Raw genomic sequence first — 72,089 nt, forward strand, 5'->3', positions numbered from 1 at the left:
ATCACTGAATGAACTTTCACAAAGATCTCTGTGATGCAATCAAATGGTACCAAATTGAGTGTGTGGGGGGGGGGGGGGGGGGGGGGGGAAGGGAACAGAAGAACATCTCAGCCAAGAGGACCATCTCAGGAGCAGAATCCCATCTTTCACCAACATGGCCACCACAAGTACTGCCATGGGGTTGACAGTGGTCTGTTTGCTTCTGGTGCTTCCCAAAGAGCTGCTGCTGTTCCTCCAGCTTGGGTGCATCAATTCTCCTTGAGGGAGATAATGGGCAAGGAAGCGCTGACCCAAGCTAGTCACCTCTTAAATGCCAGAACCATGCTACTGCCTGCCCCTCCAGATCTGGTACCCCTGTGTTGGCAGGTCTGCAGTGTCAGACGCTCCCCATCTTCCAGGTAAATCCTCACTTCCTCTGGGAGCACTTCCAGTGAGTCAACAGCCCTGGCCGTGTCAGAGCCAGCTATCAGCCAGCATAATGTTCAGCCACATACACAACCATGAAGTTCCCCTGGACCCACCACAGCAGGGAACCACTGCTGCCTGGACTGACTGGGCCTGAGTGAGGGAAAAGAAACCTAAAAAAAAAAAAAAAAAAAAAAAAAAAAGGAAAACCAGACAAGTTGATGTTTTGACACTGATACTTGAATGAGTTCACACACACATGCTTGAGTTGTGTTTATGGTTTTCATTGTTTAGTAAGTGACCTAGCAACATTATCCAAATCATACCAGTTACATAAATTGCAAACTTTCATATGGTTGAGGCTTAGTGGCTATATAGTGTGGGGGCAATTGGTTTGTGTTGCCATTTTTCTGTTGATTTTACTGCTTGGCTGAGGTAAGCTGATGTGTTTAAGTGTTAGAATTTTGGAGGTTCGTTTTAAGGGATCAGGTTAACCCCTTAATGTCTGATGACAGACAGTCCATCAGACATCTCCCCTGCTTTGATGAGGGCTCCGGCGCTGAGCCATCAAAGCTGGGACATGTCAGCTGTTATGAACATCTGACATGTGCCTATTGACTACTTAAATCCTGCTGTCAAAGCTGACATGAGGTCTCTACGAGACCTCTACGGTTGTTCCAAGCATATGGCTTTCAGCGCCACCCGGTGGTCAGTGCTGGAAGCACAGTAGTAAATCTGCTTCATATGGGTGATCTGCTCATCTCCCATATGTAGCAGAGCCGATTTGGTTGTGCATGCTTCTAGCCTCCTATGGAGGCTATTGAAGCATGCCAAAAGTTAAAAAAAAAAAAAAAAAAAAAAAAAAACCAAAGATCAAATCACCCCCCTTTCATCCCAATCAAGTAAAAAAAAAAAAAATCAGCCTGACATGGAAAAAAATAAGCCCTCACCTGACCCCAGATCATGAAAAATGGAGACGCTATGGGTCTTGGAAAATTGTGCAATTTTTTTTTGGGAAACTTTGGATTTTTTTTTTTTTCACCACTTAGATAAGAGAGGACAGACATATTTGGTGTTGAACATAGTGACCTGGAGAATCATAATGGCAGGTCAGATTTAGCATCTAGTGAACCTAGCAAAAAAACAAGTGTGAAATTGCACTTTTTTTGCAATTTCACCGCACTTGGAATTTTTCCCCATTTTCGAGTACATGACATGGTAAAACCCAATGGTGTCGTTTAAAATTACAACTCGTCCCGCAAAAAATAAGCCCTCACATGGCCATATAGATGGAAAAATAAAAAAGTTATGGCTCTGGAAAGGGGAGGGAAAAATGAAAATTCAAAACCAAAAATACCCCTGGTCATTAAGGGGTTAATACTACAGCATATGCTATATGGCATTTGAGTATACCATGAAAATAAACATTGCGGTCTTCTATAAAGTGTAGCCTGTGGCCAACAAGTGTAAGATGAAAGCCAAACTGATCAATGCCCCACAATTAAGTCACAGGTAGTGCAAGGTAGGACAGATGAAGCTGGTGTACACATGCCCTGGCAACTGCTCCATTTAAATGCCAGTCAGCTCTGACTGCTGCTACAAGAGGCAGAACCAGGCTATACAAGAGTCATCATCCACCATGTATATGCATCAAGTTAGATAAAAAATAATTCTGTTGGTAATCCCTACTGGATAGAGCTGGTTGCTTGCCACTGAGTAGAGAAAACAAACACCCACACAGAAATGCAGAGCATGTGAAGTTTTATAAATCTTGCCATACAAGTACAGAAAATTGAAGGTTACCAGAGTACTAATTGAAAAGCAGTGAATAGCAATTTGCAGAAGTCACAACATCACCTTCAAAATTAAGTACAAACATAAGGATCACACATGGCATCTTTTCAGGCATTTTCTGGATGTTCAACCAGCTGAGGAGCAAAAGGGCCCACCAACCATGTTAATGGAGTGTTTGCAACTACATAGCTTAACAGCTCATTCACATGGTCTTGGACTTTTGTGGCTTGTTCCCTGCTGCGAGTCAGAATTCCTGATGAAATATCTTGGAGTGAGCGAGCAGAAGAAAAGGAAGCATGTAGTTCTTGAGCAGTTTGCCGCAGTTGTTGCATTCGGTCTTGTATGTTAGTTGGCAGGCCTTGTGCCCCGGATACCAGAGTGAAGCAGGTGGTTTGCAGTTGCTTGGTCAGTGTACGGGTCATGGCTAGCACACGAGAATCCAGTGGCTGCAAGAAAAGTTGATATACAAGCACTTAAGCAAGCTTACATGATCACGATATATTCCACAGGGCTAGACAAGTGATAACCCAAAACATCCCATCAGTGCCTTTACTTGTGCGAGGAAATGTTACAGCCATGTAGACAAAGAATGCAGACTCAATACAGAGGTCCTCGTTGGGGTTAGCTCCTAGGCTAACAATACTAAAGCCTTCATAGTTCCACTATTAGTTTTAATCACTTCCATAAACACATTTTCCACCTGCATGAGACACAACCTAAGGAATATTTATTGTTTAAGAACTAGAAAGCCTTTTTTGTATTTAGCTGTGTGGTACAGAGACTTACAAATTAAAGTTTGAAGATCGATGTCTTAAGGGTTACAATAACAGAGGAGTTGTGAGTTGGAGACTACATAATGTAAACCAGTTGAGAAAGCTGGTGTTTGAAGCCTATTCACTTGGAATATGGCATACCTTTACACAAGGGTGGAAGCCAAAACTGAAACCAGGGGAAGAGTCTTGAGGAGATCATTTGCATATTCCCAGTGCCTTCTGGGATAAGTGAAGAGTCTCCGCGAGCTCAACGATCACTGGGTTTTGGCCGTTGCAGCTGAAAAGAGGAAATCGGAAAACCAGGGGAAGAGTCTTGAGGAGATCATTTGCATATTCCCAGTGCCTTCTGGGATAAGTGAAGAGTCTCCGCGAGCTCAACGATCACTGGGTTTTGGCCGTTGCAGCTGAAAAGAGGAAATCGGAAAACCAGGGGAAGAGTCTTGAGGAGATCATTTGCATATTCCCAGTGCCTTCTGGGATAAGTGAAGAGTCTCCGCGAGCTCAACGATCACTGGGTTTTGGCCGTTGCAGCTGAAAAGAGGAAATCGGAAAACCAGGGGAAGAGTCTTGAGGAGATCATTTGCATATTCCCAGTGCCTTCTGGGATAAGTGAAGAGTCTCCGCGAGCTCAACGATCACTGGGTTTTGGCCGTTGCAGCTGAAAAGAGGAAATCGGAAAAACCGCGCGCCTATCGGCGCGCGAATTTGGGCTCATCTTTCATCGTTTTTAAGAAATCTCAAGATGGAAGAGGCCAGGAGCCATTTGGTGAGCTGCATTTCTTGCTACATGTTCACAGATTTACCAGTGGAAAAGCCAAACTTTACATGCCACAAATGCAAGCTTGTGTCCCTGTTGGAGGAAAAGTTGCAAAATCTCGAAGAGAGGTTAGCTACGTTGAAGATCATTAAGGAAGGTGAAGAGTTCTTGGACAGAACAGAATTATCTCTTCATGTTACAGAAAGAGAAGAAATTCGAAGTGCACCTGAAGAAACAGAGGAATGGAGACATGTGACCCAGAGAAGCAGGAGGATCAGGAGGCAGTCAGCACCCATACTGCTCAGAAACCAATACCAGGCTCTCACGCAGGAAAACAATGAAGAAATACATCAGGATAAGACTTTGCCAACAAGCAGCAACCTTGTACGCCTTCAGAGTCCTCCTGGATGGAGAAAGAAAAATGTTGTGAAGAAGAAACGGAGAGTGGTGGTCATGGGGGATTCCCTGTTGAGAGGAACTGAGGCCGCTATCTGCAGACCGGATATAACTTCAAGAGAAATGTGTTGTCTTCCAGGTGCAAAAATTAAAGATGTGTCTGACAGGATATCAGGACTCTTCAGACCTACAGATGACTACCCATTCCTGCTACTACATGTGGGGACAAATGACACTGCAAGAAACGACCTGGAAACCATCTGCAGAGACTTTGAAGACTTAGGCAAGAAAGTGAAAGAACTGGGAGCGCAGGTGGTCTTCTCTTCCATCCTCCCAGTGGATGGCCATGGAACAAGGAGGTGGAATAAGATTCTGCAGGTGAACAACTGGCTACGTCGATGGTGCCGTCAGCAACGATTTGGATTTCTGGATCACGGAGTGAACTACTTATACGATGGACTACTTGCTAGAGATGGGGTGCACCTTACGAAGACTGGTAAGCATGTATTTGGAAGTCGCCTTGCTACACTTGTAAGGAGAGCTTTAAACTAGAACAACATGGGAAGGGAAGCAAAAGACCAGAAAAAGCCATACACCTGACAAATGCTATTGAGAACTCTGCTATTAGAAGTGGAAAGGAAGAACAAAGACGAAAGAATCTAATTAATAAAAATATTGGAGAAAGAGAAACCAATCACAAACTAAAATGTTTCTATACTAATGCACAAAGCATGGGCAACAAACAAGGAGAATTGGAACTACTAACACAGGAAAATAAATATGATGTCATTGGAATCACTGAAACTTGGTGGGACAATACACATGATTGGAATACAAGACTAGAAGGATACAATTTATTTGCAAGAAACAGACTTGATAAACGAGGAGGGGGTGTCGCATTGTATGTTAGAAACGCGTATATCTGCACAGAGATTGAAGCTTCAGAGACTGGGAGTTCTGTGGAAACTGTTTGGGTAAGAATACAAGGACAGAACAATGGAAAGGACACCATTGTAGGCATTTACTACAGGCCGCCTGTGCAAGCTGAAGCTATGGATGAACTCTTTATGCATCAAATGGCCAAGTTCTCCAAAAAATATGACATAGTTGTCATGGGAGATTTCAACTATCCAGACATTTGTTGGGAATCTCTCTCAGGCAAAACTAACAGGTCAAGGAAATTCTTATCCTCTCTTGCTGACAACTTTATCTTCCAAAAGGTAAGGGAGAAAACAAGGGGAACTGCTACCTTGGATCTAATCCTTATAAACAGGGAGGAAATGGTTGAGGAGGTAAAAGTGGCTGGGACCCTAGGAGGTAGCGACCATGCTATTTTAGAATTTTGGATAACTAGAGGCGGAAGACCTGTGAAGACTCAGACATCAAGGTTAGATTTCAGAAAGGCAGATTTTAAGGGATTCAGAAAGAGAATTGGAGGGATCCAATGGCTGGATATCCTTAAAGACAAAAATGTCCAGGAAGGATGGGAAATCTTGAAAAATGAAATTCTCAAAGCACAGTTGTTAACAATTCCGAAAAGAGGGAAGAATAGGAAGCAGTTAAGGAAACCAGGATGGATGAACACAGAACTTAAGCACATGCTAAAAAGGAAGAAAAAAATGTTTATAAAATGGAAAGAGGGAGGCATATCTAAAGAAGAATATAATGCTGTCTGCAGAACCTGCAGGGCACAAATCAGATTAGCTAAAGCTGAAAATGAATTGAGGCTTGCAAGAGATGTCAAAAGCAATAATAAAGGATTTTGGGGATATGTCAAAAGTAAAAGAAAAGTCAAAGATGCTATAGGATTTTTACAGGATGAAAATGATGAAATGGTAAGACAGGATGTTGAGAAGGCTGAACTTTTAAATTCCTATTTTGCATCTGTTTTCTCTCAGAAAGGAAATGTAACATCAACTGTTATTCACTGTCCTATTAAGGGAATAGAAGAATCCAGGATATCTATAAACAGAAAGATAGTGAGGAAACACTTAGCTAGCCTAAATGAATTCAAGTCTCCAGGTCCAGATGAATTACACCCCAGAGTACTGAAGGAGATAGCAGAAGAAATTTTTGAACCCCTCTCTATAATCTTTGAAAATTCTTGGAGAACAGGAGAAGTGCCAGAAGACTGGAGAAGAGCAAATGTTGTTCCTATCTTCAAAAAGGGGAAGAAGGTGGACCCAGGTAACTATAGGCCGGTGAGTCTGACTTCTATACCAGGAAAGATCTTTGAACAAATTATTAAACAACATGTATGTCAATACCTGGATAAGAATGAAGTGATTAAACAGAGTCAGCATGGGTTTGTAACTAATAAGTCATGTCAGACTAACTTAATTTCCTTTTATGACGGTATCACTGATTGGGTAGATCAAGGAAATGCTGTAGATATAGTATATCTTGACTTCAGCAAAGCATTTGACAAAGTCTCTCATACAATCCTTATTGAAAAAATGATTAAGTATGGAATGGACAAGGCAACTGTTAGGTGGATTCATAACTGGCTTAGTGATCGGACCCAAAGAGTGGTCGTAAATGGCTGCACATCCAGTTGGAAGAATGTCTCAAGTGGGGTACCACAGGGCTCTGTCCTGGGCCCTGTATTGTTCAACATCTTTATCAACGATTTAGATGAAGGAATTGAGGGTAAACTGATTAAATTTGCTGATGACACAAAGCTAGGAGGGATAGCTAATACTAGAGAAGAGAGAGAGAGGATTCAAAAAGATTTAAATAAACTGGAGAAGTGGGCAGCAACTAACAGAATGGTTTTTAACAGGGAGAAATGCAAAGTACTACATCTGGGCAATAAAAATGGAAAAAGCATATATAGAATGGGAGGAATAGGGCTAAGTGACAGCACATGTGAAAAAGACTTGGGTATACTAATAGATCACAGACTGAATATGAGTCAACAGTGTGATGCAGCAGCAAAAAAGGCAAATGCAATTCTAGGATGTATTAACAGAAGCATACAGTCTAGATCACGTGAAGTCATTATTTCCCTCTACTCCTCTTTGGTCAGACCTCATCTGGAATATTGTGTCCAGTTTTGGGCACCACATTTTAAAAAAGACATCAACAAACTGGAGCAAGTTCAGAAAAGAGCGACCAGAATGGTGACCGGTCTGCAAACCCTGTCTTATGAGGAAAGGTTGCAGGATTTGGGAATGTTTAGTTTGCAAAAGAGAAGACTGAGAGGAGACTTAATAGCTGTCTACAAATATCTAAAGGGCTGTCACATTGTAGAAGGATCAACTTTATTCTCATTTGCACAAGGAAAGACTAGAAGCAATGGGATGAAACTGAATGGGAGGAGACACAGATTAGATATTAGAAAAAACTTTTTGACAGTTAGAGTGATCAATGAGTGGAACAGGCTGCCACGAGAAGTGGTGAGTTCTCCTTCAATGGAAGTCTTCAAACAGAGGCTGGACAGACATCTGACTGGGATGATTTAGCGAATCCTGCTTTGAGCAGGGGGTTGGACCAGATGGCCCAGGAGGTCCCTTCCAACTCTACGATTCTATGATTCTATGATTCTATGAAGTCATGGGCAGACTGTAAGAGGACACTTAATATTTAACAGTATCACCAGTTCAGCACTGTAGGCAATGACTGTTCAGTGGAGACATGAGCACTGGGTTCCCCCACCAATCCAGCGCATAAAGCACTGAAACATTAGAGTTGAGGGTATATCCTTGCCCTATTCATTCTTTATGGTACTACCAGAAATAATGCAGTGCTGTAGAGTAGATGGAGCAGCCTGTACTCTGATATGTCAGTTGCCTGGATCAGATCTGCAAGTTAATAACCATCTTGTTGATGAAGAGAAGTTGCCAACATTTAAAGTCATCAATAAGTCCAAACTAAATTGAGAGCCCATTCTCTACATATCCACCGTTTGTCAAATAACAGTTACGATTCAAATTCCCTATGCTACTGACAAGGGATTAATGCCAAAGTCAGCAACAAGGTGTAGCCGGAGCTTTACAGGTGAAAGTAGGCCCAAGTGGATTTGAGGCTTTATTATTTAGTCAGTTGGTACGGGTATAAGTCTGATCCACTCTTAAATAAGGCTTGTGCAGTTCATGTTCTCACAACACATTTCCTTTAATGAGGGCTTGTGTTGTTCAAAAAGAAAAGTTCAGTATAAACCATGAAATGATTTGACATTCAACTTTTGAACATTGAGGGCCAGCTGCTGAAATTTGCAATTAAAAAGGAAGCTTGGATTTAGCTCATGCTACAATTTACAGGCAAGATCTGCTCACTATAGTTGTCAGTCCATAAAATCCTTGTTTTCCCCCCAGACTTTTACTGCGTATGTGCTAAAGAGGTTGCCATGTGCAGTACAAACAGGACCTGTCCCGGAAGAAATTACATGGGAGCCTGGCATTAGACTGACATGAAATGGAGTTCGGTAGAATGGCGGCATTCTGCTGCTGACATGCCTGCAGTGCTGTTAATCACTGGCTCGCTGACGAGCTGGGTCTCCGTGCACTCCAGGTAGTAAGGAGGGCCCGATGCTAGCACGCTACTCTACGCTGCTCCGGTCTGGTCAGATCGACCCTGAGCAATGTCTCAGTGCAGAGGTCAGGCCAAAGTCAATAAAGTGTGCTCTGGGCCAAGATGTCAGTTGGAAGATGCTGAGGAGAACTGACCAGAATTGGAAGAGAAGGTTTTTTTTATGAATTGGGCAATATACTGTATGGAGCAACATGTGGTGACTAGAATACTGTCTTGAGGACTGAGATGTCATGTGGTTCTTTGTGTTATACAGTTGTGCTATGTTGCTTGTTACTGCTAGACTTCTACCATTTTAAGCATTTGTTCAGCTTTCTATATTGGATATCTATGGATCACAGACAGGTCAGGTATGATTTTTGTCCTCAGATTCCTTAGTCGGTGAGTACACCTATTCTGGTCTTTAACCCCTTTCTGATATATGATGTACTAGCCCATCCAGGTGACCCAGGCCCGTATGACCAGGGACAGGATAGTAAGTCATATCAATCAGCCACGCTCAATGGGAGCGGGGGGGCTCCCCTCTGCCTTTGGATTGGAGACCCTGCAGCATGATGCAGGGTCCTGACAGCTCCTACAGTAACCCAGTGTCATCATGACGACATCTGGATTATCAGAGCTCAGAGACTGTCATGCACAGGAAGTCTCTGAAGTCAGTGTGCACAGAGTGCAGTTCTGACAGCTTATACAGCATGCAGATCTGCACACCATATAAGTGATCAGCCTGCACAAAGTGTCCCATAGTGGGACAAGGTGTAAATGTCATTAAATTGCAGTTTTTGCCTTAAACTTCAGAACTTTCCATGACTCTTTGGACAGTGAACTAGTGGTGAGACATGCAGTGCTGATATTATTGCACATCCTGGTGACAGATTCCCATTACACATTAGAGGAGCCAGATTAAATCAGGAGAAAAGTGATCAGATTCAGAGTCGGTACACATCTGCACGCCATTTTACGAGCAAGGGTAGCAGGATCTGCATACATGCACCACTTGTTATTTCCAGTCTCCAACATCAGGAGATAAGGCACATACAAGTGAGGGGGGGGGGTTGGGGGGCGGAAACTGATTATGATCACTGATTTTTTTTTTTTTTTAAAAAAGGGTCCAAGAACAAACAAGTGTTTTTTCCTTCTATGCATTACTCATAGCCTTAGACTTGTTCAATTTTCACATTACCTGTTCAGGTTCTCCCTCAGCATCTACAGATTCAGTTACAGACTGCTTGTGACTCCAGTTAAGCCACAGCTGATGCAGTTTTTCTTGGCCACCATGTACACCTTGCTTGAGCATCTCCATCTAACAAGAAAAAAAAAAATTATTTTCTTCATTTGAACAAAATGAGGAAGAAAACCCTAATGGTTTAGAGAGTCTTACCAGGTCAATAGTTTGGTGCAGCTGTGCTAGGGTCTCCACAGTGCTGACTTGGGCACTCCTCACCTTGCCCAAAGAATGCTCATATGCACGGTGACGAAGACGAGAAGACAGAGAACCCAGACGAACATAATAACTTTGCTGTTCTCTTTGCTGTTGAATTGGAGCGACTTCAAATCCCTCGACAGTTGAGGCCAGCTGAGCTGTAATGGAAAGTCCAGGGGTGACTTAAGACACTGTTTCATAGCAAGGAATGACCAGATTAATTGCACTTTATGGAGTACTGCTGAATGGCAGTTTACTGCATTGGGCAACTGCTCAATATTTCCTCTGCACTACTAGTTACAATAGTATTAAACTCACACAAGGCACCACAAGTACAGATGTTTGTGAGGCAGGAGTCCTTACCAAATGATAACTGCATTGTTCAGTGCAAACAGTACTATGACACTTCATAAACAGTGTGAGGCTAGGTGCACACGTACTTTTGCCCTGCGGATTTTTTGGCGCAGAATTGAAGAAATCCGCAGGTCAGATGACCTGCATTTTTCCTGCAGATTTCTTTCTTGCGGTTTTCCCCCTGCGGTTTGAGAATGGAGCAGGTGGAAAACTGCACAAAAGTAGTGACATGCTGCATATTTTGAACCACAAGACTGCAGCGTCTGCACAGCGGTTTTTTTTCCCTATTGATTAACATGCTACTGTACATCACAATGCGGATATGCAACGTTGCTGCGTGGTAAAATCCGCTGGATATCTGCATCGTGTGCACATGGCCTGCAGAGTAGATACCACATGGTATGACTACAAAACTGGAAAGGTACATCAAATAGTAATTTTGCACTGTAAAACAAAACCAAGGTTTTTTTAGTTTGTAGAAATGGGGAATTCATCTTACCCAAGCCCATCTATTAGCCATAATTACTGGTAATCATTTACTAGGCTGAGAAACAAGTAGCCTAATGAAGGCCAGTCTGGTTCTACAAGAGATCTCAACAGCACCAGTTGTGAAGTACAATGGATTGTAGCACTAGTGAAGCCACCCTGGTAAGTGAGGGAGCGCAGACCAGAGGTTGTTTTGTTTTTTTGTTTTTTTTAAATAAATCCAGTTACTTACATAGTTCCTCATCTGTCATGGGAAGGTAATGATCAACCCACTCTTCAGATTTTCCCAGGACTGTATCCAGACTGCTGGTCACAAATTGGCCTACTTGTGTGTCCATCACTGTTGAGACTACTGACCGAGTGGCATCCACACTTCCCTGCACTGCACCAGCCGCCAAGCCCATTATGCCAGACACTGCACTAGTGACAGTATCACAGGCACCCGTCACAGTGCCGGTCACTGCACCAACTACTGCATCACGTGCTCCAGTCACCAGCCCTTTTGTGTCCGATACAACCTGCAGAAAGTCATAGATTAGGTGTGGTCTCTTGAGTGCTTAAACCAGAGGTCCAATACACAATCATGTTAGTTCACTACCAAAATGTTAAAAGTTGCCATACTGCTGTTACATACACTGCAAACTAGTGGTATACCTTTTCATTTGTCTTCTGAGTACTCTAGTGCTACTACAGTGTGTCTGTAAAATCATGGTGCACTTTTGACCAGTCACTGGAAAGTATACATGATTGCTGGATCTGATGCCCTTAGACTTTTACTTTTGGGGTTATGTGAAGCAACATGTGTACATTGAACGTATCAATAACATTAATCACTTAAAACAGATCAGATGTTATTCACTCTGTTACACCAGACGTCCTTACCCGTGTGTGGCAAGAACTCCACTATTGTTTGGCTGTGTGTAGGGCAACAAATGGAGCCCACATTGAACTGCACTGAATAGTTATGAAACTGGGAGCATTTTCCTTTATTTGGAGCATATTTCACATTTCTATCTTTAGTTGCTTTCCAGTGACTGGTCAGAAGTGCACACTAATTCTAACCACTGCTCTGAAGCAGCGACCTTCTTGATAAGCAAGGGTGCCATTGCTGGAATCCACATCTGTATGGCATATCTCACTCTCTCCACCAGACCTATCCGTCAATGGCTGCTCTTTCCCCAGTCCCACACTGCCTTGAGGGTGATCCTCGACTGCCCTCTTTTTCAAACCCCAAATCCGAGCCCTTGCCTCAATAATATTTCCCGGATCCGCACATTCCTCAGCCATGAAACCACAAAAACACTAGTGCATGCCCTTATCATCTCCCACCAAAACTACTGCAACCTCCTACTCTGACCTCCCCTCCAGTCTATCCTACACTCTGCTGCCCAACTAATCCACCTGTCCCCCCGCTATTCCCCTGCCTCCCCCCTATGTGAGGCCCTTCACTGGCTTCCTATTGTCCAGAGGCTCCAGTTCAAAACCCTAACATACAAAGCCATCCACAACCTGTCTCCACCATACTTCTGTGGCATGGTCTCCCGGTACCTACCCGCATGCAACCTTCGATCCTCATGATCTCCTTCTCTACGCCCCCCCAACCGCATACAATACTTCTCCCGTGCTTCCCCCATACTCAAACTGCCACAACACATCAGACTCTCACCATCAACAAACCTTCAAGAAGAACCTGAAGACCCCACCTGTTCTGACAAGCGTACAGCCTGCAATGATCTTTGGTCTACTGAACCACCGCACAACCAGCTCTACCCTCTTCTAGTGTATCCTCACCCATCCCTGTAGACTGAGCCCTCGCAGGCAGGGTCCTCTCCATGGAATAAATGGCGCTATATAAATGTATAATAATCTTTGTACATGACAGATGTACAGGATGGAAATGCCTCATTCCATCAGGTCAGTTCAATGAACCCTAGTGTTAATACAGAAATACTAGTACAAATAATTTTGGTTCCAAATACTTAGTTCACTAAAAATTTACAGACAAGTCCTTAAGCAGGTCAGATCTTACCTTCTCAGTTGGCTGCTCAAGAATAGGCAATGTGGATTCCAGTTTGTCTAAACCTTTGCAGGCAAGTTCATTAGCAGTGGCAACTAGAAAGAATGGATTTTTATTTAATATTTTAATTCTAAATTGTATCCACACTGGTAGAAGATAGAACAGTAAGAAAACCCTGCAAAGGGGGGGGGGATTAAAAGATTGTTTTATGCATTTTGCCTTAAACCCTTCATTTTGTCTTCTCAGACAGTTTCCATGCCCATATCTGAATGTACAGGGTGGGCCATTTATATGGATACACCTAAATAAAATGGGAATGGTTGGTGATATCACCTTCCTGTTTGTGGCACATTAGTATATGTGAGGGGGGAAACTTTTCAAGATGGGTGGTGACCATGGTGGCCATTTTGGTTCCAACTCTATTTTTTTCAATGGGAAGAGGGTCATGTGACACAAACTTATTAAGAATGCCACAAGAGAAACAATGGTGTGCTTGGTTTTAACGCAACTTATTTATTCGTGAAAGAATAAAGTGTTGAAAGTGCTGCCCATTGTGTTGGATTGTCAATGCAACCCTCTTCTCCCACTCCTGACACACTGATAGCAACACCACAGAAGAAATGCTAGCACAGGTTTCAGGTATCGGTTGTTTCAGCTGCTGAACATCTTGTATCTTCACAGCATAGACAATTGCCTTCAGATGACCCTAAAGATAAAAGTCTAAGGCTGTGTGCACACGCTGCGGATTATGTGCGGATTCATCCGCGCGGATTTTGTAAAATCCGCAGGTCAAAAGACCTGCGGTTTTACCTGCGGATTGCTCTGCGGTTTTGCATCTCCTCAATGGACGAGATGGCAAACCGCAGGAGAATCCGCAGAAAGAATTGACATGTCAATTCTTTCTGCGGATTGAAAACCGCAGATAATCCGCGCGGAAAATTCCGCACCGTCTGCACTGCGGTTTTTGATTCCCATAGGGAATCATGGTACTGTACACCGCAGCAAAAACTGCTGCGGGTCCGCAGCGGCCAAAACCGCTGCGGAACCGCAGCAAAATCTGCAGCGTGTGCACACAGCCTAAGGGGGTCAGATCGGGAGGCCTTAGTGGCCATTCACCTGGCCCACAACGACCAATCCACTTACCAGGAGACTGTTCATGTAGAAATGCTTGGACCTGGCACCCATAATTGATGGTATGGTATATGGGGTACAAAGATAGTGGGGCCATTCTTTATCAATGGAAGCCTCAATGCCATGGGATATGTGAAATTGCTACATGTGTTGGCCTCTTTATGCACTGAAGATGGCACGTTCCCTGAGTTTTTCCAGCAAGATGATGCACCAACACATTATGGGTGTCAGGTCCAACATTCCTGCAAGGAAGCTGACCCCTTAGACTAGCATTTCTTCTGTGGTGTTGCTATCAGTGTGTCAAGAGTGGGATAATAGGGTCGCATTGACAATCCAACACAATGGGCAGCACTGTAACACATTGAATGTATTGTTAAGAATCCATCAGTTGTCATTCTGGCAGGACTTTAGCTGCTCTGCTCTTTGGATCCTCAGCTGCTTTTTAACCACAAACATGAGCTGATTCTTTATGTGGGCATAAGTGAGCAGGGGGGGGGGGGGGGGGGGGGGTGAGGTGATAGTTTACAAACTGCTGTTGAAAATGGGCTGATTAACTCTTCAGATAGAAAAAAAATTAGCACACAGCCAGTTTTATGCAGGCAGCATAAAAGTTGCAAGCGACATGTTCCCTTTAAGCATTGTTTATCAGTACTCATTTATGTACAAGGGAAAGTTCAAATTGAACGTTTTGCTGCTTTATGCCAATTGTCAGTAATAGCAAAGCCTACGAGACTTCAGAAATCTCATGCACACATTAATTTTTGGTCTTCAGGATTTTGGACAGCATGTCACTTTCAGCGTTTTGCCGATTGGCTTGAATCAATTTGCAGTGGGGTTTTTTTTTTTTTTTTTTTTTTTTTTCGGCAGAAGAGTCAAGGACAGAGACAAAAAAAAAAAAAAAAAAAACCCACCTAAACCTGTTTATCGGTCGTCCATGACAGCACCACCTGAGAGAGGGGATCCGCCCTTCAGGAACAGGAAACCTACAGATACAAAAGGGCGGCACCTCTCCCACGCATCAGTTGGTTTCCTGTTCCTAGAGGACGGGACTTCCTTCAGATCGTCCATCATGGAGTCGTCGAGGGATTCCCAGGCCGGTTGACCGACTCAGGTCGCGGGGGGGGTGGGGGGCGGGGTTTAGATCTCCTACCTCGGTCAAGCTCGGGGTACCTGGAAGCGCCACGGTGGGGCCGGGTAGGTCGCCACGGCAGTGGTTAGAGCAGGCGGAGCAAAGGGTCCGGTGGACAGCCGTCTCCAGAATGCGGGCACCAGGTATGTATGCAGGCCCCTCCTGATGCGTTTCCCCCGGGGTCCAGTCTCAAACCCCCTCCGGCCGGGTCGGCAGTTGCGTCCGGTCGCCAAGCGCAGGCTGGCGCGCATGGGGGCGGCGGGCATACCGGAGCCGGGGGCGCCGTGCCGGCTCCTTTCCGCATGCTCCCGCGGCCTCTGACGCGCGGCAGAAGTGACGCGGTGGAAGGGGCGGGGCCGGGAACGCCAAAACCGGAAGTCGGGTGCCGGCCGCCTTCCTAGTGTGCGCGGCGATTCGGGGGGGACGCGCGGTACCTGAGGCGGTGGGGGGGGACGGTTCATGCAGGGGGAAGGTCGTGGGAGGGTTCCTGGGGGAGGTGCCGCGCCAGTGCCCTGCTGACCGGATACTGGGAGGCCTTAAAGGGCAGGAGGTGATGCTGCCGGGGTGCTTCTGAAGGCCCAGCGATGGATGACAGAACCCCCATAGAGCAGCAGGACGTGCAGGAGCACCCACAGAAGGAGGCCTCGGTGAAGCCTCATACGAGTGGAAGCGGACGAGTGAGCAGAGCCGCAGAAGTTCCTCCAGTCTAAAGGATTCCCCCTGCCTCCCTCCGTGATCCGGTACCTGCCTCATCTGCATGGGTAAGAGATCTCCGTGAATGTACCCTGATGCAGTGTTCCCTTATGCTGGTTTCGCAGGGGAGGAAAGCTACGGTAAAACAGAAGCACAGGGAATGTGCGCTCTGTAGTTGCCCCTTACCAGACGGCCACCCCAAAAGACTATGTCAGCCATGTGTGTGACAGACGGTAGGGGTTGGAAGGGGACGGGGGCCCAGGCATAGACTGACAGGCCCTTGCACTCTCCCCCATCCTTACAGGGACAGAGATGAAAGCCCTATCTAAAAGGGACTCTTCGAGGGGGAGAGAATTTAGTTTCTCAGGGTCGGAGTCCTCAGCTGCCCCTAGGAACAATTACTCCTCGGATTCCCCGGCCTCCACTTCATCCTCTTCGGATGAAGACTCAAGCCGATTCTGCTTCCCATTAGACCAGATGGACAAGCTAGTTAAAGCAATAAGGTCCACCATGGCAGTAGCAGACTCAAAGCCAGAGCTTTCGGCACAGGTAATGTTCGGAGGTCTAGATCCCAGGAAACACAAAGCTTTTCCATTAAATGATAAGGTCCAGAGCCTGATAGAAAGGGAATGGAAGAGACCCGAAAAAAGGGGCTCCTTACCACCTGCCTTCAAACGGAGGTACCCATTTGATGACCCAGTGGTAAACAGATGGGATAAGGCCCCTAAGCTGGACGCGGCAGTAGCCAAAGCCTCCAAAAAGTCCTCCATACCGTTCGATGATATGGCCTCCTTAAAAGACCCGCTGGATAAAAAAGCGGATTCTTTTCTAGAGGGAACATGGGAGATGTCAGCAGGCGCCCTAAGACCAGCGATAGCTGCCACTTGTATAGCCAGATCCGTGATGGTCTGGCTAGATCAACTAGATTCCCATCTGAAGGACGGAGCCCCAAGAGCATCCAGTCGGAAAACTCTACCGATCATCCAGAGTGCTGCGGCTTTCTTGGCTGATGCCTCAGCAGACTCGGCAAGGATGGCGGCTAGATCAGCTGGGTTATCAAACACAGCTCGAAGGGCCCTCTGGTTAAAATGCTGGCCAGGAGATATCCAGGCCAGGTCACGACTCTGCTCCATTCCATATGAGGGGAATATCTGTTTGGCCCCGTCCTGGACGAACTTTTAGAGAAAGCCGGGAACGATAAAAAGAAGTTCCCCAGCCTCCCGAATCCTTCTTATAGACGCCCCTTCACCAGGAAAGGATATTTTCCATAGAAGGCCGTCCAGAGATCAGGGCAGATGGGACGACAAAAGAAGGAGAGGTACAGGTTTTATGTTCGGAGGAGGGGGGCGCCAGGAATGTCCATCACGTGACACTAAAAAACCGCCCCAATGACTAGATGATGTGGGGGGAGTCTAGCTGCCTTCTACCCAGCCTGGTCGCTGATCTCTAGCAGCAACTGGATACTGGGGGTGATAGCTGCGGGTTTACGACTAGAGTTCACCCGGGTTCCCCTAGATCGATTTAAGGTCACCCCTCTCAGGTCTTCCACATCAGAACAAGCTGCCCTGGAGGCCGAGGTTCATGAGCTTTGCCACAAGAAAGTCCGGACTATGGTTCCAGAGGGAGAAAGGGGGAAAGGTTTCTACTCCCCTCTGTTCCTGGTCCGCAAGCCAGACGGCTCCTTTAGGACTAGAATTAATCTCAAGTCCCTCAAACGATTTCTTGGTTATACGGCCGTTCAAAATGGAAACAATCAATTCAACAATAAAGTTGTTGTTTCAAAACTGCTTTATGGTGGTGTTAGATTTAAAAGATGCATACTACCATATACCCATTCATACAGCCCATCAGCGCTTCCTCAGAGTAGCGGTTCAGTTAAATGGGTCAGTTGAACATTTCCAATATGCGGCCCTCCCCTTTGGGGTGGCAGTCGCTCCCCGGGTGTTTACTAAAGTGGTGGAAGGAAGTTATGGCCCATCTACGTGAATCTAACATTCTAGTAGTCCCCTACTTAGATGACTTCCTGATTATAGGGAAAACATTGTAAGGAACAGCTACAGAGGGCAATGTCGGCCCTAGAGCGGTTAGGTTGGCTGCTTAATATCAAAAAATCTCGGTTACAGCCGATGAGAATTCAGCAATTTTTAGGCCTGATTCTAGATTGAGAAACAGGCTGCCTCCGGAGAAGCTTGTTCGCCTACACCATCAGATCCTAAACGCTGCCAATAACCCCACCATGTCCCTCAGGAAAGCCATGTCCCTTCTGGGTTCCCTTTCCTCCTGTATCCGGTGGTCCAGTGGGCCCAGTTTCATTTAAGAACACTACAGGGGAGGTCTTACTGCATCAAAAAATCCTTGGAGGGCCAGCTAACCTTGTCCCGAAGCACAAGGGAGTCCCTAGAGTGGTGGCTAGAAAAGGATAATTTGTCCAGAGGGGTTCCCTGGGAGTGTGACATATCCCCCATAGTCACTACGGATGCTAGCCCTTCCGGTTGGGGGGCTCATATGGGTGAAGTCCTAGTCCAAGGCCTATGGGACCATCACCAGATAAAAATGTCATCTAATTTGAAAAGAACTGACAGCAGTAGAGCAGGCAGCTAAGAAGTTACTTATGTATCTGCAGGGCCATCATGTGCGAGTGTTCTCCGACAATCAGGTCACAGTGGCTTATGTCAACCACCAAGGTGGGACTCGTTCCAAACCCCTGAGGAATGTGGCAGAACGGTTGTTCCAACTAGCAGAACAGCCATTCTAAGCTGAATGTGCATGCCCTCGTCAGAGCGCAGCCGTTAAGCAGCTTGAGGCCGGGCCAGTACCGGCATGGGAGACTGGCTGGGAATCCCTTGTCCTGTTGACATAAATGCCGCAACCTACTAAAACAAGGAGAATGGTCCCTAAACAATTCGATCTTCGACCTGATTATACAAAAATGGAGACAGCCAGAGGTAGATCTCTTCGCCACCAAGGAAATTAAGACTATTCTGCTCCCAAAATCCCAGAGAGAACCCCCTGGCGGTAGATGCCTTTCTGATAAAGCGGGACTTCAGGCTAGCATACGCCTTCCCTCCCCTATCTCTACTACCCTTGGTGTTGAGGAAAATCAAGAGAGAGCAAGGGTCATAGTCATTGCTCCATTTTTGCCCAGGAGGGCATGGTTCTCATGCCTCAGGACCATGTCGGTGTCCGATCCTTGGGTTCTTCCGGACATCCCGGATCTCCTATACCACGGCCCAGTCTTTCATCCTCAGGTGGCTGGCCTACATCTGACGGCGTGGAGTTTGAGCGGGCACTCTTAAAAGAAAAAGACTTCTCCCCAGACTTGATTAACACCCTACTTAAGAATAGGAAGGCCATTACTACCAATATCTATGCTAGAATTTGGAAGAAGTTCCTGCAGCGCTCTGAAATAGTTGCTGGGGGTTCAACTCCAATAAATCAGATCTTAGAGTTTCTTCAGAAAGGTCTGGATATGGGACTTTCCACTAGTACTCTTAAAGTACAAGTATCAGCTTTGGGGGCTCTCTTTAGCTGTAACATCGCAGGTAATTACTGGATCAGTAGGTTCATTAAGGCAGCAGGTAGGTCCAGGCCAGTAGTGAAGGATAGATTGATGCCATGGGACTTGAATCTAGTCCTTACGGCCATGACGGAAGCTCCATTCGAACCTATTTCATCAGCTTCCATTAAAAATCTGTCCCTCAAAGTAGCCTTCCTGGTAGCTCTAACCTCAGCTCGCAGAGTAAGCGACATCCAGGCATTATTTAGGCGTCCTCCTTATATACAGGTTAGGACGGGTAATACTCAGACCTGATCCGGCGTACTTACCTAAAGTGGTTTCTAACTTTCATAGGACTCAGGAAATAGTCCTTCCATCCTTCCTCCCTAATCCAGCTAATGAGAAGGAAGAAAAACTACATACCCTGGATGTTAGGAAATGCCTTATAGAATATCTGGCAGCTACCGATCCTTGGAAGAAAGATAATGCCCTATTTATTTCCCACCAAGGCCCTAGGAAAGGTTGTAGAGTGTCAAAAAATACACTAGCCAGGTGGATTAGAGAAGCAGTTTCTGTAGCATACACTTCAAAAGGCAGGTCTCCACCTGGGAAGCTGAGGGCGCATTCCACCAGAGCCATGGCGACCTCGTGAGCCGAGAGATCAGAAGTCTCCATCGACCAGATATGTAAGGCGGCTACTTGGTCCTCTCCGAGCACCTTTTATAGTCATTATAGGCTAGACCTGGGTGCTTCCACAGACCTCTTTTGGTATAAGGGTGCTGCAGGCTGTAGTCCCTCCCTAAAATAGTTATTACTCTCTGTAATTCTCTCAGGTGGTGCTGTCATGGACGACCGATAAAGTCTTAGTTACTCACCGGTTAACGGTATTTTTCGGAGTCCATGACAGCACCCGTATATTCCCTCCCTTTTAGTCTATTTTGGGTGTGCACTCCTTCCTCTTATACGTACACGGGTAATTTAAATAGTCGTGTATAGTATTGTATATAAGTTATGCTATTAACCATTGTGGTCCTCTGTGCTCTGTAATCCAACTGATGCGTGGGAGAGGTGCCGCCCTTTTGTATCTGTAGGTTTCCTGTTCCTGAAGGGCGGATCCCCTCTCTCAGGTGGTGCTGTCATGGACTCCGAAAAATACCGTTAACCGGTGAGTAACTAAGACTATTTCTTACTGCAGCCTCTTTCTGGCCAAGAAATCAGTTTTTGCTGCAGAAGAAAAAAAAAAAAAAAAAAAAAAAAAAAAAAAAAAACACCCCACACACAGCAAAGACACCCAGTGTGACATACTTTAAGGTCAGGATCACACATGACTGACGAGTCTTGCATCTTAATATCCGGCACTGCCGCCAGCACTCGGGAGCTGAGCGTGAGGCTGCGTGTCTTTCTATGTGGCCGCATGCGCCGATTCGAGTATTAACATGCGAGACTTGTCCAAGTTTCTTGCATGTATGATCTTGGCCTTAAGCTGCAGGTACACAATACTTACTCTGTGGCTCCAGTCTGCTTATGAGAGGCTTTGATCCAGTTACAGCCACATCTGTTAAGGTCTTGGCTCCTTTCTCAGCCACATCACAAACGTTACGGATGTACGGGTGACTTTCCTTCGTAGTATTGTACACAGAACTCACTACACTGCAAGCAGAGCTGACGAGAGGTAGTTGTGCAACACGGTCCACCACATTCTGTGGGAGAACATACAATTTACTTTGCTGACTCAGGAAGACAAGGACATGCAATATGCATAAAAAGAAAAGCTAGTGTCAAAGATGTGCATCATAAAAGAAGCTGGCCTTATTATAATTAGAAAGAGGGGAGAATGCACAAAATATCCCAGACACTTGTTTAGAGTGAAGGAGCTTGCATCCCTAAATAAATGCCATTGTGGAACTCCCTTACAGCAGGGTTCCCCAACTCCAGTCCTCAAGGCCCACCAACAGACCATGTTTTCAGGATTTCCTTTATATTGCACAGGTGAAGCAATCACCTGGGCAATACTAAGGAAATCCTGGAGACATGATCTGTTGGTGGGCCTCGAGGACTGGAGTTGGGGAACCCAGCCATACAGGACCAGTCAGCACTTCTGACATTTCATAGGGCAAGCCAGAACTCCTCTCATACCAAAAGATCTTTATAGAATATTCCCTTAAATCTGAGTGCAAAAGAAATTTATACATTCCTGGTAAAAAGCCTTTAAATCATAACAGTCACCATGTTATTGTTGTGCTCTACAGCAACACTCCAGTGATTTATGTCCCACTATACAATGTTAGAGGTCTGTCAGTAGGACCAAACCTGAACGAAGTGATCCGATGTCTTTTGCCACATTCCTTAAATGTAATTAACTTCTTCCAGGCTATGGGCCTGACACTGATCTGCAGGAGAGTCTTCCTCCAGAGCCCATTTTAAATAGAGGAATTACCAGTGTAATGTAGTGGCCGTTTTGCTTTCCTGATCTCACTGCAGAGCTGTGCGCAATTATAACAACCTGTGAGATGGAACCTGCAGATGTGTCAGACAGTTGCAGTACAGCAGAGATATTATAGCTGCAGCTACTAAACATGTTTGTTATGAGACAAAGTTCAGTTCTACAATTCTTTGTTAGTTACAAGTCTCATACTGGCAATGCCCCTTTATTTAAAATACTATGAAGGTGGACTCTCATGCAGATCAGTGTCCAGCCTATAGCCTGGAAGAGCCCATTCACATACCGTACATAAGACAATGATTTTTCTGTAATAAGACATTGGATTGCAGATAAAGGGATTACTTAATTCAGCTTCCTTTGACCTACATGCCAATATAGACTGCTTTGGAGGGTTGATCCTACTAGATTGTCATTAAAAACTCTTGCCTGTGAATCGGTTCATCCATACATTCCTCCCACATGAGCAGTCACTATACAACTTCCAACCAAACACAATCCAGTACATGTTGTCCTGTAGACAGAAGGTCCCTGAACTCCTATGAGCCACAGGATTTCTGTGAGATGCATAACTACATGACCCCTCAACTTCCACTTTAGAGTTAGTTTCAGTTTTAAACACACGCCAGCACTATAGGCAACAATGGACACCAGAAGCAGTGGCAGAGATTATGTGATGGACCCTAGCACAGCGAGGTTAACCCTTACATAAACTGACCAGGGACTGGGGTTTTCTGAAGAACAGCATCCCCTTAAAGCAGATTCCTCCTGTTACAATCAGTGACACCGGTGGATGCCAACTGTGGTATGTGCACACAGTGCAGGTAGTCATTAAGAGGGCAGACTTTGCTGGATTTAATTTATTTTGGAAAAAAAAAAAAAAAAAGTTATAAGATACCAGCAGTGTGATACTTGAGTCTTTTTAAACCCAGTCCTGCAATGGGGCCTGAACATAGCTGTGCAACCTGCATGTTGGCATGACAGCCACTCTGCATTCACATCATGGGGTGGGAAGGAACATGCACTTAGGTGTGAGCCACCCTTCCCACTCAGCCACCTGGATGCTGCAGTCAATAGTGACTATGGCAAGTAACTTGCTTCATGACCTTGCAGTTTTCCATTTTGTGCTGTTTTTTCCTCCCCTTCAGAGCTATAACATTATTTTCCTGTCTATAGGGCTATATGAGGGCTTTTTTTGCAGGACGCGTTGCACTTGTGACAATTCATTTTACTGTCTAGTGTACTGGAGAAAAAAGAAAAAAAAACCAAGTGGTGAAACTGCAAAAAAGTTCCATGCCACAATGTTCTCTTGTTTTTTTTCTTTTATTTACTACATGGTAAAACTGACCTGACATACGATTCCCCAGGAGTATGGTCGCCACAGTGGCATTGCCTCCCTCCTAGGGAGTGTCATGTCAAGCAATAAAGGATCTCTGGCAGAGAACCACAACACAGTTCATTCCAGGCCAGCAGAGGGAGCTCTGAACCAAAACTGTGGGGGGGGGGGGTGATGAGCTACTCTCTGGGGGCCAGGAAGGGAAAATTAGGCTAAGTGCAGACATACTTAGCCCTGCGGATTTCTGTGCAGAACTGAAGATCTGCAGGTCAAATAACCTGCATTTTTCTTGCGGTTTTCCCCCCCTGAGGATTTGGAGAATGGAGCAGGTGGAAATCCGCACAAAAGAAGTTATATGCTGCATATTTTGAACCACAAGAAAACCGCATGGAAAAATCTGCAGCGTCTGCACAGCGTTTTATTTGCCAATTGACTAACATGCTACTGTACATCACAATGCGGATATGCAGCATTTCTGTGTGGTAAAATCCGCATCATGTGCACATGGCCTTAGGAGTTCGTGTGAGGAGGGCAAAGTGTGTTGACGGGAGGAGAAGTGCTGGGAGTTCAGGCTCATTCATGATCTGGAGCCTGGTCTCCAAGGCTGTATAGACACTGATGGTCCTGCAACAGAAACTGGAGGAATAGGGAGCTATAAATGCTCTATTCCCATATAAGACTCGGAGGCACAACAGCGACGCGTGAGCCAGAAGAAGGCTACAGCTGTGTGCCATACGAGGGAGTGCTAAAGAGAATAAGCAAGTGGAACTTCAGTGTAACAGTACTGCAAGTACCTAAAAGTAGGTGCTAGGAAGGAGACTACACAACCCATCTGCCTAGAGAGATTCCCAAGTTGCTTCCAGGCCGGCCAGCCTCTGTGCCATCTGTAATTCTGGACTGCATTTACCAAGCAAATTAAAGGTAAAAGAAACTGTACCCTGTTGTGTCCTTGCCTTCATCCTGCAAGCAGATCAGCACAGCTACATCTGTGCCAGACACTACACCCTCTTCCTCAACACCTATCCTCACTGCCCTGGGACTACAGCCCTACCTGTGGAGGGCCACATCATAGCTGCACCACACCATCTGTCCCAGAGGATGTCTGCAGCGTCGGCTTAACACCTCCATTGCCGAACACCACAGGTGGCGTCACAAGTCATTCGCTAATAAACTTTATTCCATCACTTAACCCTTTTACATGGGCACCCAGGGCCACCGCTGCTGTGACATTCCCCTTTGAGAGACCGGACCTGTACCGAGTACCCCACAGCCCTGGGAGGGTGACCCAATTACGAGTATGCAGACAAACATGTATGGTTTAGTCAAGTGGAGATTCATTGACAGGCATGAGTCTTCTACAGACTCCCAGATGCCATGACAACCCAAGATCAAATGCCAGGGACACCGATGAGGCAGGACTAGTGCTGTGCCTCCCGCTGGTGTGTGTTAAATGCCACTGTCAGTGATTGACAGCAGCATTTATCTTGACAGCCATGGGCGAGTCTATGATCCACCCTTGGCTGATAGAGGCACATGGCTGATGTGCATGGAAACACACGGGCTCAGCATCAGAGCCTGCATCAAAGTCAACAACACGACCTTTGACATGCCTATACATCAGAGGTAGTGAAGGGGTTAAACAGACTGTCACTGCATTATATTGCAGGAACGTTATCCCCATTATAAGAATACATAAGGGTGTTTAAGGGAGCCCATCACCAGATCAAGAGTGGATAGCTTTGGCCCATGTTATTCTTTAATACAAAGGGGAGCAGAATATGAATAAACTTAAGGTAATCTCCAAGGAAATTATAGTCAGGAATTTACATGTTTTGTGGAACTTTACCCCTCTGCCCCACAGTGAATGTTTTGTTTCACAGGCCAATTCTTTACTGCCAAACCTAGTGCCTCTTGTTTGTCACATGGTTGAGGCTTTGGTGCCAGGTTTTTAATCATTTCATCCTGGGTGCACAATTTTTAGAGTTGCCGAAGAGTTGGGAGCTACAAGTCAGGGACTAGCGCAGAGGTCCTCAACCTTCCTGACCTAGAGAGACTCTTTCATAGCTGAATGTGGGTCACAAGCCACATCCAGCACCTGCCTGACTCATGGTAGTGACAACCAGAAAACCCCCCCCCCCATTACTGCTATGACACCAGCCAAATTTTTTCACTGAAATCACACGAAGGCAGTATGCCAAGCTCCAGGACCTCCCATCTTACCCCCATTCAGATCTGCTCTTCTGTGCAGGGCTACACAAGTCACTGTCTAGAGAACTACTCTTAATGGCAGTTTGCAGATGTCTTCAAACCACACATCACGGGCCCTCTTTAGGCCACATGGAGTGTCCGCCTTTACTTTGCTGCTTCACATATATCCAATAAAGCACAAAAAAAAAAAAGAAAACCCCTGGCACTGTAGAGGGAGATTGCTCCTTCGACAGCCATGTTTCTACTCTGCCCATAAAGTGTTGGCACGCATGAGACCGGTTTATGGGGAGAGGTTTTCATGGAAATCTGCCATGATCTACAGAGGATTGGGAAAGAGAATAATGCTCTTAAAAATAAAAAAAAAATATATGGAGTTTTTTTTTTAACATTTATAGCCTTCCTAAGGAATACACTTAATTATTGATCAACACAACCTGTACAATAGAGGGTTTCCACTACAGAGCTCAAAAATCCTGTGTGTTCTGCTATAGGGACAGACAGATGGAATGATGTCTAAAACCAGTCCATTGTATGACCGATTACTGGAAGCAGAAGGCCCTCATATTGGTTTTGGGGCATCACACAACCTTATCTCCTGTTCAAAAGTGTGCAAACTATTAAACACCCAGAGTGTAGTCAAAAGGCCCCTCTGCTCCAGTTATGCAACTGATCTTACCAAGTTCAATTTCATGGATGCTGATCAGAAATTCATTGTCTCCCCTTGAGGGGGGGGGGGGGGGCTTAAAAAAAAAAAAAAAAAAAAAAAAAAGAGATAAATAAATCAAACAGACTAGGCAACAAAAATTAGTATTGCAATATCAAGTGACAAACCATATCTATATCAGATCCACATGACATGTGAACAACAACCTCAACGTGGTCACATGTGGACCGTAGCGTGGTCAGTCCTGGATATTGCAGATTTCATGCCAAGCATAGGAACAAGAAGTTGGTCTGTTCTAGGGGTGTTGCATCACCAGGAACTGGGTAGAGTCTTGGCAGCAGTGTGGACTATGCAAGTGGCTAGTGAAGATACCATGTTCTTCACAAATCCTGACATGCCTGCACGTTCCATGTAGTATATGGAAGCGTTAACATCATTTGAGCCTTCAGTAGATATACAAGATATCAAATATCAGGTGTTCTATACATCAGTCCTTTCTGCAAGGATAAAGTTTCTTCTGCAACCAGTGGTGAAACAGTTTTTATAACTAAGATCTTAGAAGCAGTATATGGGGTATATCTATTCTCCGGCAACATCTCAATCTCCCTTTCCAGCCCAATGCATTAGATATGGCTTCAGACAAGGTCTCATCTTGATAGATGTTCACCCCTTACTAACATATGACTTCCTTAGGTCATGCAGTCTCCGCGACTGATTTGGTGTCAGAAACCAAGCCTGCAATATTCAGCCATCATCTGTCTCCAAGCCATGCATGGACCAGAGCGCCACCCAGTGCTGTCACCCTGTTAGATGCCACTGTCATTATTCCATGTGGTAGTGTCGATAAGTTACCACAAGTCCGCTAAAGACCCCTGTGCCCGTCATGACTGCTATGAACAGCAGCTTCTGGCTGGCATCCATAGGAGACTTTTTTTACACTACATAACAAGCATTTGTATGATCATTTGTTCAAGTCCCCTAGGACTAATAAGTGCAAGCAAAAAAAAAAAAAAGGAGTTGGTATTTTTATAAAAGTCATAGCCAGGTCACCATATATTGAACATGGTATTTAAAAGATAGTTGTGGAAATTCACTTTTTTCACCACATGAAAAGTCATGTCAGGAAGGAGTTAAAGGAGGGGTCATCTAGTGACTACATGTTATTACCTATCCAGATCAGAGGGGGTCTGTTACCAGACTTGAGACCCTTTAAGAGCATTACAAAACTCCACCACACCATTTCCCATGGAGCTGCTGGAAGAAGCAGAGTGCAGCCCCATAGGGAGCAAGTGGGGAGTCAGCACACTGGTGTTACAGACCCCAGCAGGCAATACACATCGCCTCAGCTAATCAGACACTGTATAAGAAGGTCCTGCTGCCTTATAGTTTCCATGACACCAAGATGCAGCGACAAGCCCGCCAGCCTGATCCACATGTGACCATGGCCATCAGACCTAGAGCAGCGCCACCACAGGCCATCCGGCCTCCTACACTTGGGATCTTTAACCAGAGTACAAGTCCTGGAATGCAGATACAAAGGGCAGCTGTGCTCGCCACAGATAACAGGGCGCCCCGCACTACAGAGGCCGGGCTCCCACTCACCTGCAGCTCCGGACTCTCACACACCTGCGCATCGTCATCCGCTCCGTTAGTTGCCATGATGCCAGAGACTTGTAGCCGAGATTTCACCTGAGGACAGGGGGGAGAAAGTCAGATTAGGGGGGGAGAAAGTCAGTCAGGGGGAAGGAGGTCAGGGGTGCCGACAGCACAATACACACAGTCATGACAGTCGGCCACCCAGGAGCGGGTAGGCCACCCAGGTCACAGCGCCCCCAGCCCGCCCTTCACTCACCGCCAAAGTGCTCTGCTCGTCTGCGTTCCCCTCCGTGCACTGGGTCGCTATTTAAAGGGGTGACGTCCCAGGGCGGGGCTAGGGGGCGGACTGGGGGGGAGTCGGCAAAAGTTCAGTAATAAACTGAGAGGAGGGTGTAGGGTGTGGTGCTGGTCAGAAGTGAAGTCCTCTTGCCCTCCCCACATGAAAGCTGGTTGTCACTAGTAACTACTTCACTTTACACTCATTGTCATGTACATCCTCAGGTCCTGGGCTCCTAATGGCTCTAGTCACATTACCCTTTTATAAATGGTTACTAATAAACACTGATTCCTCACCCCGCTGACTTATTTTGGGCAAAATTAATAGTAACGCACATGCGTGTGGTAGCCATTGACCGACAGGTTGGCCCAAGGCCTTCACACGTCCAAAACCCTAGAGACGTCACATGTCCATGTATGGTCCAACCAGATGACCCTGTTAGGTTACTTTCACATGTCCGTCGGTGGCATTCCGGCGCCGTGCGGCAAAAAGATGGAGTGCCGGATCCAGCCGTGAACGGAGGGACCGGAAGTATATGCGGCGCATCTTACGGCGCCTGACACGGCTATGTTGCAAAGGAGTCGCCGGGGAACAAAAGGATCCACAAGCCGGTGAACGGGGTATGAAAAAGAGAGAGAGAGAACGGGGTATGAAAGAGAGAGAGAACGGGGTATGAAAGAGAGAGAGAAAACGGGGTATGAAAGAGAGAGAGAACGGGGTATGAAAGAGAAAGAGAGAGAACGGGGTATGAAAGAGAGAGAGAACGGGGTATGAAAGAGAGAACGGGGTATGAAAGAGAGAGAGAACGGGGTATGAAAGAGAGAGAGAGAACGGGGTATGAAAGAGAGAGAGAGAACAGGTATGAAAGAGAGAACGGGGTATGAAAGAGAGAGAGAGAGAACGGGGTATGAAAGAGAGAGAACGGGGTATGAAAGAGAGAGAGAGAGACCGGGGTATGAAAGAGAGAGAGAGAACGGGGTATGAAAGAGAGCGAGAGAACAGGTATGAAAGAGAGAGAACGGGGTATGAAAGAGAGAGAGAACGGGGTATGAAAGAGTGAGAAAGAACGAGGTATGAAAGAGAGAGAGAGAACTGGGTATGAAAGAGAGAGAATGGGGTATGAAAGAGAGAGAGAGAGACCAGGGTATGAAAGAGAGAGAGAGAGAACGGGGTATGAAAGAGAGAGAGAACGGGGTATGAAAGAGAGAGAGAGAACGGGGTATGAAAGAGAGAGAGAGATACCTGGGTATGAAAGAGAGAGAGAACGGGGTATGAAAGAGAGAGAGAGAACAGGTATGAAAGAGAGAACGGGGTATGAAAGAGAGAGAGAGAGAACGGGGTATGAAAGAGAGAGAACGGGGTATGAAAGAGAGAGAGAGAACGGGGTATGAAAGAGAGCGAGAGAACAGGTATGAAAGAGAGAGAGAACGGGGTATGAAAGAGAGAGAGAGAGAACGGGGTATGAAAGAGTGAGAAAGAACGAGGTATGAAAGAGAGAGAGAGAACTGGGTATGAAAGAGAGAGAATGGGGTATGAAAGAGAGAGAGAGAGACCAGGGTATGAAAGAGAGAGAGAGAGAACGGGGTATGAAAGAGAGAGAGAACGGGGTATGAAAGAGAGAGAGAGAACGGGGTATGAAAGAGAGAGAGAGATACCTGGGTATGAAAGAGAGAGAGAACGGGGTATGAAAGAGAGAGAGAGAACAGGTATGAAAGAGAGAACGGGGTATGAAAGAGAGAGAGAGAGAACGGGGTATGAAAGAGAGAGAACGGGGTATGAAAGAGAGAGAGAGAGACCAGGGTATGAAAGAGAGAGAGAGAACGGGGTATGAAAGAGAGCGAGAGAACAGGTATGAAAGAGAGAGAGAACGGGGTATGAAAGAGAGAGAGAGAGAACGGGGTATGAAAGAGTGAGAAAGAACGAGGTATGAAAGAGAGAGAGAGAGAACTGGGTATGAAAGAGAGAGAATGGGGTATGAAAGAGAGAGAGAGAGAGACCAGGGTATGAAAGAGAGAGAGAGAGAACGGGGTATGAAAGAGAGAGAGAACGGGGTATGAAAGAGAGAGAGAACGGGGTATGAAAGAGAGAGAGAGAACGGGGTATGAAAGAGAGAGAGAGATACCTGGGTATGAAAGAGAGAGAGAACGGGGTATGAAAGAGAGAGAGAGATATCCGGGCATGCGCACAGGGTAAAACCGTGCATGCGGTGGCCGGCAGAAGCCTGATCTGGTGGCCGGAATGTGCCATTGAGAAACATTGTCCCACAGAGCCGGAAGGGCCGCATACGTCCATGTCCAGTTTTTTTCGCCGGACAAAAAAACGCTGCAGCACCCGTCCATCCCGGCCGCCGGACAGAGGAATTCAGCCGGATCTGGTAAAAACCGGAACAAACGGAAGCACATACGGCGCGATCCGGCGCATGTGCTTCTCAATGACAAAAAAACGCATCCGGCGGTAAAAAACAAACGGATCCGTTTTTTTACACACATGCCGGATTGTGCCTGATGGTACAAACCGGATGTGTGAAAGAGGCCTTAGGCCGGATTCACACAGGACTATTTCATGGCCCTGATGTGGACCAGATGGACTGAGGTCTCCCGAGTTATTGGCCCAATAGACACATATGAGTAAGTTCAGGTAGGGAGACCCGCTATCAGGCCAGCAGCATTCATTTCTATTTCCCCATAGGCTAGTATATGTAGAAAATACCAAGCAGGTAGAGCCACCCTCCCCACACTGCCCCTCCGCCACTGCCCTGGTGTTTGTGAATGCCACAACTACAGCGCATGTGACTCTTGTGCCATCTACATTGGCATCACCGCTGAGCTTAGTGACTGGCTTCTGTGGTCACAAGTGAGATAAAAATTGACCATTTTTTATGATGATACTCGGATAATTTGTTATACGCTGTGTGAACTTAGCCTAAGGGGACAGACGGCCGTATTTCTTGAGCGAGGATCGCATTGCAGTGCTCGGACTGACCGTCGGCTTCCTGAGATAGCTGCATAGAAATACACCATGCTGTCAAGCTCAGGAGAGGTGCCGGGCCAGTACGAGCAGTGTGATGTGATCCTCGCACAAGAAGTAAGGTCGTCTGTCTGCCCCCTTAGGGTGTGTATGAACATGACCTAAGGCTGCGATCACACTTTGCGAAGTCATTGGGTTTTCTTCTCTCACACTGCAGTTCAACTAAGATCTTGGCAAAGAACTGCAACATGGTTGCCACTTGTCAGAGCAGCCTAAGGCTACTTTCACACTTCAGGTTTTCGGCGTCAGGCGCGATCCGGCGTCGTGCCGGAACGCCGGATCCGGCAAATGTTTAGTAAAACCGGATGTGACGGATCCGGTTTTCTGCCGGATCCGTCTTTTTCTTGACAGACAAAACCGGATCCGTCTCATCCGGTTCATCCGTTTTTCTATCTGTTTTTCGACGGATTACGCCGGATCCGGTTTTTAAAATTGACCCTTGTGGCCTTCCGAACGGGATTGGCTACTGGAAAACTATATATAGCATGTTCCTACAGCCCTTCTTTGACAGGTTGTAGAGGAGAAAGTGCAGGTTGGAGAGAAGAGCAAGTTATTGGCGAAGATGGATGTTGTCATTGGAAATATTTTGAAGAATTTGGCGGATTTTATAGCGGAGGCGAATCGTTTGAGGGTGATTGTTCTGGAGAAGGAGAGAGCGAGACAGCAGCGCATCAGGCATCGTAGACGACGTTTGTGGATCCACCCCATCACAGCCAAGAGAATGACGCGTGGGGTCTATTCTACACTCTGCATGGACCTTCGACGAAACCCGGATAAATTTTTTGGATATGTTAGGATGAAAATGGAGAATTTTGATTACTTGGTGGAGCGCATTGCACACCTCATAAGAAAAGCGGACACCTATTGCCGCTTCTCTGTTTCACCCACAGAGCGTCTGATGGTGACTTTAAGGTAAGCCACATTTATTGGATGTGATCGCATCAGAGCACACTTTCACTGCAATCTTGTTGGTGGTAGTTTGTATCTCCAAGTGTTATAGCTGAGTTTTGATATGTAATGCTGTGATTTAAAACTAATTTATTGTTTTTTAATTCCCCACAGATTTCTTGCAACTGGAGAATCCCTTTCGTCACTGCATTTCCAGTACAGACTCGGGATTTCCACCATATCTGGAATAGTGAAGTACACATGCCGTGCACTGTGGGACTCCTTAGCTGAAGAGTTTTTACCAGAGCCCATAACAGAGAGGTGGATTGAAATTGCTGACAAGTTTCAACAGATATGTCAGTTTCCCAACTGCTTGGGCGCTGTGGACGGGAAACATATCCGCATTGTAAAGCCAGCTGGATCGGGATCGGAATATTTCAATTACAAGAAATATTTTTCAATTGTCCTCATGGCCATCGCTGACGCGGAATACAAATTTATTGCGGTTGATATTGGGGCCTATGGCCGCTCCAATGACTCTCAAGTTTTCAAACTGTCTGCCATGGGGCGTAAACTGTATGGAAACACCTTCCAGTTCCCACCACCTAGACCGCTGCCGCAAACATCTGGTCCACCTATGCCATTTGTCTGTGTAGGGGATGAAGCCTTCCAGCTGTCAGAACACCTTTTGAAACCGTACTCTAGCAGAGGATTGACAAGACCAAAACGCATTTTTAATTACCGCCTCACAAGAGCAAGAAGAATGGTTGAATGTACCTTTGGTATTCTGACAGCCAAATGGCGGGTCCTATTGACTGCGATCAACCTCAAGACAGAAACTGTGGACGAGGTGATCAAAGCGTGCGTGGTACTCCACAATTTTGTTATCTGCAAGGAACCCATTTCCATTGAGGACACCTCTGAAGAAACCACCTTGCAAGATTACCATGACATTACCACTAGAAGTTCTGTGACGGTTTCAGTAATGAGGGACAATTTTGCACTATACTTTATGTCACCTCAAGGCAGAGTACACTGGCAGGATGACAGAGTGTGAAAGATTTGTGCCCAACCAAACGTGTGTACCTTCTGTACCAACAGTATATACCTTTGCCAACCAAAGTTGGCTATCTTGTCATGGTCTCTATTTTTAGCTTTAGGCCACAGGTGTGTACCTGGTTGTGTTTTATGCAAAGTATTTCACCTTTTAACAAAAGTTGTGTACATTGTTAGGAAATCACCAACAATAAACACAACTTTTTAGGTGAAATACTTTGCTTCAAACACAACCAGGAACACAGCTGTGGCAAAAAGCTAAAATTTACCCACAGTTATATACCTAGTTTTGAATACCATTTCACCTTTTAAATACCCTGTATTTAACCTTTTTCGCCGCAGAAAGAAATGACAGACAACCAGTGTAAAATAATTTAACTTTTATTGAAAAATGTTTTTTTTAGTAAACTTTTTTAAAATTTTAATAAACTTGTTTAATAAAGCTTTGAAACTATAAAACTGAAGCCATAAAACTGGTCATTTTTATTTAAATACACACATTATAAATCTGTGTAGTGTGTGGTGGAAATACTGCTGTAGGGGCTGCGGGACACTTCGACACTGGGAGTGTGGAGAGAGGACTGGGATCGTGGTGGGGAAGGAACAGTTAGAGGTGAAGGTGTGGAAAAAACTACAGAATGGGTGGACATGTGGGAAGCAGAAGAGGTGGTGGGTGGTGGAGTGGAGGGTTGGGCAGGGACTGTAGGAGCAGATGATGTTGATGGCAAGTTGTATGGGGAAGGAGTTTGGTACGGGGCAGGTTGCTGGAAGTGGGGAGATGTCTGGTACGGGGCAGGTTGCTGGAAGTGGGGAGATGTCTGGTACGGGGCAGGTTGCTGGAAGTGGGGAGATGTCTGGTACTGGGGAGGTTGCTGGTACTGGGGAGTTTGCAGGTACTGGGGAGGTTGCTGGTACTGGGGAGGTTGCTGGTACTGGGGAGGTTGCTGGTGCTGTGGAGGTTGATGGTGCTGGGGAGGTGGATGGTGCTGGGGAGGTGGATGGTGCTGGGGAGGTGGATGGTATGTAATAGGAGGGGGAGGATGGAAAGTGGCTGGAGGGGGTGTAGATGTAATAGGAGGGGGAGGATGGAAAGTGGCTGGAGGGGGTGTAGATGTAATAGGAGGGGGAGGATGGAAAGTGGCTGGAGGGGGTGCAGGTGGAGGAACTACTGTGGTGGGAGGAGGAGGTTGGGAGGTAACTTGCTGGAGAGCAGCGTGGCATGAATGCATTGCATGCATCTGCTGGGCAGGAGAGAGCGTTTCCATGCGCTCCACAACAGACCTGAAAAAGGTGTGGTTTGGCGAAGATCTTGCTTCTGAATGCATGGTTTGCAGAAGTGTCTTCACCTCCAGAATGCTGGAGTTGATCTGCTGATAGCCTGCGGAGATTTGCTCTGACAAGACTTTTAGACAGTTCTGGAAAGATGCATTCAGATGCAAGAACTCTGGCGCATAAGTCTTTTCCTGACCCCTCTGCCGCTGCCGCCCAGTACCCGCAGGTGTACTAGAGGTGGCAGGGGCAGAAGGGTGGGATAAAGGGAAAGCGATCTCCTCACCAGCAGCTTCATGTAATGTAGGCGGCCACGATGCTCCTGTGCTGGTGGATGGGACTGATGGGTCGAATGTGTGGGAAGGCTGGGAAGGTGCAGATGTACCGGGGCGGTCGAAGTCTCCCTCGGTGCCGGTCTCCTCAGGGATCGCCTCAGAAGGGTCCAATCGTGCAGGCTCCCGAGTGCTGCTCACCGTGCTGTGGAATAAAGAGAAAAAAAAAACTATTAAAATAGTGACATGGTATGGCCCTGGCTGAAAAAAAAAAGTTACATCTAAACATTTTTTTGTCACATGTGGTGTGTAATATTTACCTTCTGGTGAGCATTGTCTCCCGGAGGAACGACAGGGCTCGTGCGTACTTGTACTTGCTCCTGCGTCCTCCAGATCCACTCGGGGCCCACATCTCTTTATTGAACTCCTTCTTGAAACGATCCCTCACAGACCGCCACCGCTTCACAATTCTCTCCCCTGAAACGAGAAAGGAGTGGTTAGTATACAACATCAGTGTTTCACAAACTCCAGTCCTCATGGTCCCCAGGGGTCATGTTTTCAGGATTTCCAAAGTAAATAGAAATCCTGAACACATGATCCGTGGGGACCACGAGGACTGGAGTTCGGGAAACACAGGTTTAAATCAACCAACCGGTACTGTATATACTTACGCTCTTTAATCTGGGCCCGAGCTTCGAGGTCCTCCCAGCGGTCCACAAGGAGCGAACAGATTTCCTCCCAGAGTCGTCGGGCAACGATAAGGTCAGCGTGGCGGCGGTCAGCCATATTCCAGAGCGGCTCCCTTTCTCTGACGAGATCGATGAGGCGCTCCACATCAATCCCTCCATCCTCACCGTCAGAGTCGGGAGCACGCTGTGAAGGCTGTTAAAGAAAAAGACAAAAATAACATAATTAGCCTCCACAAAAGAAATGAAATAAAAAGTGCAAAAAAAAAAAAAGCAAAAATATTTATACTTACACGCTGGTGACCGCCGTGTTGCTGTCGCCGACGACCCTGGGAGGCACTGCGAGGACCTCTTGGCCGAGCACCAGATTGGGAAGACTAGAGAAGAAAACAAAAAATGTTATGTCTTTGGATGTAGGCATTTGTCTGCTGTGTGTGGTCTGCAGAACATTGTTTTCTATGTGTTGTGTGTAGTGTGATGTTGTGTTTCTGCGTTTGATGCAAAAAACTTACTAATTGTGAGCCCACTCCAAGTGTCTGTCCACCCCTTCCTTCTTCTTCTGGGAGCTCCTCTTCATCTTGTGATTCCTGTTTTGAAATAAAAGGCAATGAATACACATATATTACAGAGATGATGGATTTTGGAAATAAAAACTTACCGTCAAACGCTGACGATGCGAGGGAGGGCTCCCAGAAGATGTGCTGTCTTCCTCATGGCCAGACTCCATGGCTGTGGGTGGTGTTTCTGCTGCTGCCATTGCTGCTGCTGCTGCTGCTGCTGCATCTATTGGGCGGCTGTTGAATAAAGAGAAACAAAGGGCCAATGAATATCTTGATATTCCATAGCCCTAGTTTGGAGGAATGGGGGATTTGATAATTACCGTCTCTCATCTGCTGCTGGACTCCCCTCCCGTTGTTCAGCATGCTGCTCCATTTGGGGTGGTGCTGATGGTGCTGCTGCAGATGTCTGCTGCCTTCTCCTGCTCCTGGTTCTTGGCTTGGGTGGCATGTTGGGTGTGGCTGAGGGTCCCATTGTCTTGCTTTTATATATGTCCTGTGGGCAGAGCTACTGAGCATCCGGCTTTTTCGACGGATACAAAAAACGTTACAGTCACCGTTTTTTCCAGACGCCGGATCGCGTCACATTGCCGGATCCGGCGAAAATCGGATGAAACGCATGGCCATCCGGCTCGATCCGGCTCTAATGCAAGTCAATGGGGGGGAAACCGGATCCGGCATTGCATTTCGACGGATCCGGTTTTAGTCAAAAGCGCCGGATTGCGCCTGAAGCAGAAAACCTGATGTGTGAAAGAGGCCTAAGGCTACCTTCACACATCGGTATGTTGCAGTCTGAGTACAGACCCCAACGCACAGAGCCAGTGGAAGTCTCCTAGACCCCTCACACCAGCCTCATAGGCATGTTTGAGGCTGTTGAGTTCAGGTCAGGAGATTCACGGCCAGTCCGTGCATCGCTGCCCATACTCAGAACATCATACATGTGAATGTAGCCTTAGGGTGCATTAAAAATCTAACGGCGCCAAATACATTAGACTAATGTCTGCTGAACCTGCCGACATCAATGGGTTTGGCCGAATGTGTATGGGAGTATGTATCACTGGTCCAACAGCTAGATACAGTTATATATGGCCAGCTTAACCTGGTGTGTGTAAATGGCCTATTTATCTGACTGAAATATGTTTCATCCACCCAGAGGCGTAGTTAGGGTTTTGGTTCAGGGGGGCGAAACTTATGAGTGGGCCCTAACCAGGTAACCTTGATTACAACTCAGTGACACACCCTAATAGTGGATGTAGGAGAACCTCAGCAAATGACCCTGCTGTTACTGAAAATAATCTCAATATAATGACCAATATTGATATTACCTCCATATGGTCAATGGTAGATACTAGTCCTACAGAACATATAAGTGATTACAGCAGAGTTACAGATAGTGTCTTACCGCCGACGTTCTTTCTGATGGAATCGTTCACTTTTCACCAGTGGCGTAACTACAAAGTTACGGGCCCTGGTGCGAACTTTCAAATGGGGCCCCTCATGCCAAAATATTTTCCACCCAAATTCATATTTTCCCTATTCTTTTCGCACACTATAGTTTTGTTGCAATGTTACATAGTCTGACCTCAGTGACTATCCGGTGCCCCATCCGGGTATATATTTGTTCCCGGTTCTGCCTTTGCTCTGTAATGAATAAAAGAAAATAAACCATTATACTCATTAAGGGCTTACATAGACGTCATGAGGATCTATATAAGAAGTATAATGCACCCCATAGTCCTCTATATAATATACTGCACAGTTCATAATCATCCATGTAGTATAATCAAATGCACCTCCATAGTTATCCATAAAATACAGAAAAATGCACAACCCATAGTCTTTGATAAAGTATAATGCACCCCATAGTACTTCATAGTAGTAAAATGCACAGCCCATAGTCCTCTTATAAAGTATTATGCACCCCAGTCATATATAGTATAAAATGCAGCAGCCCCATAGGAGTATAAAATGCAGCAGACCCATAGGAGTCTAAAATGCAGCAGCCCCATAGGAGTATAAAATGTAGCAGTCCCATAGGAGTCTAAAATGCAGCAGCCCCATAGGAGTATAAAATGTAGCAGTCCCATAGGAGTATAAAATGTAGCAGTCCCATAGGAGTATAAAATGTAGCAGCCCCATAGGAGTATAAAATGTAGCAGCACCATAGGAGTATAAAATGTAGCAGTCCCATAGGAGTATAAAATGTAGCAGTCCCATAGGAGTATAAAATGTAGCAGCCCCATAGGAGTATAAAATGTAGCAGCCCCATAGGAGTATAAAATGTAGCAGTCCCATAGGAGTATAAAATGTAGCAGTCCCATAGGAGTATAAAATGTAGCAGTGCCATAGGAGTATAAAATGTAGCAGCCCCATAGGAGTATAAAATGTAGCAGCCCCATAGGAGTATAAAATGTAGCAGTCCCATAGGAGTCTAAAATGCAGCAGCCCCATAGGAGTATAAAATGTAGCAGTCCCATAGGAGTGTAAAATGTAGCAGTCCCATAGGAGTATAAAATGTGTAGCAGCCCCATAGGAGTATAAAATGTAGCAGTCCCATAGGAGTGTAAAATGTAGCAGTCCCATAGGAGTATAAAATGTAGCAGTCCCATAGGAGTATAAAATGTAGCAGTCCCATATGAGTATAAAATGTAGCAGCCCCATAGGAGTATAAAATGTAGCAGTCCCATAGGAGTCTAAAATGCAGCAGCCCCATAGGAGTATAAAATGTAGCAGTCCCATAGGAGTATAAAATGTAGCAGCCCCATAGGAGTATAAAATGTAGCAGCCCCATAGGAGTATAAAATGTAGCAGTCCCATAGGAGTATAACATGTAGCAGTCCCATAGGAGTGTAAAATGTAGCAGTCCCATAGGAGTATAAAATGTGTAGCAGCCCCATAGGAGTATAAAATGCAGCAGTCCCATAGGAGTCTAAAATGGCAGACTGTAATGTAAGGCAGCACCCCTCATAAGCAGACTGTAAGGTAAGGCCGCACCCCCCATAGGCAGACTGTAATATAAGGCAGCACCCCCCATAGGCAGACTCTTAGGTAAGGCAGCATCCCCCCCATAGGCAGACTGATAGGTAAGGCAGCATCCCCCCCATAGGCAGACTGTTAGGGAAGGCAGCATCCCCCCATAGGCAGATGGATAGGTAAGGCAGGACTCCCCCATAGGCAGACTGTTAGGAAAGGCAGCATCCCCCCATAGGCAGATGGATAGGTAAGGCAGGACTCCCCCATAGGCAGACTGTTAGGAAAGGCAGCACTCCCCCCCATAGGCAGACTGTTAGGTAAGGCAGCATCACCCCCATAGGCAGACTGATAGGTAAGGCAGCATCCCCCCCATAGGCAGACTGTTAGGGAAGGCAGCATCCCCCCCATAGGCAGACTGATAGGTAAGGCAGCATCCCCCCCATAGGCAGACTGTTAGGGAAGGCAGCATCCCCCCATAGGCAGATGGATAGGTAAGGCAGGACTCCCCCATAGGCAGACTGTTAGGTAAGGCAGCACTCCCCCCCATAGGCAGACTGTTAGGTAAGGCAGCATCACCCCCATAGGCAGATGGATAAGTAAGGCAGGACCCCCCCATAGGCAGACTGTTAGGTAAGGCAGCACTAAATACTCACCTCTCTTCCTCCTGGCTCAAGCGCTGCTCTGAGCTCCCGCTCTTCGCTTGACAGCAGGCGCCTGATGTCATCGTGCCCACTGTCAGTGAGAGGGGATGATGGGAGAAGGTGCGCTCGCTCTTTCTCTCATCAGTGTGGTCAGCTGTATCGGCTAGATCGATTCTCCCTTCTCTGCCACAGAATGTAACTGTATCGGCACGCTGCGCACACCGATACAGTTACAGTAGCGTAGCTCCGGGTGGGCCCCCTCAGAGCGTGGGGCCCGGGGCCACCGCCCCCTCTGCCCCCCAGTAGCTACGCTACCGCATCCACCAAAAAACCGATCTGCATAGGGCAGGATTCACATCATGTTTGCTCCTACATTCAGTGGCTGTATTGGCCTCACAACTGAACCCCAGCAAAACCAAGTTTGGGCATATGTGCTGACGGGGCCATTGACTATAATGATGCAGATGGAGCAATGGTGTGCTCCTTCATACATCATTTGTAGTGGAGGTTGGCAGGTTAACATAAAAAATCACTTTAAAATATGTATATTTCTTAGATATAAAAAATTCCAAGATAACACAAGCAACACAAAAGGCAAATCGGGGTTAACCCCCCCCCCCCCATTAAGTATGTTCTCTGACTCCCAATAATATCAATTATTCAGTCTGTGACTCTCCCCAATTACCTGTAAGGTTATGTGCACACGGAAAGTACTCAAGGTTTTACAGTACAGGAAAAGTGAATGAGATCCCTGAAGTCTCATGCACACGTTGCTTATTTTTCCCTTGCAGATTTGCAGCAGATTAAAATCTGCATAATGTCAATTCTTGCAGAGTATTTCGCCCGTACTAATGGGGGAAAATATGTAACAAAAGCATTGCAAAAATGTGGAACAAAATGTATTTTATGCAACTTTCTTTCTGCCAACACGTTAGGATATGCAACAGAATTTTCTCCTGCATATCCTGAATGTGTGCACATAGCCTGAGTCCCTGTCCTGTGTCCCCATCATTCATTATACGTTCTTGATAGCATCATAATGAATATGGGGATGGGAGAAGACGCTATCAGGTACTGAGCATCCGCCGCCACCTCCCAATTCATTACATGTCCCTGACAGCGCCTTCTTCCACCTTTATAACCTTCATTTTAAAGTGTCCTATTCACCTTACCGCCTCCTCTCCCACTCCCCAATAAATTATAAGACACCAATAGCATCACAATTACCATCATTACCCTGTCCACCACCTCCATCATAGTTCTCTCCACAATTGCCTTCTGCCCCACAACCCCCATCATTGCCCCATCCACCACCTCCATCATTGCATTCTCCCCCACCCCACCCATCATTGCCCTTTCCACCACCTCCATCAATGCTTCCTCCCCCACCACCCCCATCATTGCACTTTCCACCACCTCAATCATGGCCTTCTCCCCCTGTAAGAGGGTGAACTGTGATTACACCAGGAGGACACTAGGACACTGTGGTGTTTGCTTGTTGCAGCTAAGAGCATGTGCTGCAAGTGCCCAGGAGTCTGTATGTGCTGGGGGGTGGGGCCCAGTGTTGGCTGTCTAGAGCTGTAAGGGAAACTTCCAGAAGAGAAGAGAGACTGCCCAGAGTGACACTGTGGGTACTGTGTGTGTGAAGCAGCTTGTGAGAAGCAAAGAGATTGAACGCTGAAAGAGACTGTGTAATGCAACCCTTCATCTTGGGAGCCTGAGACTTTGCTGTGGATCAAAGACTAAGCATTCCTGAGAGCTGTGTGACTGTGGAGCTCTGTGGAGTCCCTGTTGTGATGAGGTGAGAAGCAATATTGGACAGACATTTTATACAGAAACAGGCGTATTGCTTCTAGGAGCATTCATGAGGACTACAGGAGGAGAGATGGCATCTTGAGGCTACAGACCTATAAGTCCCCGGTGTTTGGGTTCGGAACCGGCCAACAAGACAAGGAACCTTGTGTTGCTGCAACTGATTGGCCCCAAAGATTTGGCACTGGCTGTAGCCTATGTAATCTATATGCCTGAGAGCAGACTCACCTCAGGTTAAAGGTACCAGGTTTCATCCTATTGCTTCTAGTCTTTCTTTGTGCAAATGAGAATAAAGCTGATCCCTCTACAGTGTGACAGCCCTTTAGAGATTTGTAGACAGCTATTTAGTTTCCTCTCAGTCTTCTCCTTTGCAAGCTAAGCATTCCCAAATCCTCTAACTGTTCTGCATAGGACATAGTTTGCAGACCGGTCACCATTCTGGTCGCTCTTCTCTGAGCTTGCTCCGGTTTGTTCATAGAAAACAAAAAGCAAAAAACACAAATATCCTGAACTAAAAAGTAAAAAATATACTGCAAATAATGCATAAAGGTAATAATAATAATAAGGGTATTTAGTAAACATAATTTTGATCAAAATAATGTACAAGCCATCCCGCCACGTCACGGCAACCCTTGTGGGACAGTCCCTATTCTAGTATTTAAAACCTTTTCACTTGCCAAGTGGCGTGAATGTGAATAAGGGTCGAGCGGCTGAACCACTAGTAACAGCTTAGGCCAGACTGGATGGCTTTCCCAGCTCAGAAAGAGGGCGGTCACACCCCTATATGCACTGAATGCACAATGAAATGCACGGTTTGTTCATGTATTTTTTAAAATGTGGTGCCCAGAACGGGACATAGTATTCCAGTTAAGGTCTGACCAAGGAGGAGTAGAAAGGGATAATTACTGAATGTGATGTAGACTCTATGCGTCTGTTAATACATCCTAGAACCATTAGGTTTTTTGCCTCTGCATCACACTGTTGATTCATATTCAGTCTGTGATCTATTAGTATACCCAAGTCTTTTTCACATGTGCTGTTGCTTAGCCCTATTCCTCCCATTCTGTATGTGCTTTTTAATTTTTCTTGCCCAGATGTAGGACTTTGCATTTCTCCGTGTTAAAAATGAGTTGCTGCCCACAGTTCCAGTTTGTTTAGATCTTTTTTAATCCTGTTTCTTATCTACTATTAGCTATCCCTCCTAGCTTGGTGTCATCAGCAAATTTATTCAGTTTACCCTCAATTCCTTCATCTAAATCATTGATAAAGATGTTGAATAGGACAGAGCCCTGTGGAACCCCACTTGAGAAATTCTTCCAGCTGGATGTGCAACCATTTATTGCCACTCTTTGGTTCCGATCACTAAGCCAGTTATGAATCCACTTAACCATAGCCTTGTCCATTCTTTGGTCAGTTTTTCTGTTAGGATGTGTACTTTTTCAAATGCTTTGCTGAGTTTTTCAGCTAGGATGGTGTGAGATACTTTTTCAAATGCTTTGCTGAAGTCAAGATATACTATATCTACTGGTAGGTAGGGGAGGTTGTCAACAAGACATTATCAAAGTTTCATCGGTGATTTTCATTTTTGAAAAAATAAATTACAGAACTTCTCTATCCATTACAAAGATAATCACGCAGAGCTCATGGATTGCACATGAAAGGCAATGTGTGCAGTCCATGATTTTCATAAAAAACTGACATGTCTCTGGGATTCTTTTATGGACTCATGAACTGCAAAAAAAAAGAAAAACACGGATAAGTGATCGGTTCCATAGACTATAATGGGTACGTGTTGCATCTGTGAAAACCATGGCTAGAACACGTCCATGAAAAATGGACTTCCGTATGAGACCATAGACACTGTTAAAGGAGTATCTTGAGATAGCACATTGTTGTGTGGACATCTGTGGATGACACATATTTATGGAATCATCTATAGCTGGCACATTGTCATGGGGGTACATGTGAAGGGCTCACTGTTGTTGTGATATCTATAGCTGTTAATAGAATGTTATAGGAGCAGAGAATTTTGGGAGGCATACTGTTGTTGGGCTAGTCACTATCTTTCTGTTTATAGATATCCTGGATTCCTCTATTCCCTTAATAGGACAGTGAAGAACAGTTGATGTTACATTTCCTTTCTGAGAGAAAGCAGATGCAAAATAGGAATTTAAAAGTTCAGCCTTCTCAACATCCTGTCTTACCATTTCATCATTTTCATCCTGTAAAAATCCTATAGCATCTTTGACTTTTCTTTTACTTTTGACATATCCCGAAAATACTTTATTATTGCTTTTGATGTCTCTTGCAAGCCTCAATTCATTGTCAGATTTAGATAATCTGATTTGTGCCCTGCAGGTTCTGCAGACAGCATTATATTCTTCTTTAGATATGCCTCCCTCTTTCCTTTTTAGCATGTGCTTAAGTTCTGTGTTCATCCATCCTGGTTTCCTTAAATGCTTCCTATTCTTCACTCTTTTCAGAATTGTTAACAATTGTGCTTTGAGAATTTCATTTTTCAAGATTTCCCAACCTTCCTGGACATTTTTGTCTTTAAAGATATGGGTCGCCCTCCCAGGGCCGTGGGGAACTCGGTACCGGGCCGGTATCAGCGGGACGTGTTACAGCAGCGGTGACCCGGACCGTGGCCCTGGGCGCCCAATTAATAGGGGGATGTTGTGAATGGTGGATGTTATGAATGGGAAACCGAGGAGAAAAAAAAGACAACAAGCTAAGTCTCAGAAAACCAGAGAAGTTGGTAACTATGCAGATTGCAGATCCCTGATCTTACCCGCACAACTAGCAGCAGTCGTGGAGCATTCCTACGTTGGTCCTAGACGCCTCGTCACAACCGTAGAACTACATAAGCCTAAAGCAGGAAAAGAGGAAAACTAACTGCCCCAGAGCAGACCCCAAAGGAAAGACAGCCCCCCACATGTATTGACGGTGAAACAAGAAGAAAATACAAACAAAGGCAGAAAAATAGGCTGAGCAAACGATGGGGCCCGGCTAACTAAAAAGGACAGAAAAGGAAAGACACTGTCTGCAATCTGCCCAAAAAAAACCTACAAAAATATTGTCCAACACTTCTGATAGCAAAATTAACCCTGAAGTCACAAGACTTCTAAACCTATATCAGCACTTTGAAATATTCTGAGACAGAGCAAAAAAGAGGCCAATCTAATAAGGGACAAAAAGCAGATTGGCAAATACTGATTAATAGGAGTGGAATTTCAGCATAACCCCAGCAGGGGCAGGCTGATTACACAAAAAACTGAATTGACCAACAAGCGCAAGTGTGAACATTAGCAAAAAACAAACTTAACTTGAGAAGACTGGAAGAGAGCTGAAGTCCAGGACCTGAGAAGCAGACTGAATCACCAGCACCCAGATAAGGCGTCGGCTGTCTTATATCCAGTCTGATACTCTAGAGATCCAATCGCTTTCTTCCCCATCAGGTGGCAGATCACTACCACTTAAACCAACAGCATTACCTCCTGTCACCACCAGAGGGAGAACGGAAGGGGAACTCTCAACTGGTGGAGCAGAAAATGAGTTCATGACAGGTGGAATGTAGTTAGATGAATAGTTCGTGACGCCACCTGTGGTGTTCGGCAAGAGAGGTGTTAAGCCGACGCTGCAGACAGATCCTCTGGGACAGATGGTGTGGTGCAGCAATGATGTTATAGCGCTCCACAGGCAGGGCTGTTGTCCCAGGGCAGGATAGGTGAAGAGACACTTAGATGGTGTAGTGTCCGGCGCAGGGGATGTAGCAGTGCCAGGCGGACAGGCGCAGGAAGGAATGGAGGACAGCAGGGCATGTAGTTCCAAAGCTTTACTCACAGTCTGTAGTGCCCGCTTCTGTGCCGTGTCCTCCGGGTCAGGGACTCAGTCAACCTCCAGGCAAGATGGAATGCTCCCTTCCACGCTCCGCCAACTTATGTGCCTTCTCTGAACGTCTCCTCTATAGCACCTTTAAGTGTGAAGATCTCCTAGTACTGAGTTACACTGGAGTTCCTCCTGACAGATGTTCCTAAGAACTCTACTTGTACGGCAGACAGCTGTAGCCTGCTTCGGGGACTCTCTACTCCTAAGTCCCGGCTCTCTATCCATGTTGCTGTTGTGCCCTCAAGTTTTAGATGGGAGTAGTACATTTACAGCCCACTACTCCACCGGTGTCTGCTGCAGAACCATTAGTGTCCATACAACCTCAGGGACTGGGCCCCGGCCTTGCGCTTAGAACTTCTAGGCAGGGTTCTTCCTCTAACCCACGTCCTCTGTGTTCCCTTTTACTCCTACGTTCTGTACTTGTCTTTCTCTCCTATGGAAGCTCAGGCTTCAATTCAATGTCTTTCTCCTTCTTTCCTTTCCCGTGCCAGCTGGCTCAGATCACTGAGGCAGCTGCAGCACTCCTTCCTCCATCCCTCTTCCAGGGATCCCCACTCCTCTCCGAGTGGCTTCCTCTCTCAGCCTCACTCACTGACTGACTGACTGACTGACCTGTAATCCTAAACCATCCTGCTATTTTATGTATTCTAAACTCCACCCACCTCCCAGCACGTTTAGTGTTCCAAGCAGGGAACCACCAAAGGTGCTCTGCCTCTCTCTAGGCAGCCAGGAGCCGCAATGTGGTTTTGCTGAACTACTCTATTGTGTGGGGTGCGAGTGTTGGAGAGTGGTCAGGAGCCTCCAACTTACCTGGATGGTGGGGCACCACACCTTAGGAGAAGGTGCAGTACCTCTGTGACGACTGAGCCTCAGGGGCGCCACATACCCCCCGTTAAACACAGCACGTCCGCGGGCTGCAAGGTAAACAAAGTTGACAACACAGGAACATACAAATTTTTGCAATACTGAATAAACATTTCTTATACTAAACTTCCCAATGTGAGAGGCACTCATTCTTGAACATTGCAAACAATTCTTAATTACTATCTAAAATCCTAAGTCAAAGTGCAATTTTCCATACAATACTTAATTCTCAGTGCTATTGTCTGTTACTCACTACCACTTCAGTATTCTTCATCTTTCCATCTCTAGTGCACATTTTCTACTTTCTTTCAACTCTGAGCGACAACCGTGGTGCATCTACATTTTCAATTCTTTATTCAAATCTCTCTATTCAAATCTCTTATCTCTTTATCAAAGCATTCTTAATTCTATATAAAAGCCATTTTCATAAGACACATCATTATAAAATACTTCACATTAAAACTTTCAGCAATTCTTTTAAGTGCTGGACACCGCTCCCAGCCGGGATCTCTTGCAGTGTTCTTTGATTGGAGTCATGCGCCAAATGAGGTAGACATTATCTTCGCAAAGTGTCCTATGTAAAACCAAGAGAGGGCACCTAAAAAGGTGCAAACTATTTACAATTGCAGTTCTGGACCATTCAGCGTTCATGATCTCCTTAGTTCAATGGGAAGGCTGCCAATAAAACAGGGCAACACTGGAAAAACAAAACTAAAACATAATGGAAAAACAAAGCACAACTGTGCAAATACCCTCCTGGGTAACGAGAGTTAGTTGTAGGTTACTAGTGCTGGTCCCCTCCTGGGGTTCTGGAAGCTGGTGACTGGGAACTGCTACCAGATGTAATACTTTGGGTGTCTTCATCCTGTTGCTGGTTGCTTGCTAGTCGCATGTACTCCGCCTCCCACAGAGAGAGATAGGCTGAAGTCACACTGCCGAATTTCTCATGCGATAATCGCATTGCATAGCACGGACTGGCCGACACCTCTCCTGACCTGAGAATGACAGCATGATGGATTACTATGCAGCTGTCAAGCCCAGGTCAAGAAAGCAGACAGCCAGTGCAAGTTTTACGATCCGATTCTCGGACGAAAAATTTGCCAGTGTGACTCTGCCCATAGGGACTGGTTGGGGTAATTGAAAGGGCCATGGAAACGTCTACTGCCTGCGGGGACGGTATATCCGCTACCACCAATGGCACTTCTGCTGCTGTTGGTGACTCAGCCGGCGCTGTCGCTGGTTCCTCGGAATCCGATTCTTCAGTGTCCATCGGGACCTCGGCTGGCAGCACTGCAGCCTGGGGCTGCCGGCAGAGGTCAACTGGGCCATTTCTATTTGTGGGTTCCGTTCCCAAGACTAGGGTCAGGTCGGGGGCGGTGGTCGTACCTTGTGCCTCCAGGCGAGGTTCCAGCCCCGGCACCTGGTTGTTAGGAGTCAGATTTTTGCCCATACTATGCAGGAATCTAGACCCTCACATTCTGTAGTCTCCTGCTCATTGTCTAATGCAGAAGATATTGCAGAGGAGATTGTCTTGCAGCAACTCTCTCCGGAGGCTAAGTCCTTCTTTCCATCTTCTGAGCATGCTCGTGGAACGAGTCCCCATTGGTGTTCGGTAGTCAGGTGCTCAGGTCCTGCTCCTAATCCCATTGGTTCAGCTCAGAGTTCTGGAGACTTTCGGAAGGTCCCGTTTGCTATAAAAAGTGCGCATGGCCGTTCCGCCATGCGCTAGTATAGTCATACTTGCTGCAGTGTGTATGATGATGGATGCATGATCTGGTGAATGTCTCATTTGAAACCCCTTTCCTTGGATAATACGACTGTGTGTGGGATTGAGTTATCTAGCCAGTACCAGTGCCAGCGCACCATTGCTCCAGACACACTTGCTAGCGTCAGACATCACGCCTGCTGTTCAGCGGTGTCACTCTGCGGCACTATCCACGCCGCGCTGCAGTAGCAGCCTACTTGGGCGTCCGCAGTTGCGACGCTCGACACACGAATAGCTACGGTAGGTCTAGAAGCACGTAGTACCGCCATCTAGGGCTACTCCTGTGACCGCATTACCGCGTGTGTTACTCTGAGTACCTGTGAAATTAACAGGCTCAAACTTATTGTGTTTATTTCTGTGTTGCAGCTCTGTGATTCAACAGAGATTGCTCTGTGCACTTGGGTGACGTCAAACTCTGTGCACACTACCGCCATATTGCTCTGTCATCACCTAGCTGCGGTTTTTCCATCCACCGCACGGTGGACAACGAGCGGCGAACACACTTTATTTATATTTTTATTTAGTGTGTTCCGCCGTTCCTAACATTATACAAGCGCCAGGGTCTGGCTAGTGATGGCAGAACAGCAGCAACTTTTGCAGTGTGTGCGGCAGCTCGAGGGCCGCTTGACTACTCTTGAGAGGGCTCTCTCAGCTGCGCAAGCCACTGATGCTGCTGTAAAAGCACTTACAGACGCGTCCATGTCCTCCCTTGCGCCGACAGTGACCCGCCTCCCGTTGCCCGATAAGTTTTCTGGTGATGGCGCCTCCTGTAGGGGTTTCATCAGCCAGTGCTCAATTCAGCTGGAGCTGCTGGCTGAGCAATTCCCTACGGAACGGGCCAAGGTGGCATTTATTATTTCCCTACTGTCGGGCAAGGCGTTGGAATTGGCTACGCCTTTAAGGGAGCGTGGTGACCCCGAGATTCGGACTGCTGCTCACTTGCTAGCAGCCATCAAGCAAGTCTTCCTCGGTCCACGGGTCACACACGACACCTCTCTGCAGCTGCTTGCCTTGTCTCAGGGATCCCTCTCGGTTAGCCAGTATGCCGTCCGTTTTCGGACACTGGCTTCGGAGTTGGAGTGGTCCGACAAGGCCCTTATTCCTGTATTCTGCAGAGGTTTAGCGGAGCACGTTAAGGATGCTCTCTCTTCTAGAGAGATTCCTGCTAGTTTGGAGGAGCTAATTTCTATCTCTACCCGTATCGACCTCCGTTTTTCGTAGCGCGGTATGGAGCGTGCTCACTCCAAACGGAGAGTTGCTCCGGCTCCCAACTTTTTCGAGCCTCTAGAGCTGCCCGAGCCAGAGGTTCTATCCCCAGAGCCCATGGAGGTGTCTCGCGCCATTTTTGAGACACGCCCGGCTCAAGATTCCATTTGCGTTGTCACCGTCTACACACTGCTTCTCAGGATGACAGCGTTCCGCAATGTGCCGGTCGGCGAGACCTTTGTTCCTCCTTGCCTTAGGCCTAAGATTCTCGCCTGGGCACACGCGTCCGGTGCGGACAGCCATCGTGGCTATATGCAGACCACGAAACTTCTGGCTGGGTCGTATTGGTGGCCGCACAGGGCTCGGGATGTAAAAAAATGTATTCGGGCATGCACCTCATGTGCTCGGGATAGCCTTCCCAGATGGAGTGTGGCGACGGCTGCCGACACACGGCGGCGTTCCACTGTAACTCCCGCTCCCATCGTCTCCCGGGTGTCCCTTTTGAAACCTGGTGATCTCGCTTCCCCTAACGCCTTCCGTGTGTCCCGGTTGTCTGTGTCACCTACCAGGACACCAGGCTCATCTTCGGACGAGTCTGAGGCCTATGCCACAGTTGGGCACAGGTTGGTGGGTCGGAAGGCTCAGGGACGAGGGGGCCCTAGGAGGGGGGATAATGTTAGGAGTCAGATTTCTGCCTGTACTATGCAGGAATCTAGACCCTCACATTCTGCAGTCTCCTGCTCATTGTCTACTGCAGAAGATATTGCAGAGGAGATTGTCTTGCAGCAACTCGACACATGAATATCTACGGTAGGTCTAGACGGATGTAGTACCGCCATCTAGGGCTACTCCTGTGACCGCATTACCGCGTGTGTTACTCTGAGTACCTGTGACATTAACAGGCTCAGACTTATTGTGTTTATTTCTGTGTTGTAGCTCTGTGATTCAACAGAGATTGCTCTGTGCACTTGGGTGACGTCAAACCCTGTGCACACTACCGCCATATTGCTCTGTCATCACCTAGCTGCGGTTTTTCCATCCACCGCACAGTGGACCCCGAGCGGCGAACGCACTTTATTTATATTTTTATTTAGTGTGTTCCGCCGTTCCTAACACAGGTAGTGGACAGCGGCAGCCGCAACTCCCGGAGTTGTTGATGGGGTAGACCGCAGTTGGATCCGGGCAGGGGCAAGACCGGTTTCGGCCGGGGTCGTCGGTGGAGGCCGGTACAACCGCGCCCGGTCCAGACGGGGACGCGGTCCTGGCCCTCCGTTCTGCTCCAGAGCCCTCATATATCTCCTCCGGACGGGACTCATCCAATGGCAATATCGGTTGTGAGGTGGTGGCGTCCGCTGCAAAGGGTGTATCAGCGGTCGTAGCCTCCGCAGAGGCAACCTGGGGGCGAGTGGCTTCTCCTCCCCCCGTTCTTCTGTCTTCTTTTCTCTTTCCATCATGGCGTTCTGGCGTTCTTCTCCCTCCTCTCTCGGCCCCTTTCCCGCCACTGGCTTCTGCCCCTCCTTCTTGGGGAGGCGTCTTCTTCCAGCGCCTCCATACCAAGCCAGTATACGAACCCCTCGAGGGGTGGGCCATGTTGCTGTCACATAGTAATTCAGGCAGGGGAGGCCCAAGACTGTTCGCGGTCTTTTCCTAGGACCTCCATCTCGTCACGCCCTTCTTCTCCACGCCAACGGCCATTTTTAAGGTTCATTTCACAGTCTATTAAATTGGGTCTTCTGGACATTCTCGAAAGTTTCAAGTCCAACAAATCTTAGGCACACAGAACCCGATGGCATCGGGTCTCGTCATCCTGTTCGTGACGCCAAGTTGGGTCGCCCTCCCAGGGCCGTGGGGAACTCGGAACCGGGCCGGTATCAGCGGGACGTGTCACAGCAGCGGTGACCCGGACAGTGGCCCTGGGCGCCCAATTAATAGGGGGATGTTGTGAATGGTGGAATGTAGTTAGATGAATAGTTCGTGACGCCACCTGTGGTGTTCGGCAAGGGAGGTGTTAAGCCGACGCTGCAGACAGATCCTCTGGGATAGATGGTGTGGTGCAGCAATGATGTTATAGCCCTCCACAGGCAGGGCTGTTGTCCCAGGGCAGGATAGGTGAAGAGACACTTAGATGGAGTAGTGTCCGGCGCAGGGGATGTAGCAGAGCCAGGCGGACGGACGCAGGAAGGAATGGAGGACACCAGGGCATGTAGTTCCAAAGCTTTACTCACAGTCTGTAGTGCCCGCTTCTGTGCCATGTCCTCTGGGTCAGGGACTCAGTCAACCTCCAGGCAAGAAGGAATGCTGCCTTCCACGCTCCGCCAAATTATGTGCCTTCTCTGAACGTCTCCTCTATAGCGCCTTTAAGTGTGAAGATCTCCTAGTACTGAGTTACACTGGAGTTCCTTCTGACAGATGTTCCTAAGAACTCTACTTGTATGGCAGACAGCTGTAGCCTGCTTCGGGGACTCTCTACTCCTTAGTCCCGGCTCTCTATCCGTGTTGCTGTTGTGCCCTCAAGTCTTAGATGGGAGTAGTGCATTTACAGCCCACTACTCCACCGGTGTCTGCTGCAGAACCATTAGTGTCCATACAACCTCCGGGACCGGGCCCCGGCCTTGCACTTAGAACTTCTAGGCAGGGTTCTTCCTCTAACCCACGTCCTCTGTGTTCCCTTTTACTCCTACATTCCGTACTTGTCTTTCTCTCCGATGGAAGCTCAGGCTTCAGTTCAATGTCTTTCTCCTTCTTTCCTTTCCCGTGCCAGCTGGCTCAGATCACTGAGGCAGCTGCACAACTCCTTCCTCCATCCCTCTTCCAGGGACCCCCACTCCTCTCCGAGTGGCTTCCTCTCTCAGCCTCACTCACTGACTGACTGACTGACCTGTAATCCTAAACCATCCCGTTCTTTTATGTATTCTAAACTCCACCCACCTCCCAGCACGTTTAGTGTTCCAAGCAGGGAACCACCAAAGGTGCTCTGCCTCTCTCTAGGCAAGGAGCTGCAATGTGGTTTTGCTGAACTACTCGCCAACAAAATGGAGGAATTGGAGTTAATGTTGTTGGAACATAATTATGACATGGTGGGGATATCTGAGACATGGCTGGACGAGAGCCATGACTGGGCGGTTAATTTACAGGGCTATAGTCTGTTCAGAAATGACCGTACAAATAAACGAGGGGGAGGCGTGTTTTTATATATAAAATCATCCTTAAAACCCATCCTGTGTGATAATATATATGAATCTAATGAAAATGTAGAGACCCTGTGGGTGGAGATAAGGGGAGGGGGAAAAAATAATAAATTACTGATAGGGGTTTGTTATAAGTCTCCAAAAATAATGGAAGCAACAGAGAATATCCTCATAAAGCAAGTAGATGAAGCTGCGACTCAAGGAGAAGTCATTATTATTGGGGACTTCAACTACCCTGAAATACATTGGGGAACCAAAACCTGCAGTTCCAGCAAAGGTAATAGGTTTTTGACAACTATGAGAGACAATTACCTTCCACAACTGGTTCAGGACCCAACAAGAGGGGGGGCACTGCTAGACCTAATATTAACCAACAGGCCAGACCGCATATCAAATGTAAGGGTTGAGGGTCACTTGGGTAATAGTGATCACAAATTAATAAGTTTTCATGTATCCTTTAATAAGATGTGTAGTAGAGGGGTTACAAGGACACTAAACTTCAAGAAAGCAAATTTCCAGCGGATGAGAGATGATCTTGGTGCAATTAACTGGGACGATATCCTGAGACATAAAAATACACAAAGAAAATGGGAGACGTTTATTAGCATCCTGAATAGGACCTGTGCACAATATATACCATATGGGAATAAACATGCTAGAAATAGGAGGAAACCACTATGGCTAAATAGAGCTGTAAGGGGCGCAATAAGTGACAAAAATAAAGCATTTAGAGAATTAAAGCAAGTAGGTAGTGATGAGGCATTAAATAAATACAGTAGATTAAATACATTCTGTAAAAAGCAAATCAAGACAGCAAAGATTGAGACAGAGAGACTCACTGCCAGAGAAAGTAAAAATAATCCCAAAATATTCTTTAACTACATAAATAGTAAGAAACTAAAAAATGATAGTGTTGGTCCCCTTAAAAATAGTCTGGGTGAAATGGTGGATGAGGAACAAGCCAATATGCTAAATGACTTTTTTTCAACAGTATTTACACAAGAAAATCCCATGACAGATAACATGATCAGGGATAAAAATTCTCCATTAAATGTCACCTGCTTAACCCAGCAGGAAGTACAGCGGCGTCTAAAAATCACTAAAATTGACAAATCCCCGGGCCCGGATGGGATACACCCCCGAGTACTGCAGGAATTAAGCACAGTCATAGATAGACCATTATTTTTAATCTTTGAAGATTCCATAATAACAGGGTCTGTACCACAGGACTGGTGTATAGCAAATGTGGTGCCAATATTCAAAAAGGGGACAAAAACTGAACTTGGAAATTATAGGCCAGTAAGTTTAACCTCAACTGTGGGTAAAATCCTGGAGGGTTTTCTAAGAGATACTGGAGTATCTGGAGAAGAATAACCTCATGACCCAATATCAACATGGGTTTACAAGGGACCGTTCCTGTCAGACTAATCTGATAAGCTTTTATGAAGAGGTAAGTTCCGGACTGGACCAAGGGAATGCAGTGGACGTGGTGTACATGGACTTTTCAAAAGCTTTTGATACGGTGCCACACAAAAGGTTGATACATAAAATGAGAACAATGGGGATAGGGGAAAATATGTGTAGGTGGGTTAAGAGCTGGCTCAGGGATAGGTAACAAAGGGTGGTTCTTAATGGAGCACAATCGGACTGGGTCACGGTTAGCAGTGGGGTACCACAGGGGTCAGTTTTGGGCCCGCTTCTTTTTAACATATTTATTAATGACCTTGTGGGGGGCATAGAGAGTAGAATTCCAATATTTGCAGATGACACTAAACTCTGCAGGGTAATCAATACAGAGGATGACAATTTTATATTACAGGAGGATTTATGTAAACTAGAAGCTTGGACTGATAAATGGCAAATGAGCTTTAATGGGGATAAATGTAAGGTCATGCACTTGGGTAGAACGAACAAGATGTATAATTATGTGCTTAATTGTAAAACACTGGGCAAAACTGTCACTGAAAAAGACCTGAGTGTATGGGTGGACGACAAACTCAAATTTAGTGGTCAGTGTCAGGCAGCTGCTGCAAAGGCAAATAAAATAATGGGATGCATTAAAAGAGGCATAGATGCTCATGAGGAGAACATAATTTTACCTCTATATAAGTCACTAGTGCGACACTTAGAATACTGTGTACAGTTCTGGTGTCCGGTGTATAAGAAAGACATAGCTGAACTGGAACGGGTGCAGAGAAGAGCGACCAAGGTTATTTAGGTAACTAGGGGGTCTGCAATACCAAGACAGGTTATTACACTTGGGGTTATTTAGTTTGGAAAATCGAAGGCTTAGGGGTGATCTTATTACAATGTATAAATATATGCGGGAACAGTACAAAGACCTTTCTAATGATCTTTTTACTCTTAGACCTGTGATGGGGACAAGGGGGCATCCTCTATGTCTGGAGGAAAGAAGGTTTAAGCATACTCACAGACGCGGATTCTTTACTGTAAGAGCAGTGAGACTATGGAACTCTCTGCCATATGATGTTGTAATGAGTGATTCCCTACTAAAATTTAAGAAGGGACTGGATGCCTTTCTTGAAAAGTATAATATTACCGGTATATACACTAGTTTCCTTAATATTGCGTTGATCCAGGGAGCTAGTCTGATTGCCGTATGTGGAGTCGAGAAGGAATTTTTTTCCCCAATGTGAAGCTTACTGTTTGCCACATGGGGTTTTTTTTGCCTTCCTCTGGATCAACATGTTAGGGCAGGTTAGGATAGGATATGGGTTGAACTAGATGGACTTAAAGTCTCCCTTCAACCTTAATAACTATGTTACTCTATTGTGTGGGGTGTGAGTGTTGGAGCGTGGTCAGGAGCCTCCAACTTACCTGGATGGTGGGGCACCACACCTTAGGAGAAGGTGCAGTACCTCTGTGGCGACTGAACCTCAGGGGCGCCACAGATACCCAGCCATTGGATCCCTCCAATTCTCTTTCTGAATCCCTTAAAATCTGCCTTTCTGAAATCTAACCTTGACGTCTGAGTCTTCACAGGTCTTCCTCCTCTAGTTATCCAAAATTCTAAAATAGCACGGTCTCTACCTCCTAGGGTCCCAGCCACTTTTACCTCCTCAACCATCTCCTCCCTGTTTATAAGGATTAGATCCAAGGTAGCAGATCCCCTTGTTTTCTCCCCTACCTTTGATCTGACTTCAACTGCATCTGTGTCCTCAGAACTCAGGTACAGTTGAATATAATGGTGGAGCGACGAGCTGACAGATTGCTACTTCATCATTCCATCTAGACTGGCAACAGAGACCCATAACACAGGAAAAGTAAGCAGGAATGTAACAGGCAAATGTGATGCTTGTGTGGGGGCATCATACTTTGTGGAAGTGATTGTAAGGGCCTTCACTGTGTATGGGAACAGAGGGGGGTATAACACTTTGTGTGCGGGGCACTTTGGGAGCATCATACTGTGTTATGGGGTGTGGGGGTATAATACTGTAGCGGGAGGGAGAAAGCTGGGGCATTTTACTGCGTGAGGAGGACTTCGGGGGCATAAAACTGTGTGTGAGAGGGGACATTTGGGGAGATCATACTGTGTTGTGAGACTGTGGGGACTTCATACTGTGTGAGGGCCACTATTGGGCATCATACTTTCTGTGGGGGAATGGACTCTGGTGGAATCATACAGAGTGAGGGAGGCTGTAGCACATCATAATGTGTGTGAGTGAATATACTGTGGAAGCATCATATTGCTTTACGGGATCATAATGTGTGAGGAGGACCATGGTGGCATCATACTGTGTAGGGGGCTATGTGGGGAATTATACTGTGTTGATTAATGTACTGTGGGGGTATCGTGGTCGTTTAACGTGGCTGGTCTGGAGCCGGAATCTCCAGCAGTGGACTATCTGGGTCGTGGCACCGAGGGGCCACGGCGAGCTGCCAGGTGGAACTGACCCCTATACAGGGACCGTTAGGAACAGGCCCAGTGGTTCGAGTACCACGGTAGCCGGTACCGAGAGGAGCGGCTCAGGATGGACTGGAGTAGGACTGTGGGACTGAAGTGTAGATGACAGAACAGAGCTGGAACACAGGAGACAGGAGTGGGGTAACACTGTAGACTGGAACGTGGAGGGACTGAAGTGTAGATGACAGGACAGAGCTGGAACACACGAGACAGGAATGGAGTAAGACAGTAGACTGGAATGTGGGGGATGGCTGGAGCAGGAACACAGGAGACAGGATTAGAGGAGGACGGAAGGACTGAAGCAGGATGGAACTGGAACACCGGAGGCAGGACTGGAGTAGGACGGCAGGACTGGAGCAGGATGGAACTGGAACACCGGAGGCAGGACTGGAGTAGGACAGAAGGACTGGAGCAGGATGGAACAGGAACACCGGAGGCAGGACTGGAGTAGGACGGCAGGACTGGAGCAGGATGGAACAGGAACACCGGAGGCAGGACTGGAGTAGGACGGCAGGACTGGAGCAGGGGACATGGATGGCTGGATTGCGAGGCTGCTGCAGGGTGCACATGAGAACGGGACTGTGGGACTGTGAGACTGCAGAGAGCACACGAAGAAGCGAGGCCCAGTGTGCTAGGAAACACAACGATCAGGCGCCTCCCTCAGGGGGAAGCAGCCTGATATGCCCCTGTCTGGTCTGCCATTGGTCAGGGGGTGCTTCCGGGTCAGGGCATATCCGGAGCACAAGAAGCAGAAGGGAGGTGCGGCCGCGGCCTATGGCGCATGCGCATTGCATGCAAAGACGCCGTCAGCCGCGCGCCTGTCAGAGGTGACCGCCGTAGTTGTCGGGGGGCGAGGGACTGCGGCGTGGGAGCGATGGCCGGGTGAGTATGCAGAGACGGCGTGACAATGGTATATGTGTGTGAGGGGTCACTGTGGGCATCATATTTTGTGAAGGCATCATACCGTGTGTAGGAGCTGTGGGAGCATCATACTACAGTGGAGAGAATGTACTGTCAGAGACCCTCATACCATGTATGGGTGCATGTTCTGCCAGGGTCATCATATTGTGCATGGGGGAATGTATTGTTGTGGGGCCATCATACTTTGTGCTAGGTAATGTAGATTGCTGGGGGAAATCATATTGTGTGCAATGGAATGTACTGCTGGGGGCATCATACTCTGTATGGGTGAATGTACTGTGTGGGCCATCATACTGTGTGTGGGGGAATGTACTGCCGATGGGTACCATAGTGTGTGCATTGGAACATATTACTGGTGGGGCATCAAAACGTTATGCGTGGGAATGTACTGACTCTGGCATCATACTGTTTGCAGGGGAATTTAATGTCGGGGAATTATACTGTGTGTGGTAGAAATATACTTTGGGGGCATTATACTGTGTGTGGGGGAATTATACTGTATGCAGGGGGGATTGTACTGTGGGGACATTATACAATGTGTGGGGGGAATGTACTGTGAGGCAATTATAGTATTGGGAGTAATGTACTGTGGGGAATTATACTGTGTGTGGGAGGAATGCACTGTGGGTGGGGGGAATGAATGTACTATGGGAATATCATACTATGTGTGGGGGGGATGTACTGTGGGGACATCATACTGTGTGTGGCGAAAGTACTGTGGGGACATCATACTGTATGTAGGGGATGTACTGTAGGGGATATCATACTGTGGTTGGAGAGAATGTACTCTGAGGACATTATTCTGTGTGTAAGGGAATGTACTGTGGGGGCATTATAGTGTGTGGGAGAATTATACTTTGTGTGGGAGGAATGTACTGTGGGAGGGGGTCATGTACTATGATAGTGTGGCGCCCCCAGGGGTATGGTCGCCACACTGGCTTTGCCTTCCTCCAGGGGAGGGTAATGCCAGGCTTGGAAGCAGTGTTGGGTCTCTCCAGCAGATAACCTAATGCATGCAACACAGTTCCACTCCGGGCCAGCAGGGGGAACTCTGAACCAGGATTCTGGAGAGGGGTGTCCTCTGCGGGCCAGGAGGAAGAAGGGTCAGATAGTCTGCGGAGGGTAAAGTGTGCAGACGGGAAGTGCGAAGCTGAGAGGTTGAGCTGCCGACGGCGAGCTCCCTCAGCTTGAGAGAGCACAGAACTGGAGCCTGGTCTCCACGGTGGTATGGACACTGACGGTCCTACCACAGATACCAGAGGAGTAGGAGGCTGTAATTGCCCTGCTCCCAGCAAAGACTTGGGACACAACAGCAGTTGACTAGTGAGCCAGGACTCAGGAGAAGAGTCTCCGAGAGAGGCTACAGCTGTCTGTCATACAAGTAAAGTTCTAGGAACATCTGAAGAGAGGCATTTCAGAGTAATTAAGTACTGGAGTGCTTCACACTACAAAGCGCTAGGAAGGAGACTGCACAGCTCTTCTGCTGAGAGATAATCCTGATCTGCTTCCAGGCTAACCTGCTCCAATACCATCTGTAATCAGGACTCTGGACTGCATATACTCAGTTAACGTACAGAAACTACAACCGCTATGTCTTGTCTGTTCCCTACGCTTTCGGCACTGCTACATCCCCGTGCCAGCTAAATCTACACTGCCCTGGGACTACAGCTCCACCTGTGGGGAGCTTTACTATCTAAGCTGCACCTACCATCAGTCCCAGCGGATCTGTATGCAGCGTTGGCCTAACACCATATTTGCCAAACACCACGGGTGGCGTCACGAACTATCCTACCATTAACTACATCTCCCCATTGCTTGGGCGCCCAGGGCCACGGACCGGGTGACCGCTGCCGTGACACATCCCCCTGACACCGGCCCGGTACCGAGTACCCCACAGCCCTGGGAAGGCGACCCAATTTTGGCGTCACGAACAGGATTACGGAGCCCGGTATCCCCGGGTCCTGTGTGCCATAGACTGTGTTTGTGAACTGTGTGAATTTGGCGCCATTTGCCGCCATTGCCGCGCTGCTTGGCGCGCGCGGGAAGAAAGAGGGGCGGCCTTCGTGGGTGGAGCCTGCCGCAGAGCGCGAAGAAGAGAAGTGCCGCGCGGGAAGAGAGGACAGCACGCGAGAGGAGGAGGAGCTGAGGCCTACAGCCCGGAGCGTCGAGCCTACGAAGCGGCTGCCGGTGAGCTCCCGCCACCCCCGGCCCTGGCTAACGTTAACTAGGGGGGGAGAGAATGTCTGCGCCACAAGCCAATGCAGCGGCGGACGCCGCTGCCAACCCCGCGGTACCGCCAGGAGGAGCACCCGCCGCAGCGGTCCCCATAATGCCGCTATCCATGCCCTACATACCGGGAGCGGCCTGGGTACCGCAGTACTCGGGTGAGTCACATACCCTGTGTGAATTTAAAGAGAGACTGAGCAGCTTGCTTAAAGTTTACCCCCTGTCTGAAAGCCAGAAAGTGAATATCCTGATTGGACAGCTAACGGGTGCAGCACTGAGGGAGGTGAAAGCCTGGCAGGACACTGATAAAGAGACTGTTGCAAAGGTCCTGGCCAAGCTGAAGAGCACTTTTGACACCCGCACTGCAGCTGAAATCAAGATGAGGTTCTTTGGCTGTAAACAGAGGGCACAGGACAGTATCAGAGACTATGCTCTCAACCTGCAGGAGGCGCTGCGAGCAGTTAAACAAGTTGACCCTGACAGTGTAAAGGAAGAAGATCAACTGTTAAAGGAGCAGTTCATTGAAGGGCTCCTGTCCAGTACCCACAGAGGGCAGTTACGTATTTTAACCCTGCAAGACCCTGATCTGGACTTTGCTAATTTCAAGAACAGGGCTATCCGGGTACTACAAGAATCCTCTGACAGCCGTCCAGCGCCCCCTAGGCGCCCAGCGATCACCTACCATCAGGAAGCTACATCCTTTCCTTCCATCCCTGTGGAGGCTGATGCCCAGACCCTGGATAAAGATCCAACTGAGGAGCTGCGTCTTCAAGTCCAGGAGCTGACCAAAGGGATGGCTGCACTCACCAGAACCGTGCAGTCCCTGCAGGATTCCTCCAAAGTAAAGATCCAGCTTGCTTCCAGTCCAGAGGATGTCCCGTGGCTCCGGAGGAGGAGAACCCCGCCACTTTGAGGAAGGAACAACGATCGCTATGACCAGAACGGACGTCCCATCTGTCGCCGCTGTTACAAGGCAGGTCATCTTGCAAGGTACTGTCCTTTAAACGAGCAACCCCTGGGGCAGAGGGCCAACCCCCAGGAGTAGGATCACCAGGCCCAAAGAACTGGAGAGCCAAGTATGTGGGAGGGAGACCGATCCTTCCTGTGGTGATTGACGGCATCCCCATGAACGCTTTGCTGGACACTGACTCCCAGGTGACCACTATGCCGTATATTTTGTACAAGAGGTACTGGGCTGATTCTGAACTCACCCGTGGCCCAACTGATGAACTAACAGTAGTTGCTAGTAATGGGCATACCTTGCCACAGATTGGATGCAAGGAAGTTACTGTTAAAGTGGGTCGGGTGCAGCTAAAATCACAAGGTCTGATAATTGTTGATATAGATCGACGTGAATGTAATCCCATGATGACTCTTAGTACAAATATAATTGAAAACTGTCTGTCCGAGGTTATTGTCTTGTTGCAACAGGTGGCTGAGACTGCTGGTTCCGGAGAACAAAGAGTCCTGCAGAAGGAGATCCGAGCCCTGATGCAAAGGCAACAGGTAGAACTCTCTGGTGGAGAGATTGGCAGCGTCAGAGTGAGTGATGCTTTTCCCATTGTAATACCCCCCAGATGTGAAATGTTGGTTTGGTGTCAGGCAGCCATAGGGCTCAGAGGGCAGGTTTACCAGGCATTGGTAGAGCCAGTATATTCAGATAGCAGGCCCACTGTCCTGACAGCCAGAGGGGTGGTTGATGTACGAAAGGGGAGAGTAACTGTACGCCTTCTGAATTGTGGGGAGGAGGAAGCCACCATACCTCGGTACGCCACAGTTGCTAAACTGCTCACTGTTAATAACAACTCATTGCGGGCAGCAGAGCCTTTGGTCTCATCCGATCGGTGGAGGACAATGGCCCTGTGAAGCAGCTAGAAGAGTGGTGCCAGCAACTGCAGGTGGGAACTGACTCTACACCTTCATACCAGAGAAATGGGGTTTATGTAAAATAATGCTTATCCTTGTAAAATACTTAGGACTAGTTACCAGATAAAAATATAGTGGTTTATTTGGATTCTTCCATCAAAGAAAAGATTATTACAGAAAAACATAAAAATAGGTGAAAGAGAGATTGTCCATTAGTTCATAGCTAAGCTTGTCACCTTCTTTCTCTGGGATGGCAAATGGTAAAAATGGCGTCTGGCTCTGTTCAGCTTCTCAAATAGCAAAGTTACATACCAGCTGTTCAGCTATGTCTGTGCAGAGATGACATCTTGCGTCTGTGTCTCATGATGGTGAGGGAATGATCAAGCGACCTCTAGAGTGAGCCATGAATTATATACGTCTCTTAAAGCACGTGATCCAGGTATATATGGAGTTGTCCTGTACCATGAGCCAAGCTTAAAAATAGCCTATGTCGTGTAAGCTAAAGCAATGTACAGAACTGAGTCTTATAAGAAATTAACGGATTATTAATATTTAACAATTCCCCCTTTTGAGGGAGACAGACATTAATTGGAACCCTCAAAATATAATGAGATCTTTTTTTCTTCTTTTCTTCTTTGACAAAATAATTTAATATCAATAATAATAATAATAATATCAGATTACTGTTATACGTACTCAATGACATAATTGATGTGAATTCATGTTATGGTAAGCCGTGAACAATATTCATATACAATATGTATAATTATACTTCCCTAAGTCTAAATTGAAGCATCTCAGGTCCAGTCATCATCATCTGATGTCATCTGGTCTTCATTTTGATGTCTTCTGTCTTCTTCTTGGTTCTTTTAAAAACACAGTTTTTCTCTAGCATATAGATGTTGTAGAAATCGTGTTGTGTATCAAATCAAAGCCCATAAATTCAAATGTTAATAAGAAACAAAGTCTATGGATGAAATGCAGCTTTAATATCTGTGCAGTGTCATCTTTAAAAACCTGGGCTTACATTGGCTCGCCTTGGATATTTCTGGAATTCTTCATTGGCACTGGTCTTTGAACAGGTGTGACGTCTTTGGTCAGCAAAGCAAGGGTTAAAATGACTCTTCCTTGCTAAACATAGCACCATAACCAGTCCTTGTCCTATTGCACAGGACACATGTCAGGGTTGTAGCTTCCTGACAATTACCTTATTGTCACCAGCCTTCATCGAAGCTTTAGGCTAGTTTCACACTAGCGTTTGTGAGCGCAGCGACGGCCTGCGCACGGCCGCCGCTAAGCCCCGCCCCCTGCCCCGCCTCCATCGGTATCTCCGCCTCCGGGCGCATGACGTTGCATGCGTCATGCGTCCCCTATCTTCATCACAGAGGGCGCAGGCCGTGCGCAGTTTGCGCACAGTCTGCGTTTGGCGGCGCATGCGTCCTTTTGACGGTGCGCCGAGCAGCGCCAAACGCAACCTGTTGCATTTTGGTTGTGCTCGGCGCACCGTCAAAAGGACGCATGCGCCTCCAAACGCAGACTGTGCGCAGACTGCGCACGGCCTGCACCCTCTGTGATGAAGATAGGGGACGCATGACGCATGCAACGTCATGCGCCCGGAGGCGGAGATACCGATGGAGGCGGGGCAGGAGGCGGGGCAGGGGCGGGGCTTAGCGGCGGCCGTGCGCAGGCCGTCGCTGCCCTCACAAACGCTAGTGTGAAACTAGCCTTACAGGTGATTGAAACCTCTGGAACTTGATAAGAGCGTGATAACACCGTTCATCTCAGCATCATAGGATCATCGTCCTCTGGTTGTCAGGTTAGACACTTTAATTGTGACTGTCAGTGGTGGATACTGCACTTGTAATTGACAGTGGCGAATTCTGCACTTGTAATTAACACAGTCTATTACTCAGAAATCATAGCTTTGTTACCTTCTGGGACTTCTGGATAGCGGCATTCTTTTTCTTGCAACTGATAAGAATCAATAAAGTTTAGAAATATGAAAAGTCTTTATTAACGTAATTTCAGTATCTTGCTTGAAGTCTTCATTCCCTATTCTATACCAAATCTGGTAATTTTCCTAACCTATAATATCACAGCGTACCATAGCAATCAGTAATATCCATATAGTTATTATCAGAATTTGTACCGTATATGGATTTCAATGATTGAAATAATAAACCAATAATAAGTGATAATACATTATTATCCATATTTTTTTATGTCATAGGTGTAATTACCTTTTTCAACCCATAGGTGTCACTGTGTTTTATGTAACCAGTGTTGTCATCTTTATTAATAAGGAATATATTTATTATACTAATAATATGTAGTAATGTATAGCCATAAACCAAAATAAGAATATATGAGTGAGCGAATGAATGAATAAAAGAATTGTTGCATATAACTCAGAAGTGAAACATTTTTCTTTGTAATGGAACCATATCATTGCTATATTTAATGAAGCAATATTCTCAGTAGATATTACTTTACTAAATATTGATGAAAGAAAAAATAAAAATTTAAGAATTATAATAAAAATAGATTAAAAAATTGAAAATTAAAAATAAGAATAAGAATAAAAATAAAAATAAGAATAAGGCCTTTATGTTGATGCAGAGTAGTTATGTCTTCAGTAACATATACCCTTAATATTTCCATGATCTGGATTATTTCATAATTGTCATAAACTTGTGTTACCAAAATATTCAAATTATGCAACTTTGCATATAATATTCCTCTTAGTGTAAAGAAATGACTCTTTATATATTTGTTATTATACCCAATACTTATACCATTGTACCTTATTAATATTTCTTTTTTATTAAAATGTGTGAAGAAGAGATATTAATCAAATGTGATGATGTAGTCAGGATCAAAAACATATTTCCCCCTTAATACCAAAAAATATTGTTTCATAAAATAATTCATTTATCAAAACCAAAATGAAAAATAATTAATTTATAAATTGTGTGAATTTATACTTGCTTATACCATTATTTGTCTGAAGATGTGTAACCATTATAATTAATTTGAATATCATAAAATTATCCTTTGGAAAAATTAATTTAAATGTAGATTTTCTTCATAAACCATTTTGATGTGCGATTGCACTTATCCACAATTAACTAAGTCAAGAAATAATAATTACTATAGAAATACAGAAATATATGTTGTATAGATAATATTTCATTATATATCCTAATATTCTAATAATTTAACTGATCTGCATATTTCTTCTAAAGATAAAGATTTTGGGTTTTTTTTGTTTTTTTTTCCTCTCTCTCTCTTGCATTCAGAATCCTGAGGCCTCATACATCAAACGTATCACATTACTCGCTCAGCAGCTGCTCATACACTCAGTCACTGTCACTCAGACTGTGTCACATATTATCCCACATACAAAGGTGTGATGAATACACGTATTTTAACCCAAATTATCAATGCATTGTAAACTATTTAAATTTAGTCTTAATATTTCTTTGAATATTCCCCAAATACACATGACATAAATATATGTTGTATAGCTATACTTGAAACTTTAGGCCTGGAAAAAATTCCTTTGATTTGCAAAAGTTGAGACCCCTTGAAAATTATTTTCCTAAAGAACAGGGACATAGTATACTGGTATACTTATTATTAGAACAAGGTTCAAATTTCACATGCTGTGGTTGTCATGTCATGCCATGCAGTAAAGGCACACACAGAACACATTTAAAATACAGTTAGTTATTTTCTTTTAAGTGTTAAATATAAGAAATCATGCAATAATTGCAACTTCCTGTGTAAATAAAGGCATAAATCCTTGTAAGAGAATTTTTCCGATTAAGTCCTGCTTTGAAATAAAAATTCTAAGGAAAAATAAAAGATAAGGTTAATATCATATTCATAATTCTAAATATTATTACTGAAGTAGATTACTTCTACAAACACTATATACTGTATATACTGTATGAATATGTATATCTATAAACCATAGAACTACAGGATTATACTCTATAAAATAATTACATATAACTAATTAATACATTGCATAACACTTTTACACAATATATATATCATTACTTTTTCTAGCCAATTCCTACACCCATACTTATTTCTCTGCAAAAAATATCCTGAAAGGTTCTTGCCATTTTGAAGCTGATAGATTCTTGAAGCAGAGTATTCAGTTTACAGGCCATGATGTCACTCACCACCTGCTTCTGTCTGTCAAATTTGGCCATCTTTTTTACAGAAAGAAGATCAAAACTCATCATTTTTCTTAATTCAATCTGTGTTTTTTCGGTGGTCCTTTGCATCATTCCATATGGCTTAAAACAAACATGTGATTTTCTTCGTTCTTCATAGATTTGATTTTGGGGAAAACTAATTTTAGAAGGCTTTGCTAATACAGGCTTCTGATAAAGTTTTACTCTGCCTGTCTTCACAAAATTGGCACAATTTCCTTTCCTTTCACGATTCTCGTGTTTTCTGGCAAAATCAAGCAATCCCTTGCACATTCAAACAAAGAATCTTTTTGTGACGCAATAACACGAGATGCAGGATTTAAAAACCAAAATTTGCTTACAAAACTCCTTATGAGGGACTGTGTTTTGACATTCTCACTCAGCATTTTGTACAGACGTTCATATATGGACATAAACGTAAAAGTACATTCCTTCCGACCAATCCTTAATTTTTGAAGAATATCAATATCTGGATGATTTTCATTTGATGAACAAAAAATGAGAATTTGTAATCTATCCTTATCAGTTAAATTCTCATGTGTTTCACCAGATAACTTTAAAGTCAATCTCCTAGCAAAATTTACAGGGATCCACATTTTGAACAACTGATTCTTCTCCTCGTTAGATAAATCAAATTTGTCAACACAGCTTTCAAAAACCTCAGAGTTTCTACAAACATGGATTTTGTTATCATATGCAGGAATGATTTTGCATATTTTTATCAAATTTTTCCTTACGTTACTTCGGAGTTGGGCCTGTGAGTCGTCTATTTTTAGTGGTCCGTCTTTCCCTTGTACGTCATCTACGTCAGTTCTGAAGTCTCCTCCTACTTCTCCATTTTGTTCCACGTCTGCAAGGTCACCTTCAATAGCTGCTGCTACTTGTAACTGTTTCTCCACATTACAGTGAATCTCGGGAACATCACTATTTTCCTTCACACAATCATTTTTGGATTTCTCTGACACAGATCTATGAAATATATCTACCATCTGTAGAATATTTTTTAATTTATCTCTTTCTCTGTTGAAAAACTTCTGATTCTCTTTTTCACACTCGGCATATAAGCTGAGCCATGAAACGTCTACATTAGACTCATCTACAGACTTAAATTTCAATTTACTCTGCTTAGCATAAGAATTAATGACATCCATTTTATTTCTCTTACCTTGAAATGTCTCAGCTTGTTCCTTTGATGGACAACGCTGGGCTCTTGTCTTCACACGTCTGGCTTCAGCACGTCTGGCACTTTGGCACTTGTAGTACTTCTCAATCTATCTGGCAATTCTTAGTCCTCACTTCTAGATTCTGTCTGATTCTTGTGAATAGTGGAGTTCCTGATAACTTGCACATATGACGTTAGCAAAGTTCAATCCCCCTTTTGGGCAAGTTGAGGGAAATCCGCAAAAAAAAATACAAAAATTCAGATCTGGCTGGCTCTCCAATGTAAAATAATGCTTATCCTTGTAAAATACTTAGGACTAGTTACCAGATAAAAATATAGTGGTTTATTTGGATTCTTCCATCAAAGAAAAGATTATTACAGAAAAACATAAAAATAGGTGAAAGAGAGATTGTCCATTAGTTCATAGCTAAGCTTGTCACCTTCTTTCTCTGGGATGGCAAATGGTAAATATGGCGTCTGGCTCTGTTCAGCTTCTCAAATAGCAAAGTTACATACCAGCTGTTCAGCTATGTCTGTGCAGAGATGACATCTTGCGTCTGTGTCTCGTGATGGTGAGGGAATGATCGAGCGACCTCTAGAGTGAACCATGAATTATATACGTCTCTTAAAGCACGTGATCCAGGTATATATGCAGTTGTCCTGTACCATGAGCCAAGCTTAAAAATAGCCTATGTCGTGTAAGCTAAAGCAATGTACAGAACTGAGTCTTATAAGAAATTAACGGATTATTAATATTTAACAGTTTACAGAGTGACACAAGAGTATGAGCGGGTATTCAGCAAACACCCACTAGATTTTGGGCAGGTAAAAGGGGTGCAACATCATATCCCCACTGGAGACCATCCACCCATAAAGGATAGGTACAGACCTATACCCCCAACACAGTACCAATGTGCTAAGAGTATGTTGAAATAGATGAAGGAAGCTGGGGTCATTAGGGACAGTTGTAGCCCATGGGCAGCTCCAATAGTGTTTGTAAAGAAAAAGGATGGTACTATGAGAATGTGTGTTGATTACAGGAAAAATAACAGTATCACACATAAAGATGCCTACCCATTGCCTAGAATTGAAGAGTCATTAGCTGCACTTAAAACTGCTAACTACTTTTCCACCTTGGATCTCACCAGTGGGTATTGGCAGGTTCCCGTGGCAGAGACAGACAAGGAGAAAAACGCATTTACTACTCCAATGGGTCTCTGTGAGTTCAATTACATGCCATTCGGGCTCTGCACTGCTCCAGGAACATTTCAACGGCTGATGGAGTGTTGTCTGGGACACATGAACTTTGAGACAGTCCTGTTGTACCTGGATGATGATTGTTTTCTCCAAGACCTATGAAGAGCATCTGGAGCACCTGGCTGAAGTATTTGAAGCTTTATCCAATTTTGGCCTGAAGGTGAAGCCTTCCAAATGCCACCTCCTGAAGCCTAAGGTACAGTACCTTGGTCACGTGGTCAGTGCAGAAGGTGTGGCTCCAGATCCTGACAAGGTCACGGTCATCCGGAACTGGAAGAAGCCCAGCAACCTCCACGAGGTATGCCAATTCCTTGGACTGGTATGCTACTATTGGAGATTCATCAAAGGCTTTACTGAGATAGCTACCCCGATGCAAAACCTTCTAGTGGGGCAGTCCAAGAAAGGCAAGCAGAAGAATTCCACATTTGAATGGACTGAAGAATTGGAGGGGTCTTTCACCAGATTGAAGATGGCTCTCACAGGTGACGAAGTTCTGGCCTACCCAGATTATGACAAACCCTTTGTGCTGTACACGTGTGAAGGGTTAATACTAAAATCAGAGCTTGGGTTTCACTTCTCCATTTCTTTGTAAGGTTTCGTTTCTTAGTTTTGTTGTTGTAAGATAAATTTTTGTAATTGGCATGGGCTGTCATGAAACCAGATTGTTCTCATCAGGTGCAAAGATAAGGGAGGTGGGAATGTTAAACTCTGAAGAATATGCCATTATACTACTTTCTACGCTATCTACGTACGGACATATATGTAGTTTCCGGTTTTCTTGCAATATTATTGGCTTATAAAGTGAAATGATTTTATTGGTAGTTGAGAACCTTGCATAATTAAGCAAAATATTATAAAATAAGTGACTACAATAAACGGGTTACCGATCTCTTTGGATCGTCCCATACAGAGACACGTCTCCGTTTGGTCATTTGAGTTGCTAGCAACACTCTGTGGAATAATTTGGACATCACTGGCTCAACCGTGAAGGGTTAATTTAACTCTCTCCCTATCAGCTGGCGCCTAACGTGGGGCCCCCCGAATAGGGACGCCTCTGCCCCCCGGAGGACAACAAGACAAAGGACCCTCGGAGCGGACACAGGTGTTGGAAAATTGGGACTGATCACCCCCCCCACAACCACGGTAAGTTGGCAGTTATACTGTTCAGACTGACCGTTGGTGTGGTTTTCCTGTGCTTGTTGCTGCAAAGAGGATCTGAGGTTTGTCCCCTGGTGGGGTGATTCATGGGTGGAATCATATAGACGTGTAGTCCCATTGGGGGCCCAGTGCTCGAACCGTACCTCATAAGGGACGGACACCCCGGATTGACCAGTGATTGTGACTCTCTTTATAGTCAAAATATCCTGAAATCCTGAATTCACTGTTAGAGTCAGGCGTGGTGAGTGATCGAAGACTGGGTAGGATACGTAACTCAGGTATATATAGATAGATATATATAACCAGAGGTGTCCGGAGGGATAGTCTGAGACGCCCTCCTCCTTTCACTGAGTACCGCGACTTTTGGGCTTCCCAGAGGGGGTTGACCCTGTGGAACAAACGGAGACGGCCGCTCCAGATCTGTGCACAATTTAAGTAAGGGTATTTAGCTCCAAAGGAGAGAATTATGTTTCTGTGGAAGAAAAAAAAAGTTTGGAATTGTGTGAAGGATCAGATACTGTTAGTCTTATGATTCAAAGACGAGGAAAGAAATTTGTCAAGAATGCAGGAAAAATATTTTCGATTCTGGGATTTCCTAAAGGCGGGAGGTTGCAGCCTACGCTATGGGATGAAGGGGTTAAAAAGAATAAAGAGAGATTGACTGATGATGGATTACTTAAGGGCGCTGAGGAATTCCGTGGCTTGGCACATGAATTGTATAATGAAGGTTATGTGGAAATTGAACAGCAAGTGAATTCTGATTGTTTTTATTGCTATGTGGAAAAAGGACAATTGTCTAACACTGTGAAAAAGACAGAAAGTGTTGTGGTACAAGAAGGAATTGACAATGTGATTAAACAAGACACTGAGGTCGAGGTTAATGTGTCGGGCAGGAAATTAGTTAAGAATGATTTGAAACAAGAAGTTTCCCTGCTAGATGATAAGGTCCCTCCCCAGGAAATCAATCCTCTCCTCCCGACTGTAAGCTCTGTGCCCCTTAACTCCAGGGCACCAATATATCCTGGAGTACCGAAACTCAGTACGCCCCCACCCTATGATCCTGCCGGGTGGATCTGTGTTGTATGCGGAGTTACTAATCCTCAGTGGAGAGAGGTCTGTTACAATTGTGGTATGAGGAGACCAGGAGTAGCAGCCCCCACCTTTCCTTTGTTGAATGCTGATGGTACTTATTATCATCCACCGGCAGCCCCAGTCTCCGTTATGACTAATATTGCAAGTGGTTATGAATATCCACCCCCTCCTACTTTAGTTACCAGGTCAGAGACAGGATGCTCAGAGGAGATAGAAGATTTCCAGGAAATGTATTCCAATATTATTCCTGGACCCCAGTGTTATGATGTGCTCTTTAGGATAGGGACAGGGGATCTCACGAAGCAGCACGTTGGAGCCATAGTAAATGCCGCGAATAATCAACTCCGCCATGCTGGAGGACTGGCCGCAAAAATTTCGCAGAAAGGCGGACCCATGATACAGGAAGAATCTGATTCATATATACAAATGTATGGCCAGGTAGAAACAGGACAGGTCGCAGCAACCAGAGCAGGACAGCTGCCGTGTCAATATGTAATACATGCAGTGGGACCACGATATGACCCTATCAATATTCCTAGGTCCCAACAATTGCTTACTGAGGCTGTCCAGAACGCAATCCTGTATGCCTCCTCTGTCCCCCCCAGTACGATGCCTCAACGTACAGTGGCCATACCATTAATCTCTGCCGGTATTTTGCAATATCCCAGGAAGGATGCTGCCATGGTCATAGTATCAGCAATAGAGCGGTGTATACAGGAAAACCCCATAAAATTGGAGGAGGTCCAATTTGTCCTCGACAGCCGCCTAACGGCCCATCAGGCAATACAATCTCTAACTGTAACAGAGCCTCCTGCCTCGCTCCCACAGCAGATGCCTCTTGTGCCCGTACTACCGCCACCTCCTCCCCCCGAGTTGTCAGTAATATCCGAATTTGAGGAAGATCAAGAGCTTGTTTTAATTGGAATAGATGGCAGACCCAATAAACATACTCTTACAAAACCCATCCCTGTGGGGCCTTTCCCTGAGGTTACTGCTCAATTCGTAATCTCTCCCACATGTCCAGTAAATTTACTGGGGGTAGATTTGCTATCACAGTTCCGCTCCAGAATACAATTCCAAGATGATGGTCGGATGGTTCTTACGTTACATAACCCCCATGCAGATGAAGACAGTGAGGAAATTTGTATTTTGCATGCCCTTCCCACAGTCATGATGGCCCTGATAGGCCCAGATCCACCCCCAATATTGCCTGAGGATCAACGCCTCACCCCATATCTCTCAGAGATACCATCTGATCTTTGGTCAAAAGGGCCAAATGATATAGGGAAAATGCCTGTAGAACCAGTAAAAGTGTTTCTCAAACCCGGTGCCCCTTTTCCCAAAGTCCATCAATATCCTTTGAAACATGATCAGGAGCGGGGCCTTCAGGAACAAATACAAACGTTACTTTATAACGGTGCTCTGGTACCCTGTGTTTCTCCATGTAATACGCCCTTGTTTCCCGTTAAGAAAAAGACCCCACCTGGCCAGCCCCCTGTGTACCGGCTGGTACAAGATCTATGGGCAGTTAATGCAGCTACTATTCTGGAAACTCCAGTGGTACCTAATCCACATACTCTTTTGTCCCAAATACCCCAGGATGCTGCTTGGTTTACAGTCATCGATCTTACCAATGCCTTCTTTAGCATTCCGTTACACCCAGATTGCTGGTTTTTGTTTGCATTCACTTTTCAGGGACGACAGTTAACATGGACGGTTATGCCGCAAGGGGCCCAAAACAGTCCCAACCAGTTTGCAAAAAATATGAGCGAGTGTCTCTTGCCCTGGCAGTTAGATCACCCCCAGGTCACGCTGCTTCAGTATGTGGATGATCTTTTGTTGTGTGCACAAACGGAGCAGGAAGCCATTGTTGCCACTGTCAGCCTCCTCAAGCATCTGGCAGCACTGAACTGTCGGGTTTCGGCCTCGAAACTTCAGTTCTGCCTTGGTCAAGTGATATTCTTGGGTCACTGTCTCCTTCAAGGTGTCAGACACCTCACAGAAGAAAGAAAAATAGCTGTCAGCTCCCTTCCTTTCCCAAAAGATGAAACTGAACTCCAGCGTTTTCTTGGACTGTGCACTTATTGTCGTCAGTGGATTCCGGATGCATCCCGCATAATGCAACCCCTTTACAACGCCTTGAAAGACGGCATAATGAACTATAAGGAAAGATCACCGGTTTGTATGGAAAGCCTTCATCATGCCTTCTCTGAATTGAAGCGGCTTATTGCTTCCGCCCCTGCCTTGGGCATCCCGGACTAT

The 72,089-nt window shown here is 46.0% G+C and overlaps 1 protein-coding gene across 2 annotated transcripts; it reads right to left on the reverse strand.

The window, feature by feature from the left end:
* Window positions 1–2,149: 2,149 nt before the first annotated feature.
* LOC141048253 (perilipin-3-like) lies at window positions 2,150–27,946 on the reverse strand. Of its 2 annotated transcripts, XM_073543676.1 has the most exons (8): window positions 27,882–27,946; window positions 27,632–27,718; window positions 20,886–21,081; window positions 12,945–13,027; window positions 11,148–11,433; window positions 10,034–10,233; window positions 9,836–9,955; window positions 2,150–2,645 (listed from the first exon to the last, which is right to left on the reverse strand). In XM_073543676.1, the coding sequence occupies exons 2-8, from the start codon at window positions 27,686–27,688 to the stop codon at window positions 2,307–2,309; spliced, it is 1,281 nt and encodes a 426-aa protein (XP_073399777.1). In that variant the 5' UTR covers window positions 27,689–27,718; window positions 27,882–27,946; the 3' UTR covers window positions 2,150–2,306. The 2 variants fall into 2 exon arrangements, with proteins under 2 accessions (XP_073399777.1, XP_073399786.1); XM_073543685.1 differs by lacking the exon at window positions 27,882–27,946 and having other exon boundaries at window positions 27,656–27,718.
* Window positions 27,947–72,089: the final 44,143 nt, after the last annotated feature.

The sequence above is a fragment of the Dendrobates tinctorius genome, unplaced genomic scaffold, assembly GCF_039654945.1.
Source record: "Dendrobates tinctorius isolate UK_male_01 unplaced genomic scaffold, ASM3965494v1 ptg000011l, whole genome shotgun sequence".
In the NCBI taxonomy this organism is placed as follows: domain Eukaryota; kingdom Metazoa; phylum Chordata; class Amphibia; order Anura; family Dendrobatidae; genus Dendrobates; species Dendrobates tinctorius.

Excerpts from the sequence above, each read along its gene's own strand:
- LOC141048253 (XM_073543676.1), bottom strand. The coding sequence starts at position 27,688 with ATGGCAACTAACGGAGCGGATGACGATGCGCAGGTGTGTGAGAGTCCG. Across the intron at positions 11,434-12,944 it reads TTGAGCAGCCAACTGAGAAG|GTTGTATCGGACACAAAAGG; the intron begins GTAAGATCTGAC and ends GACTTTCTGCAG. Across the intron at positions 2,646-9,835 it reads CTGAGGGAGAACCTGAACAG|CCACTGGATTCTCGTGTGCT; the intron begins GTAATGTGAAAA and ends CTTTTCTTGCAG.